This window comes from Beta vulgaris, chromosome 6 (assembly GCF_026745355.1).
Source record: "Beta vulgaris subsp. vulgaris cultivar EL10 chromosome 6, EL10.2, whole genome shotgun sequence".
Taxonomy (NCBI): Eukaryota; Viridiplantae; Streptophyta; class Magnoliopsida; order Caryophyllales; family Amaranthaceae; genus Beta; species Beta vulgaris.
This window is the reverse complement of record NC_079207.1, coordinates 370,307-425,106: the sequence shown is the minus strand read 5'-3', so window position 1 is coordinate 425,106 and position 54,800 is coordinate 370,307. Positions and strand designations below refer to the sequence as shown.

The window sequence follows — 54,800 nt, the reverse complement described above, 5'->3', positions numbered from 1 at the left end:
TTTAATTAAAATATATCATCTCCATACATGCCACAAACTTACAGATGGATTTTACAACACATAAGGGATAAGCCAGGTTGGATAACTCAAAGAGGAAATACGAAGGTCGTTACCTCCATGATTCCTTGCTTCAATCGGAGAATTTAAGATTTTGTCTAATGACGCTAGAACATAATCTATGGAACTAAACTATAATCCCAGAAGGGGTTAGGCTATGCTAATGCTAAGCTACACTAGAAAAATAAGAAATGCTAGAGTTTGATTGTGTTGTGTTATTTTCTCGGTAATAGTTTCTCTATTTATAGAGAATCATAAGCCGTAAGTTCCATGCATGCTAGGGAGGGAAAAATGTTTGAATCATATTTCATTCAAACTTCAACTGCTTTCTGGTGGTGAATAAATGTTACTCTCTAATGCACGTGTGTATCTTCATGTTGAAGCGTCCTATGATCATCTTCTTTTGGTTGCTATCCTTTGACTTTCATCTTGATGACTTCCTTTGTATTTCGTTGACTTTGACATTTGTTGACTCCACTTAATGGGCTTTATACTTTTTAACGATAGGTGGCACCCCCGAGGAGACTCCCCCGAGGAGACTTCTAGTCAAGGACTTATGCCTTTCGGAAAATTGCACTGTTTCTACTCGAATCTACTAAGCGTACGCGCGGATCACTATTCCGTCCATTTAATGATATATTCAAGACTTTCTTTATCTTGTATATTACTTTCCTAGTCATATTAGGCTATTAAATATTATTTAGATTAGGAATATATCTTCTCTCTCCCCCTCCTCCCTTCACAAGTTATTTTTGTATTCTAGGTTTTAGTTTAGTTTTCTTCTTCCTTTCCTCTCTAGTTTTTTTAGTAAACCTTAGTTGTTATTCTTCATCATTAATTCATGAGTTTATTATTTTCATCTCTTTTCTTTCATTGATTTCTTTGGTTATGTTTTCCTTGGTAGATGTAGTTTTTATTATTTGTTTCATGATTGAGTAATCATATTTTCTAGGGTTTGGGAATCCATGTTTATATGACATGATTATTGATTGATATTTTTTGATGGTTTGATTAGTTATTGATATCTGTAATTGATTAGTTATTGATATATGTAATAAATTAGTGATTTTATTGTTAATATTGCCGTCTGATTAATTGTCTGATTAAATATCACTAATAATCATTTGTATTGACCAAGATCTTACTTTTAGAGGTTTGCCTACAATCAGCATATCTGATTATGTTAGCGATCGTACTACATATGTTGATTTGAGATCGGTAAGACCCGGCCGTAGTACTAACATATGCTCTAGATTTCTGATTAGTTGAACTATTGATAATATTTTGATAGATTATATATATGAACATGGTGAACCATTGTCCTAGATCCTTTTTAGTTTGATTAGTTTAGAACTTTAATATTATTCATATTTCTGATCTTGTTTAGTTTATCTATACCCTAGAAACTACATTAAAACGACCATCTCTCTGTGGATTCGACCCTACTTACCCTACTACATTATTAGAAGGTTTTTCAGAAATTATTTTTGACAAGTGAACGACAGCCTATCATGATGTAATGAAGGAATACCATAGAGAAAACCTAAATAGCAAAAGGGTATTATCTAACAAAAAACATAAAGAACGCAACGTGAAATTTTCAAAAACTACAGGGGTATGCCGACTACCCACAGAAAAACTAAACTCATTGTTGCTCACTTATTTCGAAAGACTAATTGACTGAACAATATGGATTATAAAATGTCAAGGTGTGGTTATTTGACATTATTCACAAATATTTGTGATTAGAATACTGAACAACTAAACGACACCATTATTATTTTTAGTAACTCCCTAGATACACCAAAATACCTTCCTTAGGCCACCTCCATGTATTTTATAATATTCATTCCTATACCATTTGTAATTCCCCCTCCTTGACATCTTTTCCTCCCCCATTCATCTCTCACACTCTTTCATCACTTTCCCCATTGGCTGCAATTGAAGGGAGTTTCACATAATCCGGCTAGCGTGACACCGGGGACATCAACTTCTCCAGCGACACATATGGAAATTTGTAAATTGGGAAATTGTAAAATTTGAATGAACTTAAAAAATTTGTAGAATTACAAATCTGTAACTTGACATCAAGTGTATATGGTATCATCCAAACCACAGTTCAGACACTTGTTATAGATGCCTCCACATGTGGTGGGGAACCTATGGTTGACACCTGGATCTGTAGTTGGGCGCCTATGGTAGACACCTTTTTCCATATATCCAGTCGTTTGTCATATGTGCCCAACCACAGGTCCAGATGTCCATGGCAGGTGTCTGAGATGTGGTTTGGAGAAGTATATTACTCCGCCTTAGTTTTGTCTTAAATCACCCATTTTGATGGCGTCGGTGGTAGTGGTCGTAGTGAAGACGCGGTGAGATTCTGGTGGTGGTGGGGCGATGTTCTGGTGGCGATGGCTCCAGTGGTGCAATTTTATAGTGGTGGTGGAAGAAGAAAGAGAAGGGAGGTGATGGAAAGGGTAGAAAGAGAGAAACAACATTTGAAAGTGTACGGCAGTACGGGTATATAAAATTTGTACAAAAATATGTATTTAGAATGATGGTAAGAAATTTTAGAGTGAGAAATGGCTAAACTCTTATAATTTATCTCTCACAAATTGAAATTCACCATCGCGGTATCAGATATTCTGATATTTGTATGGTAAAGCCTTAGCCGGTCGACTAGTCGATGAAATATAAATGCATATATATTATATATACTAGTGCATTTACAAGTGATAAATGTATATCATCTTCAAGTATCCTAAAACCGCTTTTTACACGTGTTTTTGATGCCATTAAATTAATCCATCATAACATTTAGATGTATATAAACTTCAATACTGGTTTTTCAAATACACTAGTGTTTTTGTCCCATGCAAATATGTAATACATGGCAAGAATCAAGATTGGCCTACTTTGTTGGAGGTCATCCTTCCATCTCTATGTCAGGGATTCAATTCTTTCCCATTGCAAAGTGGGATCCCTGAATTCCCCCCACTTGAAAGGGATATGACCAATATTCGCCATTACATATAAGAAAAGTATGACAAAGCTATAATCAGTAATACGCGGTTATTTAGTTGAGCCAATAAATTAGTTTTCCTACGTTCATTTTTTGAAAGGTTTGGTGAGTTCGAGGACTAGGTAGAGAGAACTATAGGTAATTAATCTCCTCTATACTATAGCATTAAAGTTTGTTTGATCTCACAGGTGTGACGTTTGAAATTCTCTGTTACTCGATTTTTCAATTTATCTTTCCGAAAAAATTATGTTAGAAGTAAAATTTTTAGATAGTGTCAGTTACAGTATTTTTGTCAACCAAATATATATATATATATATATATATATATATATATATATATATATATAGGAAGTAGATTTGTGAAAACCACTTTAGGCTGAAAACATCAAATTGACCGTCCGATTTCGCTTAGTTTTATTAACCGTCAGATCTTTCATTTCCTTGGCTAGTCATTGGGGATCTGTACCTCTCACCCTCATTTCTCCTCTCCATTCAAATCTTACCTCTCCATGCAAATCTTTCTCTCTCTTACCCCATCCAATCTCCCGGCGATTTCTCTCTTCATCCAATCTCACCGGCGATTTCTTCTTCCTCATCTCAACTTCCATATCTGACCTCTCATTCAAATCCTTTCTCACAAATAAACTCAATGGCGTCAACAATGGCGTCGGATCAGGAGCTTCTAATGAAATTCTCTCTCGTCTCCTCTCACTTCAGTTTGACGAGCTTGAGCTTCCATATTCGCAACTAATTTGCTGCTTTTAATTTCTCTCCTCAATTTGAAGCTTAATTTTCTCTCTCCTATCTTGGAATGCCGCCAAGACAAAGAAGGTAATGTCAAATGTTTTTCGAATGTTTACTTCAATTCACAAATTCTTGTTTTTCGAACCCATAAACCCTTCTTTCTCAATTCTTCTTTATACCCATTAACTCTGAATCAAAGAGAAAGAAAATGTCTGAAATGGGTTGATGTAAATTCCCAGAAACAACCAAAGCTGCTTTGCCTGAGGAACCGCTTCTGCAATAATTGCGTGGTTGAGAATTTGTCATCAGAACTATAAAATCTCCATTTTTACCTCTCACAAAAAAAGAAGTAAGATAAGACAAAGGGTGAGTTTTGTGTTGGTTTCTCCCACAAAAATGCTGGCAACTTCACCAGTTTCAACGCCCATCAATTTCTGTTCTTTAACTATCACTTCTTCTCTACCTGATAAAATTAAAAAACCCAGAAAACTTAAGAATCGAAAACACAAAAACCCACATCTAATTCATCCAAATAAAGGCAATAATCTTTCATTTCCAACTTCATCTTCAAACCCAGTTCTCCAAATCAAGCAACTCCCAGAAAATCAAACTCAAATTGTAGCTCTTGATGCAGTTGTTAATGATCTTGAAGAAGCATTCCTCAAAAATGGTGTCATTGTTGAAACTCAGACCTTTTGCCTAAGTCTACTAAGCCTAAGACTGGCAAAGCTGCTTTGCCTTTGAAGAGAGACAGAGTATCACTTTTCTACACTTTTATATGTATATTCAGTTTTGATTTTGTTGAATTTGCCAATTTGGTGGTTGCTGATTGATTCTGGTTCTGGGTTGTACTTAATTTTTGTTTTTGTTGATTGTTGTAATGTGATGTAGATGATAGAGTAATACTAAACTAATTAGTTGGTAAATTATTTCTGGAATTTTGTGTGTTCATATACTTCCTCCGTTCTGTATAATTGCAACTAACTCCGTACTCTTCTCAAACGAAGAATTATCTCTGTTTTGATTAAATTTCTCTGGTTTGAGAGTTATGTGTTTTGATGAGTGTTGCGAAATTCGTTGAATGTTATTGCAAGTGTTGATAAATCGAGTTATTGTTGTTTTGATTTTTTTTTTATAGTTACCTTAGAAGTGGAAGAAGTTACTCTTATAGCATATAAAGTTACCCTAAAAGTGCTAAAAGTTACCCTTGAAATATATATAAAATTACTTATCCTAAAAATGGTAAAAGTTACCCTAAAAATGATAATAGTTACTCTTATAATGAATAAAGTTATCCTTGAAATATATAGAACTACCCTTAATATAATAAAGTTACCCCAAAACTAGAAAAAGTTGCCCTAAAAGTGTTAAAAGTTACCCTAAAGGGGTTAAAAGTTACCCTTATTTTCAGTTTTCAGCTTAAGAGCTATTTTCAGCGGATCCCACCCCTATATACATATATATATATATATATATATATATATATATATATATATATATATATATATATATTGCATAGTATAGGGTTTGATCCGAAGACCTCAAGTACATATACTAAAGTTTTAACCACAAGGCTAAATTGTATTTAGTGTTATTATCATAAAGTATTATATTAATAAATGAAATTTTTTCTTACCCGAGGCATAGCCCGAGCCTAATAACTAGTTTATTTATTTTAAACCTACGTAAGGTAATAAGTGTTTTCGTTATTTCAAAATGAGGAGAATATTTTTTTCTCATTCTCCCTAAAAATTGACAGAAATAATCCCAACTATGACCGGTCCGCTCAAAATAATCCCAACTTTGGGTTATTATGGAATAATCCAAACTATTTGGGGTACTTTCCCAAAATAATCCAAACTTTTATTTTTCTTGCTTTCAATGATCCCTTTTGGGTCTATTATATATAGGATAATTAAAAGTGTGGATTATTTTGAGAAAGTACCCCCAATAGTTTGGATTATTCTAAGACTAGCCAAACCCTAACCCTCTTTTTTTTCTCTCTAAAATCCTAGCCTCCTCTACCCCTTCTTCATCCGTTAGGGGCTGCCATGGATGATTTCATCCATGGTAAGCCCCTTTTCCGCTTTTATTTTCAGTTTTCATTTCATTTTCTTGTTTTGTTGAATGAATTAGTATCTCTTTATGAGATTTCTTCAAACCCTGTTATGGGGTTTTTAGTCTCTGTTGTGGAGATATCATTCTCCCCTATAGGAGTTGTGAGTGTAGTTTTTTTGTTTTTAGGTATGAGAAATTGTTCTTATTGGTTGAAGTTCGAGACTCAACATGAAAGTATTGGAATCTCGGATGCGGTTAACATTCGATCAAGAATGTTCTTCCCAAACTATGTCAGAATGATAGACTTCCTCATCAATAGTTGTTTGATTCAGCAAATACAAGGGGGCTGCGCTGTATTGCTCGATTTGGTTCATTATAGTTTCTTCAAAGACGAATTTGATTTAATCTTGTTTAATTGTATCTTGTTTTTCTTTAATATCTATTGTAGATGTCGTTTGACCTTCAATTAATGAAATTTCTCTTTAAAAAATAAATTCTAAGACTAGCCTTCATATGCACGCGATGCGTGCGTTCATTTCAAAATTTGTTATTCTATTAGATACTCCATTCGTACTTTATTTATGATTAAACTTAAATGTGAAATATTCAACACTTAGATGAATTTAGATATATTAATTCGCTAATGTAAAAAAATAAAAAGGTTGTGAGTGATTGTTAACATTTATTTTTTGTGAATGAATATTGAACAAAAAGAACAAAAATAATGAGTTGGTTTAACTGAATTAAAGAGTATCAAAGGGAGTGAATGTTTAGACTTTTCATGTGCACGTTATGTATGTCATCTCTTTTTATAAGGTATAAATATTTTGTCCATTTAATTTTTGATTGACGTATTTGATGCATATACCATTTTAAACTTGTTTTAAATGGGAAGTTGGAATGAGAATTTTTAAATGATTTGCTTTTGTAATTTTTTTCATTCCATTAATTAGATCATTAAGGGTATTTTAGTCACTTCAAAAGAGGACACCACACTTCCTCCCTTGGCTTATATAATAGAGATAACTCATAATTGAGATTATTTTGAGCGGGACAGTGATAGTTTGGATTATTCTTGTCAATTTTTCCCTATTTCGATTCTAATGATTTTTGATTTGGACCAAACATATACTCTATCTTCCTTCCAATCAGTTCAAGAGAGAAGATATTTTACTTTGCTCTCGCCACAAACAATCATTCAATTAAACCCAAGTACCCAATCAACCAATATCCTTCACTAATTTCCTTAAATATCATTCGTTTGAGTAAAAAAATATACTAATCAACAGTCAATTAGCACCATCACCAACTTAACGACAAAACAACCTTAATAGGCAACCACAGAAAGTTCAACTCTTGTCAAATGATGTTGATTCTTGACCATGGAAACCATTTAGTGGGTCTCCTTTCCATATGCCACATGTCTTCCTTGTACATCTTCCACCCAAGTTTTTTGATTTTCTTTAGCAAATGAGTGCTTCACATTTGTACCTGTAATCACTTAAAAAAATATCCACTTGTTTCCAAACATGAAAAAAGGAATAAAAATTTGCTCATTACTTGTGTTTTTAATTTATCCAGCTCAAAATAAAGAAACCCACTAATTTTTCTGGGTTGAGTATACTTTCTGATCTTCCCTTCTATCAAGCTTCAAACTTTCTTTGAATGTTATATTAATTAGTGAGCTCAAATCATGGCTTCAACTGTGATTTACAATTCATTAACTACCTCATCAACTGTTTTCTTAAGAACCCACTTACCAATACTATCTCAATATGATGAACAACATCAATCGTCATTAATCTATAACTCTAAATACTACTTGAAGAAGCCCAATTTTAGTGGGCAGAAGAAGAAAGAGAAGAAAGAGATATATGTGAAGTGCTCTGCTGCTGTAGCAGAGTCCTTACAAACATCTCCGGCGACCAATGATGTGATCGCCGGAGAAACGCCGGAGAAGAAGCTCCGGATATTGGTCGCCGGAGGGGGGATTGGTGGGTTGGTATTCGCATTGGCGGCGAAGAAAAAAGGATTTGATGTGGTGGTGTTTGAGAAGGATTTGAGTGCTATAAGAGGTGAAGGGAAATACAGGGGACCAATTCAGGTACAAAGTAATGCTTTGGCTGCTTTGGAAGCTATTGATATGGATGTTGCTGAGAAAGTTATGGATGCTGGTTGTGTTACTGGTGATCGGATTAATGGCCTTGTTGATGGAATTTCTGGTAATTGGTGAGTCTATTACACTCTACACTACACTGTTTTTGTTTTTTAATGGCTTGCCCTTTTATCTCATTCAATAATACTTTTTGTTTCTTCCGTCAAGTTCAACTCACTTTGAAGCTGTTACAACAAAATAAAAGAAAGAAGTGTACTAGTACTACTCCATGAATTGTACTACTATGTGCTTACAAATGATAGCGCTATGTTATGAGTATTACTGTATTACATATTGATATAGGAAATATAGCTGTTATGTAACTTAGTTGGTAAAGTTATTCGTTGTAGTATTATTGAAGGACCAACTTAAGCCGATGGTTAAGGCCCCATGAATAGATCTATAATCAATTACAAATTTACAACCTCGCTTAGTTGTTGCCTTAGTCGTATCAAGTATTGGTAAGGGCGTAAGGCCTTAGGGCTGTAGGGCATGCTGCATAAAAGAAATTTTTTAGGGGCATACAAGAATTTGTGATTAACTAAGGGCATGACCACTTGTGTATTTTTTTATCATGAAAGTCATGGAGCTTGATCAAAGATATCGTAGCCTTGTACTCATGTTTTTTTGGGTGATCTAATTTGGATCATGCCATGACAAATCTTAATTTAGATTATCCCATGATCTAAGTCATGAAATAAGTAATGGAGCAAACGGAGGTGGGGTTCATATGCATAAATTATGATTCGAAAATTGTAATAGAAATATCTTAAAAACTAAGAAGTAAAAGAATAAAAAAATACCAACGCTCATAAGTTTTTGAAATTTATAAATAGACATCTATTATGTTATATTTTGACATGCTTTTCAAATGATTTATTTTCTCTTTTAACTTTTGTATACTTAAGCTTTAATTTTAAACTGGTTTTCTTTTTTCTAGTCATGAGTGGGGTGTATTTGTCAATACGGGTCACGAGGCATGATCAACTTTTGTAAGATGAAATAAAATATTGATGAGAGAGAGGGGGATGTCATGTGTTTTTTAGATCATGAGTGGTCATATCTAATATGCTTTGCTTCCAAATCAGTTGTCAATAACAAAATGGTAAATGTAAGGTAGTTTGGGACAATAAATTTTTATAAGGTAGTTTTTCGAAAAACTTAAAAATTAAAGGTAGTTTGGGATAATAAATCCTATATATAATTACAAGTGTATTTGAATCACCCATGTTATATCTCATATTGATATTCTATTAAAATATTAGCAGAGCTTTGTGATGATAATAATTTAGTTTCAACATACAATATTGGTGATCCAATGTATAAATTTTGTGATTTAGCAGGCAATTTAGAAAATGCTAGAAAAAAATTGCTTTTATCATTTAAGACTTGAGTGCTCCTTACATTGGGCCTGTGCGAGGGCAACTCAAAAGAAAATCATCTTACCACGGGGTCCTGAAAGGGCCCAAAAATTATATATATATGTTGTGCACATGTGAGTTGTCCCACATTGGAGACAGAGGAGAGAAAATACCACAGTATAAGTTAAAGGAGCTACTCCTACTATTGTCAATTGGTTTTAGTATGAAACTTCCTCGGGGCTTGTATTTGGGCCAAACTCTCCTCTTCCTTATTGGGTTGCCCAAGCCCATTTTCACTTCTATAAAATTTATCAATGTTGCAGTACACTAAATTTTAACTACTTGGTATAAAAAGATGGGTAGTCATATTGACTTAAGTTTTAGTGTCTAGCTTAGAGATGGCCAACAGTGCGGGCCAATCCAGCCCATCCAACCCAGCCCACCTCGTGGGCCGTGTGGGCCGGGCTCGCAAAAAGCCCGGTCCAGCCCAGCTCGAACCGTAATACTAGCTAGAAATTATAAAAGCTTGAGTTTGTTTAAAGAGTAGGAAGGATTTTCATGTACTACTATCTAATGTGCTTGAGTAATGGTACATGTTAATGACCTACAAGTTTGGTCAATCAGGTACGTCAAATTTGATACTTTCACTCCTGCAGTGGAGCGGGGGCTTCCAGTCACTAGAGTCATAAGCCGTATGACATTACAGCAAATTCTTGCTCAGGCAGTTGGAGAAGAAGTGATTATGAATGAGAGTAATGTTGTGTCTTTTAAGGATGATGGAAGTAAGGTATATAAGAAACAATGTACTCTATTTTATTATTTTTCTGAATTGTGGGCTAGGACTTTTGTCTTCTTAGGTTTTGATCTGCTTGCTCGTGGATAAGTATTCTGAATATGTTCTAATGAAACAGGTTACTGTGGTGCTTGATAACGGGACGAGTTATGAAGGTGATCTTCTAGTGGGAGCTGATGGAATATGGTCAAAGGTACCGGAACTCAACTGCCCTGAAATAGTTTCAATATTGCTCTTTTGAATTATAGGTTTCAGTTTCACCAGACACTCTGCGGTTTGACCATAACAGACCACTAATTTCATTTTGTTTATAGTTTCTTAGCCTAACTTCTTTTATTTGATTAACTAATAATGGTCTAATTGGATCAGTCTGATTACTGATGCTAGAATTTCTGTCAATTTTCGTGAACCATTGGAGGATAATTATATATCCAAATGATGAGCAATAACTGTAATTAGCTTATCGAAAACTTCTTGTAGAGATTTTTGATGTACTGAATTGGAAAGAATGATGCATTCACCCCTAGATAGCTAGGCCTTTTTGGCAGTAGTATTAATCAAAAATATGCAAGATGCTTTGTCTAACTAGGTCAGATCAGCTTCTTGGATCTACTTCTTGCCATATGAAATGGCAATATACTCCAACTCTAAGAATCAGCAATGAGACAATATAGATATGAATAATTATACTTGGTTAGATTTTAGCTAGCTAAACAAGAGATAAGAGAATTGCGGGCCCAACACCGAGTGAAGTTACTAAAATGCACCCAATAGATTCATGGGACAAAAATCTGGCTAACTTAAACTTTCATCAATAAGCCATTTCTGCTTATATCAGTTTGTTTTTGGACTTAATTATGACATATTCCTCCTCCTGTGTGCTAGGTGAGAACAAACTTGTTTGGGCATACAGAAGCTGTTTACTCTGGATACACTTGCTACACAGGCATTGCAGATTTCGTGCCTGCAGACATTGATTCTGTTGGGTATGTTCTGATTGACCAATATATTTAAGATTCTATCTAGTGGCGTTTTGTTGTTAAGAGTATGTCTCGTAGCATGTATGAAAATTGGATCTTAAGAATTTTATATCAAGGTGGAGTAGCTAGCTGTGTAAGATTACCAGCTCAATCTGTTGCTTTCTTGCTCCAACTAAAGAATAGGCCACATTTGATGTCATAACTGAACTAAATGCTATTTTGTCAACAGGTATCGAGTATTCTTGGGTCACAAACAGTACTTTGTTTCATCAGATGTGGGTGGAGGCAAGATGCAGTGGTATGCATTTCACAAGGAATCTGCTGGTGGTGCTGATCAACCCAATGGTAGATAATTATTACTGTCTTCTTTTAATTTCCATGTAAATTTGGTTGTATATAAAGGGAGAATCTCTTTAATGAGGATCCGTTAATGGTTGAATACATGATGTAGAAGCTTCAGCAGTAAACTAAGGACATGTTTTTGGCAGGTAAAAAGCAAAGGTTGCTTGAAATATTCGGGGGATGGTGTGACAACGTAACTGATCTACTCGTTGCAACTGATGAAGAGGCTATTCTTCGACGTGATATATATGATAGAACACCAAAGTTCACCTGGGGAGAGGGTCGTATAACCTTGTTAGGAGACTCGGTCCATGCTATGCAACCCAATCTGGGCCAAGGAGGATGTATGGCCATCGAGGTAAAGTAATTCATTTTTTTTTTTGAGGGGATAAAGCTAATTCATAGTTAGATGTTCATTAAGGAGCCAAACCCATTGGCCACATCACTAAATCTTTCTTGGTTTATGCTTTCTTTTAATACAGGACAGCTATGAGCTTGCTCGTGGGCTAGAAAAAGCATGGCAGACGAGTGTTGAGTCTGGGAAACCGGTTGATGTTGTATCCTCGCTTAGGAGGTAAGATCATTGTGAAATTCCGGGTTTATTTTCAAATGAACAAAACAAGCATATCATAATTTTGTCCTATATATAAATCTAATCACTACAATGTTTTATCTGGGTTCCCTGCATCAGCTACGAGAGTGCCAGAAAACTTCGAGTTGCTATAATCCATGGATTAGCTAGAATGGCAGCAGTAATGGCCACAACCTACAAGCCCTTTTTAGGTGTAGGACTTGGTCCTTTGTCGGTAAGAACTCTGCTTCGCTAGAGTTTGTTAAATCTTTTTATATTTAATGGTTATCCATTTGATAAGTTGATAACCTTGATTCCCACATTTCTTGCAGTTTTTGACAAAATTCAAGATACCTCATCCAGGAAGAGTTGGTGGTAGGGTTTTCATCAGCCCAGCAATGCCTTTGATGTTGAGTTGGGTTTTAGGTGGTAACAGGTTAGGCTTTTTAAATGATCATTATTCTGTAGGATCATAAGAAATCTTGCTCTCCAGTTGACCTAAGTTCTTGAATTTGACAAAACCAAATATATGATGAAAAAAAGTGACTGTTGGCAAGTAAAACCGGTTTATTTTTCATTGCAGCATTGCGCTAATGCCAGGAGGATCGCATTTTGAATTTTTTTGAGTTCTACTGCTAATCAAAAATTATGAAAAGGCTAAATAGAGAACTTGTTCTCCATCAAATAGAGGAGAAAATGGTTTAGGGTCTATAACAAGTGCATGTACTAATTCCCCCTCCTCACATTTGGTAGAGAACCGTTCTCTAGATAGTCCGACTGAAAAATTATAGCTCTGTCTACATGGTACCATACAGTCTCCAAATAGTAGTATTAATAAGGTTTCCTACTCTATTTTGTAGCGAAAAACTTGAAGGAAGGGTGCCACATTGCAGGTTGTCAGAAAAAGTAAGTTGAAAGAATTCCATAGATTTCTTCCCTTCTAGACTTGATCCAAAGTTTCTTTTTTCTTTGTTGATTCCATACACCATGCTTGAATAACTTTTTTATGATAAATGTAAGGCAAACAATCAACTACGGAGATGGTTCGAGGATGATGACGCCTTGGAGCGTGCTCTCAGTGGCGAGTATGTACAGTAACCCTCCATTTCTTCAATCTGCGTGCATCCGTAAGAATATTCTTGAAACGCCTAATAACTTCACCATTTGTGCTTTTGGCAGATGGTTTCTTCTCCCTCAAGGAAATGATGCTGAAACATTAGAACCTATTTGTTTGAGTAGAAAGGAAGACGAGCCGTGTACAATTGGGTATTCCCTAATTCTCTTTTAAGAGTAAATTCCGGGCTGGATATTGATTACTTGCCATCAGCTTAGCTCTGCTTATGCACTTTTTAGTCTCAATGAGGTCCAAGAGCTTTAATGGCCATATGTTTGAGAATTAGGGAATGCTTGTTATGTTTGAGAACTCGATAACATGGTTCACTGAATATGTTATAGTTGATTGACAAGGAAAGAACATATAACAAAGGAAACGACAAACATGTAATTCACTAACAATGCTAGCTATATGTGCAGACTGCAGACACAAGGGAGAGAGATCTTATTAGGTTTGAAGAGTTTAGATTAGCTGAGTTTTACCCTGAAAAGTTTATATACTGTTCCCAGGAAACATAGATAGTATAGGCTCAATATATGGCACCTAAAAGTCTAAAACAAACCCAAGCGCAGAAACAATGCATTCCAACATGAGTCATGCTACTAGATGCAGATATCAGGCCTCTTACTAATTCCTCATCTATGCTAGGTGGCGAACAAGTTTTCCATTTAGCCTGTATCTTCCATCATGATGCATATACATCACTTTAAGCAGAATTCTCTCTGTGATCAACAAGTTATTCTGATATTATGCTGAACATGTTAATGATAGGAGTGTCTCTCATGAGGATCTTCCAGGTGTATCTGTAGCCTTGCGTTCACCTCAGGTAAGAAACTTCATACAGTTCTTTGCATCAAACATTTCTTTTTGAAAACTTTACCTTACTTCCTGCTTGTTATACAATGTGCAACTCATATCGCTCTTCTCTCTTAACTCAGGTTTCAGAAAGACATGCTCGAATCAGCTGTAAGGATGGAGCATTTTTCTTGACTGATTTGCGTAGCGAGCATGGAACCTGGATCACAGAGTAAGTAAACTAATAATTAGTGGGGATATAAACAAAATGAATAATTATATTCTTTCCATTTTTTGAAGCGCATACTGATTGATTCTATTGTTGGGATTTCTCAGCAAGGAGGGAAGACACTATAGAGTGCCTCCTAATTTTCCTACAAGGTTCCATCCATCAGATATCATTCAATTTGGCTCAGACAAAAAGGTGATGCATAGTATATATTTCTCCCCTTTATACATCTTGCTTTCTCCAACAGAAATACAATATCATTTAAGTTCTAATGTGTTGCTCAGTTGCTATATTTATGATCAGCAAATATCAGTTTTGTTCATCAAAATTAAGTATAGTAAGTGAAACAAAGGTTATTCCATGATGTAAAGTTCTAATCACTAATGAATTAACGATAATCAGTTTTGATCAGGAGAAAAGTTAGTTTCATTAGGTTGTCATAATCAGTTATTTCAGCAAAAACCAGTTCATTGTAAACTTGTTCGTGATATATGTTCTTGTTAACAGGCATCGTATCGCGTCAAAGTATCGATGACATCTCCAAATTTGGCACAGAACAAGCAGAATGCAGGAGTACTGCAGACAGTGTGAAATCCCTTGTCACTTTTATCACCACATTTCGATTAGTTGACATTAGTAAGTGTACAGAATTATTCTGAGAGGTTGCCACAATGCTCTCGAGTTTCGACCATATAGTTACCACACACATAATTAGAAGCCAGTTAATCTTTCGTATAGATGTAATATAATATTTTGGTTCTTCTTGTGTTATGATTATGGTCACATTTTACCTTCTTTTTTTGGGAAGAGATTGAAATTGTACGAGTGTATGTATATATGATTGAAGTACGGTTTCTGTTGATAATTTCCCTGATAGCCTGCATGTCTTTACTTCCCCTCCCCTTTCCTTCCCAAAATTGTTGAAATATGCTTCTTTTTTCGATTTTTTCACCAAATATCCTTGACGAAAAAATTTATTTACTAGATACTCAATTTTTTTTCAAAATTCACCAAATAGTATACCTCTAATCTTTAAAAAAAAAAAACCCAACATACCCTTTTGACTAATGGATATTAATGCTCCGTTAAATAATCAATTTATTTACCTTTAAAAAACTCTAATTGACACTAAAATCTAATTAATCCTAAAAACTATAATTAATCCTAAAAACTATAATTAACCCTAAAAACCTAAGTAATCCTAACCCAACCCTAGCCCCCCCAAACTCCCCAACCCCCCACCATCATCCCCTCCCCTACGCAGCCCCATCTCCCTCCCCCGCGCATTCCCGTCCTTCACTCTCGGCGGCGGACTTGTCCCCCTCCCTCACTTTCGCCGGCATCCCACAACCCCTCTCCTCCCATCCCCTTCCAATTCTTCCTCCTGCATTTATGAAATCGTCATTGGTAGACCCGAAAAGGGCATTTTGGGTGATTTTTTTAAAGGTTATGGGTAGGGGTGAAAGTTATTTGGATAATATCCAAAATCCAATCTAATCAAAATCGAATCAGTCATTCAGATCATATTCGAACTATGTTCGGATTGACATTTTTTGAAAAATTGGATTTTCGGATCGGATTGGATTGATGGTAATTGGGTCCAAAAATCCAATATAACCGAATAGTAATATGCCTTGGGGGTCAAGTGCTTAACTGATTTTTTTTAATAAAAAAACCTTCTCCATAGCCCAATACACATAACACTTCAACCCTTTCCCTAAAACACTAACCACGCTTAATTCTTCATTTCCTAAATCTACTAGGCTGTTGTTGTGCTTAATATATTTTATCGAAAAACTAGAGTTTTAAAAAAATCGGATTTTCGGATCAGATCCAATCTAGAGTATGAAAATCGGAGTGGATTGGATCGAATTCAAACCCTAATTGGTTTGGATTCGGATTGAAAATTGAAATCCAAATTTTATTCTGATCGGATCGGCTTATGCTCCAATCCAAACCGCACACCAAACTTTCACCCCGAGTCATGGGTATCTAGTGAATTTTGAAAAAAGTTGGGGTATTTGGTGATTTTTTTTGTCAGAAGTATTTGCTGAAAAAACGTTTTTTTTTATCGATGAAAGGAAAATTAGACAAGCCCCTACCACGAAGGCCAACGTAAAATGTCCTTAAGGACAAGTAGGGAAAAACCCACCTCATAAATGTCAAACCGTATATTTTCGGTTTGGGTTAGATTACATCCCAAATCGCACCAACCCAAACCACGAACACCCCTGCAAGCACTATATTATGAGATAAAGGGAGTACTTCATCTTTTTCATAATACTTGCATGCTTTTATTTCCTTGGTATTGTCATATTCTTTGAACTACAAGTAAATGATTCAGAACATACAAGTAAAAAGTTAAAGAGTATAATAGTTCTTTTCTGCACCTATTTGCTTTAATGATGTCTATATATGTCCTTGAAACAGATACAGGTAAATCACTGTAAAACACATGTAAACAACTTAAAACATATCAAAATTATGTAATGAACATAATAACATAACTTTTCTAACGTTTCTATATAAAGAGATATGCAAATATGTTCAGAATCTAATAGCAGCACTCGTACAATGTAGGCTTCCAGTAACTTCCAAACTAAAGGTCCGGTGCAATGCTTCTGATTAGTGATTACTGTACTGAACAGAACATTATTTGATACTCTGGAATGAGTGAAGGACCAGTATGGCTTGCCAAATACTATGTCGTTCAGCAATTATGTTATTATATGCAAAACTACCTTAGATACCTCATGATCAGGTCCACGTCCGCTTCAAGACTGGTTCAAGAAACATGGATGTATTCTCATTTCTCCCTAGTTATTTGTAACTCGGGTTTTAATTAATGTAAAATTTTCCGATGTAAAAAAGAATGAAACATGGTCGATGACTCTAGTACTAGTTATTTTCCCTACCTAATTAAAAAGACTATTGTGCCATCAATAAAAAAAAGGAGGGATAACAATTACTATTTTACAATTATAGAAAGGAAGGAGAAAAAAAGCTAGTACTTCTGTAGATCGAACAAAGAAAAAAAAAATTCTAGACCCTAATTGTTTCTCTAGTCACCCTGCTCTTTCAAGGTAGGAAGTTAGTTTTTATGTTTAACCGGAAAGTAAATAGGTTAGTTATAGGGGCAACTGCTAATAAAATACTCCATGTTTAGAAAATGTAGTAAAATAGGTTAGTATAAGATTAAGAGAGAAACTTATGCATTTTTATGCCACAAAATAAGATTTTCTTAAAGAAAGAAAGAAAGAATCAACAAAGTAAGATAATGAAAATGTAGTAAAATTCAGGCCACTTCTTTTTATTTGTACATGTGAACATATATGATATTTTAGCTAGATAATTCACTCATGTCTTATGTGATAGTCATGAAACTAACAAAACCAACAAAAAGAACGGTAAAAATGTTACATACGTACAAATATGAAGTATGAGATTTTGATTTTCCAAAAAAGTTGAATCAAATCTCAAGGAAAAAGCCTTTTTAAACCCTAAACCTATGGAAGTGGTATCACGGATTTGCCTTTCGTCCCTTCCGAAACAAAACTCTATACACGGAGTACTAACGGTTTCAAAAATTATGGAGGTCCTATACTAATAACTAAATTCAAGCTCTGAAAAGACGTAACATGAGAAATTTACCTTTAAAAAGTATAATGTGATTAGTTTCTTAACATAATAATATTACAATTGTTATTTTTGCAACTTTTTCTTGCTATATAACACCAAAAGCTCATTAACCTAGCATATTGATATTGTTAAGAACATCCTAATTTAGCTTTAATATTATATAAAAATAAAAGTCTTAACCCACCAATTAAAAAAGTGGGCACCTCCAATTAGAACCACTTGAACTTGCAATTAGCCGGCCATGGTCGAATTACATAATGTAGAAAGAGAGTGACTATTATCATCTCACCTTACTTTGCAATTAATATATATATATATGCTCTTTTACTTTTTAAAAAAAAAGCTCAAACTCTTTCAAGAATAGGATTAAAATATTGAATTTTTTCACTAAATATTCTCGAGTAATTTTTTTCACCAAGTACTCTCTAATTTTTCAAAAATCACCATATATCTTTCACTTCTTAAAAATTCACCATATATCGTTCACTCTCTTTAAAATTCACTTGTGCCTTTCATCACTAACAATTCATTCTTTGATCCCTAATTTCTTTACTAAAACTCCAATTATTCCCTAGGTGAGTCATTTACTGTAATAGACTCTATTAAAACATCACTTATGGCCAAAAAAAGGAAAGAGAGTTATGGAAGAAGAGATAGAAAAAGGGTCATAGAAGGTGTTTCAATTGTTATTATAGAGGTTGATTAGACTTTAGTATCGAAATTAGGATTTAATGACTAAAAAAAGCTAATATTCTCAAGTAATTAAGAGCATATGGTTAATTTTTAACAACTTAAAGGGTAATATAGTAATCTTAAAAAGATTACTCAAGAAAATCGGTGAAACAAAAAAAAAAACTCAAATAATTTGATAAAAAAATCCATTAAAACATTGTAATATGAGGTTCTCATGAGTCACGTCCATACATAAATGCCACCAAAATAAATCAAATCTGAAATTATCATGCAATAAGCCAAAAAAATAGTATAATACTACATGTGTTTGATATTTAACACACAAAAGTGAGGATGAGAAGTGCTAATAAACGAAGTTTTTTTTTAAAATGCCATGCGTTGTTAACTCAAAAATTATATATGGTAGGCCCATATGTGTTGGACTGGGCCTAGGAAAGAGAGTAAGGGGTGGAGATAGTGTTTTCTTATAAGACAATAATGTCACAGAACTTGCAGACATCAACTAGTTTGATAGAGTAAAAGCCCATACCCCGTATTAAATTCTTGTTGGGGGCCCATAAAAATTTACCCAATAATGCCAAATCTGACTCTCATTTTCTTCCTTGTTAAGAAGCTATAGCATAAGAGCCAAAAAAATGAAAAAAAGAAGGCATGTGGGGGCAATTTATAAGTATGTGTAATGTGATGACCTAAAATCTTCATATTTCATCTTTCATCTTTCATGTGCTGAACTGAGCAATGCAGTAGTAGTAACGTAGACGTAGGAACATTAAGCACATGATGAAAGTAGAGGTTGACACGTGAAGTAGAGATAATAGCGGTGAAAGTTGCACTTGCACATGATGGTTTGTTTGGTTCCAACTTCCAACGGTCGGTGAATCTTCTCATACTATTGTTTGTGGCCGGTAAATGGCCGTTGCGCATTAAATCATCTAGCTACCTATTAAATGATGCCTTGAAATGTTGGATCCTCCTGTTACTTTCAGTATGGCCAATGTGTCTTTGTGTATGATATATATAATATATATTTATAGATGAGGAAAGAGAAGCTAAGTTCGGTCTCAACAAGCAGGTTAACGTAAAGCATCCTTGCGGATGATACAGAGAAAGAAAGATATGAAGAGTCAAACCAATAAGAAAGGGAGGGGACGGTGTGACCATGATGCGCTATTTAGTCCGCACGCAAGACCGCAACTATGTTCACCTCGCAGTACACCTGGTTAATCTATACATATTCGAACGTCTTGAGGTCTTGTTTCGTGTTTGCAACCAAAGCAATCAATAACCCAAGGGATTTTCCACGATTTTTTAATGGCTTCAATAACTGATAAGTTGTCCCATTCAATGATCAATTTTTTAAAACATGGAAAGAAAACCCCTCGAACACCTCCTCGTAAGCCCATAGCTTTAGCAGAAAGAATATAATACAAATTGGGAACAATTTTAATACCACAAAGCTTAATATTACCTAAATGATCCCGAATGATGATGCTAAATGGAGTAAGTCCATTTTCTAATTTAAAACTATCAAAATTTAGTTTGTAATAACCTGACGGGAGTTGGGTCCGAAAAACTTCAGCTCTGCTTGGATTTCTATTATATATTATTTAATTGCTTTACTAATATTTAAGAATGGTTTGAGTATACGAGACGTCAAGTACAGAATGCACTAGTTAAGGTAGTACAGTGAAGAGTTTGGATAGTGGTGATGATTTTAGAAGAAATTGGATGAGGCTATTGATCATTTGTATAAGGGGCTTTCAAGACGGTTTTTAAAATAGAGAATCATATAGTACGTGCTTGACATAAAACTATAAGGGGACGTTTGATTTATGAAGGGAAAAGAGAAAGGGTTTAAGAAAGAGAAACAACGAGAAAGGAAAAGAGAACCCTTTGATTAAAAATATTTTTTTGGTTGAGAACTCATCTTCATGCTCTCACTATTTCCCTCCTCTCTCTCCTAAGTACTACCACCCCCACCGCCCACATCGGAAATTGAGGAGAACAAAGCCTTCTTTATATAGAGGTGGATACCTCAACCTAGTAGAGGTCTTTTGGGTGGGTCGTTCCCACTCCAAAGCAAAACCTTGCGGGCTAGGGCCCAGATAGGACAATATCTACTAGCGGGCTCGTGGTCCCCAGAGGGGTGTTACAATTTTCCCCCCTCACTCTCCTAAGTACCACCACCCCCACCGCCCCACGCCGTCGCCACCTTACCGACTCCACCTCACCAGTCCTCCCCCTTCTTTCTTTTCCTTCCTTACCACCATTGAGGCCACATTTGAGGTTTTAAAGGTAAAATTCGACCATAAAAACTTCATATCTGAATTTGACCATCTAAAGTCATAATCAAGGATTAGAGGTGGGTTTTTTTAGTTGGGTTGGGATTTTTTTCGTGTGGGTGGATTTGGACCGAGTGGTGGTTTCGGCCATGAGTACATGATTTTTGGTGCGTGGGTTGTTACTTTCGGCCACGGGCTGGTGGTTTCGGCCTTGTGTTGGTGGTTTTCGGTGCATGGGTTGATGGTTTTGGTGGCATATAGTAATTTTAGGGGTTAACATGATGGCTTCATTGGGGGTAATGGTGGCGGTCATGATGGTTTCAGTGGCAGTCATGATGGTTTTGGTGGCGGTCATGGTGGTTAGGGTGCTTGGAGTAGTGATTCAGTTTTTGGGGTGGTGGGTTCGGTGGCTGATGTGGTGGTTGTGTGGCTAGGTTGGTGGTTGGGGTAGTGATCAATGATTGTCAAGGCCACCATGGGGTAGAAGAGAGAAAGGGTAAGTGAAACCTTGAGGGAGGGTGGGGAATGAAAGTAGAGGAGTTTGGGGAAAAGAGAGGGTAAAGAGAATGATTGATATGTCTTAACAAAGAAAAAAGTAAAGGAATCAAACTAGTTGATTCTCTTACCCTTTCTGAAAAGCCCAAACCAAACGCCGCTTAAGAGTATAGAAGCTAATTAATGATCTATGTAAACAATCACCGGAGATCAATTCTTAACTCATGAATTCAATATAATTTTATGTTTCAAGGTTTTGACATTGTTGTTATTAACATAGTATTATTTTCAATTTTAAATACTAAATTATTTTATTTTTCCGCTTTATATATATATATTGATATTGATTTTGACGATCAAGAGTACAAAGCCTTGATTTGTAACACAATCATGCTAGGCCGGCAATTACTTCCTAGTGCCTACTCTAGTTAGTGTAAAGTGATGAAAAGATTAAATGTTGTAGGACAGTCCTGTAGCTAAATTTCAAACTTTTGGAGTATGCTGGAGTTAAACCCTCAATAATCGTTTTTGGTGTAAGAAAAAACATGACCATATCATGTCTTTTACTAAAGGGTAGAACAGATATTTTCATGTCACATTCATATGCTTGATTCTCAACAATTGAATTTATGTTAAAGGCAGCACAGATAATAGATAAGTCTAGGGAAATGGGATCAGAGGATAGCAAGTTATCAACAACGCCCTCATCCCCTCACCCAATCGGATTTGTGACAGACTCAGAAATTTGTAACCATCAAATATTTACTTATCAAAATGTTTAAGGTAAGATATTACCCTAAAAGACTACAATGATTTTTACACTTAATATATAATTAAATTTTATAATATATGTTAGTTTTTTCAACTTATTTTTAAACTTATTAGACATTATTAGAGTTTATCTAAACTTATTACATTTTATTTTGTGAGTGCGTCACACTTTTTGCTTATTTTTGCTAAATTGAACTTATTTGAACTTGTTAGACATTATTAGTCCTTATTTGAATATATTTTTTCTTAATATATATTTAAAATAAGGTGACAAACAGGGTCAAATGTATATTAACCTGAATTGCCAATTTTATAATTAATTAGTATATGAAAAATTAACTTTAGTATATGTTGTTAGATTACTAACTTTCGTCAACGAACAAAATTATGTGTGAGACAGCGTAAAAAAGTCAAAGTCTTATAACCAATCAATTCTAGAGTACTCTCGCCAACATTAAAAATGAAAAAGATTTTAGAGTAAATTCTACTAGTGGAACTTTTAAACCTCATTAAGAAAAACCTTGGTTACATATTATTAGACTTAACATAGTTTTAGTGGTTGATTTTTCATGGCAATATAATGGGTGGACATTTTACAAGTATGAGTAGCCAGACAAACATAGCTCCATAGAATTGTGAGAAGCAGTAGAGAAATGATTGAGGGTGTTTAACAGTGTTAAAATTTCTCTTTGGTAAATAAAATTTATTATAGACCATGAGGTTATTGTAATTCATATATTGTCAACGAAAGAATCATGTGGGAGCCTAATGGTTGGAGTTCCCAGCCTCATGGCTCATGATTGAGAGTTCGATTCTCATCAACCCCATATCTGGGGCGGCGTTTGTGTGGATTTATGCTTCTGGTTATAAATCTTCAGTTTTCAGTCTCTAAAAGTTTCCTTATGGGTTAGGATCCCCTTCTTATCCCTTAGCTCATGAGGACTGAATCTGCTTAAGCCAGTAAATTACCAAATCAATATATATATATATATATATATATATATATATATATATATTGTCAACGAAAAAAACTATTGTTTGTTAATTTAGAAACTCAAACTATGATTCTGAATGATTAAAGAATATACAATTTTTATTTGTAATTGATGCAATGCACTTCTTATGATAACAACTTAATTTATGAAGAAAAAAAAATCAGATGAACTTCTTATAATTCACAATTTAATACTCACTTTTATGAGATTTATATATTTTCATTTACAATTTCTTTTTAGATTTTTTTTGGGGGAGGGGAGGTTGTGGGGAGTGGTTAATAGCTATAATAAGTTCATTTTTTGATAGAAAAATCGTATTATCTTCATTTTGTTTTGTTGTTCCTATTTGAAATCAAGGAAGAAATCAATGCAATTCAAAAAATGAGCAAAATTTTCTACTATTTTAAATAAGATTAAATTACTACATATAAAAACTCTTGCCCTTTTGAGTTATTCCGTGTTAGACAACTAATGATACAAAAACTATGAGGGGTAAAAGAGTAAAATAACTACAAATGAATGTGAACACATTTATTGGTCTTTGAGTTACTTTATCTTAGACGATCAATTAGACAAAAGTTTGAGGAGTAAAAAGGTAAAAAGTGACTTTTAAATATAGTGTGAACATAATTATTGCAACACAAAACTAATGAGAAATTTAGTTCATAAATTATATTATTTATGAAAAGATTTAAAATAGAAACAACATATCGAAATTTCCCGATAGAAAACATAGGAACAACAAAAGAAAACGGAGAAAAGGATTTTAGTTGCATACCGATGTAACTTATTTCTATTCCCTTCGTCCCAAAATATAGTTTCCATTTCTCTTTTTTAACGGTTATTTATGCAAGTAAAATTCAAGAGGAATAATAAACATTTTTTGTTTATTAAATAAATGCTGTATGAAAAAAGATGATTTTAGGAGAGAAAATGAAGAATAATTGGTGAAAGAGCATTAATTGTAACATTTTGGTTGAATAAACAAAGGAAAAAACAAAATTCAAGAAGCAAATAAATGATGTGATACGGTTTTTCTAGACAAATTATGAAAAAATGTGAAATTAAATATGAAAATGAAAACTATATTTTGGGACACCCAAAATGAAAATGGGGAATTATATTTTGGGACGGGAAGTAGTATTTGTGGAATGAAATTGCTAGTTCTGAATTTTATAATTGAAGATTACCTATCCCACATTTGATATTCCCACCTATCACATGGTCCCCTCACCTGTGATACGGCCCACTTATCTGACAAGTCCTTTTTAAAATCAGAAGAAGGCCCAAGCCCACAAACAACAAAACTAAAAATCCAAATCCCTTTCCCATTTTCTATCCCTTTCAAAGTTTCAATTTTTAAGGGTTTGGAATGTATTTTTGCATTCTCACTTTGTTTGCCTCGTAGTCTTGTCTTCTAAAAGTCAAATGTTGGAGAAGAGTTTTTTTTTTTTTTTTTTAAGATTTTTGGTTTCAGAAGGGACCAAAATATTTAGCTCTCTTTTCCAAATTCCAAGAAATTTCTACCCTCCCCCATTTTTTCTTCATTCACATTTGCCCTTTTATTATAAAAATTATGTCTCCTACATATGGAATTATACTTCATGTACAGTATATTTGGGTGTATTTTATACCACTACATATGACTAATCTTGTTGTACTCTACATTGCCAAAAATTGAAGAAATAAAGTGTTTGGTTGTTGCTAATTCTTTGTTTCAAATCAGCAATTAAGCATAATAATTTTTCATATGTTTTCTGAATCTGTTTGTGTAAATATAGAGCCACATGATTTAAAACTTCGCCATATTAGTTTCTTGGCTCGTGATCTACCTCATAAGTAATAATTTAATAAACATATAAGGGCATGTTTGGCAAAACTAGCGGTTCTAGTAGCTGTTAGCGGTTGTAGTAGCTGTAGCTGTTGGGGGTAGCTGCTAGCTGTCTACTAGTAGCTGTCAGCGGTCAGCGATTAAATTAGTTGTTTGATTAGAAGTGTTTGGCAAAAGTAGCTGTTGGAGTTGTAAAAGATAAAAAAAACATTAGTTAATAATTCTACTTCATGCTAATGCTATTATATAGGGTTTATTTCGTAGACCGCTACCTCTAAACCTCAAACGTTACTTGTAGTAACGTTCCACAATCGCTACTTATAATCTACTCCAACTGCTACCCGCTACTATAACCACTACCTTACCAAACACTCATAATTTTCTTAAGTAGCGTTTCAATCTTGTCCAACCGCTAACCGCTACCTCAAACGCTAGTGCCAAACAGGGCCTAAGTGTTAAAGTAATAAAGTTAATGTAAAAGGTTCAGTTTTAGTACTATTGTATTTGCTAACCACTTAAACTTTTTTCGAGGAGTTGTTAACCATTTAACTTTATTATATTATAAAATTAAGATAGTATAATTTTGTACCACACGTTACCTACCAAAGTAACCCAAAAACTTGCATATTATTTTTCTTGGTGATTTCCTAAACCTCGTTTGGTATACTATAATCAAATGGCATACAAACCTACATTAGGTATACCCACAAAGTATGTACTCCCAAAAGATACAGCAAAAATCCAACCAAGAAAATAAGTAGACCCATTATGTCTACTAAAAATATCAAATACACTCGTAATAATTAGACCAAATATTGACACAAGTGACATTCACATCCTCAATCCAAGTATTAGAGTAAACTTAAAAGATCAATCATCCCATGAGGAAACAATTGGAGAACAAAACGACAATATATTCATTCAAAGACAAGCATACGACGTCGTTAGACTGTCGCTTACCCAACATCTTGCAATGTCCGTCTTGGTAATAGTTGTTCCCACAACTAACGTTGTGAATTGTGATTAACAATTTCTAACCTTCTTATTTTCCACCACCCTCCTCTTTCTTGGGTCCCGCATTTAAACGTCTCTTTTTTCCAAAAAGTACGCACACGTGCATTCCATTTTTGAAGATTTAAATAAAAACCATCCCAAGAAACGATGATCTACCCTTAAGTGTTTTAATTATATATCCGAATGCACAATATGTACTACTTCCTTCGTTTTTTTTATAGATGCTACATTTTCCTTAAATGGAAATGTCATAATATATGCTACATATCATAAATGGATTCCTTTTCACCATAAAAATCTTAAAATACTATTAAAAAGTTGGTGATCCCCCACATCGTCTTTTAAAATACTCATACTTTTTCCTTAACAAATGATTTTTTATTCAAAAAGTGGTGGTCCCCTACTTTCTCTCTCTACATTTCTTAAAAACCCCCCACTTTCTCTATGTAGCAAGAATAAAAACACGGAAAAAGTATATATTAAATGTTATTTTTTTGTTTATCTAGAGCTCTACCTATTATGTAATACGCGATTTTGGATTTTTTAAATAATTAATGAACGAAAAATTATCTTGAGTATGCCGCTCCTTAAGCAATGAGCAAAAAAATCATCTTAATAGTACACCTAAATACTTATATGATAAGAAATCCTTTTGCCCTTAAAAATTGATGTATTACAATATTACATACTACTGAGTACTGACACTCGTCGAGTCGTCGGTAATTTGGATTGCTTTTGCACAATTTACAATACACTTCTTTTGTCATGAATATATTCGATTATGATACTTATAGATTGTGTTTGATATATCTCATGCAAAAACTAGTAATTTGACAGTCTTTAATAAATTAGCTATTACTACTATAATCAATAATGTATTTAAAAATATATAAAAATTACAAAAAATTGATACTTTTTCTGTTCTTTTATTATGTTACAATAATAAAAGTTTTTGAGTGGTATTCACCTAAAATTGATACTTTTATATTAATTGTAATATTAATAAATTTGAGTATGTTTTCTCTCTATCACTCTACTTATCGTACAAGTCTCTTTTTTCATCTATCTGTCTCTCAAAAAATGTACAACCCCCTAGCTGTTCCTTGTAATCATAAAGGGCAAAAAGTATTAAAAACTATACGTTGAGATAAATCTAAGTAGTAAACATATAATGATTATTTTATCTTATATAATGGTAAGATTAAGTGGTCAATTTTTATAAAATTTGATGTGCAAATTTTGCAAAAAATATAAAATAAAGGGGTATGTTGTATGGACTCCTAAAAGTAAAGACAAATAATAAACATTAAATACATTTTAAAAAATAGTTCATCATTTCCCTTCATACAATGAACCAAACAAGAAAAGGTGCAAAGCTTGATTGTCATGTGCTGGATTATTCAACTCTACTTAAGTTTCATTATTAAAAAAACAATAACTTATTGTTAGCATTCCTAAAATAAGCAAGTTTAGTTTGGAACCTAATATTACAATGAATTTTTTTCAAGTGGAACACTTTACTTTTATACTATTCACATAATTCACGAAATAATTCGAGAGTGTATTGTTCATTTGTTCGTGACAAGAGCTAGTTATTATTTTAAATATGCTAATAAACCAGACACCACGTAAATCACTATGGTTAAAGATGTTGGATAAAATCAGAAAAGACATCCAATTGACAATCCACAATTCCACACTCTAACTTGGACTCAAATGTCACATGGGTAAAAACAAAGGTAAGTAAAATAATCACCCATAATTAGCTGTAAACATATAAAAAATAAAATTCAAAAGAAAAGGTTTATGTATTCATTACATTATTAAAATATCATTTTATATAATATATCCATCTTTTTTTTTTTCTCTGTATTCACTTTCCTTTCATAGTACAACACCGAGTAAATCTCCCCCCTCTTTCTACGCTTCGTTTTCCCAAAAAGAGAGAGAACTATAAACCCAAACCCAATGATTCTAAAATTAATTTTTAAAAAGAAAGAAATTATTATTCATAATAATAATAACAATAATAAACCCAGAAAATTTAAAAAAAAAAAGAAAAAGAAAATGTAAAGAGAAAAGAATCTCTATGCGTAGTTACCAGTAACCCCGCCAATTATGATGCTTGTAATTGTATGCTAATTTTAGGTGAAGACCGGGAAACCGACTCAGCAAGTTTTCCGATCCTTTCAACGAGCTGAGGTGAAAGTATTTTCACCGGTTTCCTCTCCTTTTCCGGTACAATAAAATCAAACCCAAAAACATCAGTAACTTCCTCGGAGCTCCACCCAGCTTTTCTTAATGAATCCGAAAAACGATCCGCTTTTAAAAGGAGTGCATCTAAAACCGCTTGATTATCTAAAAGTACCATTTCACCTCCTTCGAAGAATCCAGAAGCTGACACGTGGACAATATCAGACACGTCAGTTTCATCCCACCCACCTTGTTTTAAAACCGACCCGATTGAATTAATGTAGTCATGGACCCAACCCGGCATTTCTGATTTGGGCATGTCGAAGAATCTTTCTGGGGAAGAAGATGAGTTTGAGTTTCTTTTACGACGGTCTACTGCTGCGTCACTCCAGAACTCTACCCATCTTGGAGTTCTAGAACTTTCTAGAGACTTCCGAGAGAAGTTCGAGGAGTACGATGATGATGATGAGGAAGAAGATGACGAGGATCCACTGATTGATCGTTGTTTTTGTAGACAAGTGTTGTTAGTTGTTAAGGATTCGCGTTCGAAGAAGTCGGATAAATCGAGCCCGCAGCAAAAGATGTGATTCTCGTCGACGTAGAAAACAGGGTTGCCAGCTAGACAAGGGTTGCAAGGGATGTAACAATGGTTGAAAATGGGGATCAAGAGTGGGGCCCGTTTAAGAGAAGTTCTAGCAATTTTAAGGGCTTTTTCCGGGTCGGAAGGACGTGGGCCCCATGATTTGGACCAGAGAGAGTTTTTAGCGATCTGAAGAGAGATAGCTGCGATAGGGAGGTTGATGAGGGCCCGAAGATGGAGACGGGCCCCAGAAGAGCGCCAGTCAGGGAAGCCCGGCCCAAGGGGAAGGCCCGCTTGGAGGACGGCTTTAAGGTCAGGGGGGAAAGCGAACCCGAACTCAGCCTCGGAGCGGGCGAATTCGGGTTCGGTTAACCCGGGTTGGACTTGGATACCGGAGGATTTGAGGTGGGTGATGAGATTGGAGGCGAGAGAAGGAAGAGAGAGACGAGAAGGGATAGGAGTGGGAGGAGATGGTGATGGGCCGGAAGCGGCCCGAGCTGATAGACGGCGGAGTCCGGCTAAATGGGCCGGGTTAAGACCGGTCATTCTCCGGTCTACATCTACCATTGTCGCCGGAGTAATAATAATGAATAATGTTAATGTGGTGGGAGTCGAGATTTGGTTGGTATGGGATTCGATGTGGGAGTTTTATAAGTTATAGAAATGTTGTGTTGGGTTTGCTTGAGATTTATGTAGTAGACGATAATAAAGAGAGAGAAGGGAAGTGTTAGAAGAAGTATTGTGGTGTATTGGACGAGAGAAGGGGTGGCTTGTAAATGAAGGTATGGAATTTATAGATGGAAGAGGTTGGGTGGGGTCCACACTGAGATTTTGGTGATGGGGGAGTTTGAGTTGACCTAAATGCCCCTACTTTTGTACATTTAATAGTTCTATTAAATTTAATGGGATTTATACATTCAAATTAGGATTATGGGAGGTATTGCATGTCATATTATATTTTTTTTATTTATATGATAAATTCTACTCGTTATTTCTTTTAATCACTTATTGGAAGTCAACTGAATTATGTTATTTTATCTAAATTTATTATTTTCTTGAGATAAATCAAAATGTTTTGAATAGAAGACTTAGTATACTTCATCCATTTCATAATATTTACAACACCGTTAATTTAGGAGTGTTTCAAAATAAATGCAACACTTTTTTTATTTTCTTATTTAGTACTCCCTCCGTTTCACAATATAAGGCACGCACGAGGTTCGAGGTAGAACTTTGACCATTAGTTACTCTCAATTTATGATGATAAAAAAATTTAAAAAATAATATTATTATAGTATTTTTCAAGACGAATCCAACGGTATAATTTTTATTTATCGTATTTGACAGATATTTGTGGTCAAAGTAAATTTTCGTAAAGCGTGAATGCCTTATATTTTGAAACAGAGGGAGTAAGTGTTAAGAAGTGAAAGGATCATATTACCCTCACTTAAAAAATAAAAATTGGTTTCTGAAACCTAAATTGATCCTTAAACACAATAGCCCAATTTAAATATTTGAACTTAATTTGAACTTATTTCAACACCAGCCACCAGCACAATATCATTTCTTTCTCCCTCCTTCCAACTCCTCAATTGATCTACCTTCTCACGAGCTTTCCCAAAATGAGCTCTATGCAACTTTTTGAGTTCAATCTTCATAGCCTGAAGTTTCCTCCAAATGTTTTGAAGTTTAAAATTCCCATTTACAGAAAGCCAAGCTCTCCTAACAATGCTTTAGAACATAACATGTTCAGCCATTACATTTAAAAATCTAAAGGGTCTTGCACCCTCTCTATTCTCCACACTCATATTGAAATGCAGTGGAGAATGAGCTGAAACTCTAGGAGTAAGATATTGGATGCAGACTTCAGCATACATAGCCAACCATGCTTGATGCACCAGTCCTTTATCAATTCTACTTAGAACCCTGTCCTCACCAATACTGCTATTAGACCAAGAATAAAACATCCCAGAACTTTTAGCCTCCAAAAGACTTATTGCTAAGAGAAAATCGACAAAATCGCTAGTTTTAGCCTCAGTAACTAGAGACCATTGCATCAGCATTAAAGTATCCAATTACTATTAAAGGTAGATTCCCCTGAGTATGCTGTTGCAGACCACTCCACAATGGCCTCCTATCAACAATTGAATGTAATCCATAGACATCGGCTAAATGAAAATCACGTTTCCCATTCCTCACATGACAAAACATAAATTGTTCGTGCACATCTAATAGTTGTACAATCAGATTAGCATGTTGCCAACCTATCAAAATTCTTCTGCACTTTCCCAACATTTGACATCTGATTCTTGTTTCCAGAAGCACACACGCATCTACCTTGTGAGAGACTAAAAAAGCTTTCACCTCTTTTATTTTGAAGGGATTATTCATCCCTTTGACATCAAGACAAATAGTGTTTAATTTGGTCTTAGCACCCCAGCTGTAGCTGAGACTCCTCCTCCAGACATCTCATAATTGACTGATGTTCTTACAGATTGAAAAGCAACTTGCTTCCCTTTATCCTTGGACTTCCTAGCAACTACTTTCCAACCCCCTTCATCCACTGAATTTTGCCTTTGTAACTAAACTATTGGTGTGACCACAAGGATCACTTTGTTAGGTGGAGAGTATTAGATCTTTCAGTTGAGGAACCTACACCCATTGCCTCCCAAATAGCAACCTCTAAAGCATCAATATTGAACAGGAATAATTGTAGTATCAGGACTCATCTGGGTTGCAACAGTACCTTTGACACCCATTTTTTCATAGTTTTGGGCTCTAACATTCTTCCTCTCACAAGTAAGAGTGCCCAACTTCTTGGCACTTTTCACAAAAAAGGAGTAATCAATCATACAAGACTCTTTACTTAAAGACCACACCATTTGGATCATCTATACTGATATCAGTAGGAATGTTAGCTGTTACATCCAATTCCACTAATATTCTAGCATATGAAATCTTAACTGATTGGTGGTGCATTCGTCTGCATAAATAGGAACTCCTACAACACTCCCAATTCGACTTAGAGACTTAGGCCCCCAACAATTCAAAAGAAGGTTAGGTAGTTTAATCCAAACATGAACAACTTTTAACACTTCCTCGTGGAAGTTAAAATTAGGGGTTTACTGCTTGACAATCATAGCTTTTCCATAAAACAAGTGAGGACCTGAATAAATAATAGCATTCCTATCCTCCCTTGACTTCATTTTCACCATAAAGTATCCTTCATCATGTTTGAACAATATTGGTTTAGCTTTAGGAGCTTATTGAGTTTTACAATAATTAGTAATAGCCATCAAATTAGGCTTTTGGCGTATCACATAAACAATAAGAGCATTCTCCAAATTTTCAGTCATTCGGTCAATCACTCTTAACTAATTGAGCAATCGATTTACCATTCACTATCATCGGGGGCTACAAAGCTTAAATTCATACCTTTATCTGAGTTTTTACTCTAGGTAAAACCTCTCCAGTTTTTCCGAGCTTCATCAGCCAATGCCATCGAAGTTTCCGCAGCCATAGCCACCGAAATAGCAGTCGCAGTCACTGGAGCCTCACTTTCAATCATCCGAGTTACTGTTCCATTGCCTTCTGTGTATTATGCTCCTACAATCTTCCTTTGAGATGTCGAAATCTCTTTTCTAGTACTTTTTAGTCCCCGTCGCTGGCTCACCAGTACCGAAGTTTGTCTTTTTCCAGCCCATTCTACTGCCAGGTGCACAATAACAAAGTCACCTTATCATGCGCCTAGAGAGTATTTTTGGGAGGAAAAAAATGTATGTCCCAAGACCACATTTTTCCATAGAGAGCAGAGAGAATCAATACTAATTGATGGATTAGTTTTATTTTGTGTAATTATGAAAAAAAAATTGATGACAATATTTCATGAAAGAAGTTAGAAAGTTAAAGATATAGAAGGCCGAATTTTTGGTGAAAGAGATGGAGAAAGATGATAGGTGATAGTGTGAATTATGGAGTCTGGAGAATTGAGATGTGAAGCGTTTTGCTATTCACGATTCATAAAGTATCAGACTTTTTCAAATTGGGCCCTTTCAAATAAAACCATTTTTTTGGGACTGAGGCTCTGTGCAAAGGGGCTCTTTGTACACCCACAGCTACGACCCTACTTATTGTGGTTCACAATAAAATGCATGAGTGGGACGTGGAAGTGTCGTCAAAGAAGCATTCTGCAAAGTTGTTGATGCAGCTTAATTACCCCAAGACCATGGAAAAAGCTCGACTCCTTGAGAAAGTTACATAATATCTTATAGCTACTCATAAACATCTATTTTTAATCAATTTTATTTAGAGTTCGGGACATGAAACACCTTCACATTTGTCTTTTGTTTTATATATGGGAAATGTGTTGCACTTTTATGGATCTAAATATATCTCGAAAATTGATAAAGATTCAGATTTTGGTGAATCATACAATATTTATAATATGTGTTTCTTTCTTGCTTTCTTTCTCTTTCATTTATGTTAACTATGTATTCTGAACCCGTCATTAATTGTCTTTATTTATCAATTATGGAAAATAGATGAAGTACTTTTATATTTCAAGACGGATAAGTCAACATAAGTATGTTATGAATTGCATAACCTAAAACTAAAAAAGCAAGCTTACCCTAATAGAGCTAAAAGAAAGGGACACAAGAAGTATATTATTTGATCTATGGCAACCAAGGAGCATATAATGACAATTTATTGGGCATTGGAGTAATTTGCTAATATGTTGCCTTTTCCATTTTAGAGTTATAATTAGAAAGTGTAGTTATTTGGTGACAGTATTATTTGGTGTACGATGCATTTCATTTCTTGTTTGGGGATATGAGTGAGAAAGGACCCACTGGAGCAACGGCTCTATGGTGGGAATGTTGTCGGATCGGAGTATCGTAGCGGAGTGGCTTGCCATATTTTATATATGCATGCATGTGCCGAGCGATTTCCCTGCCAATCAGCAAATTTGGTGTTTCTATGGTTTGTTTTTTCAACTAATGTGCTTTCTGTTATTGAACATTGATTAGTTGAATTTAATTTAGCCATGTAAATTGTTTTATGCTTTGTTTGAATGGGTGGTGAGGATGTCATTTTTAGCTGAAAATCACAGCAATTGAAACGTTAGTATCCAATAGTAATCTGAATTTTAAGTGCCCCCCTTCCATGCATCTGAATTAACTTGTTGTCTTCTCTCTAGTTACATGCTTAAATTGAAAACTATGTAGTGTCTTGTCTTAAGATGCACCCCATACATGATAGCCTGACACGCTCACTTATATGTTATATGAACATCTTGAAGCGTGTGTGGTATACCTACCCAAATGGGTAGTTGTACACGAGTCTAATGGTATGACTTTCTATCTTCAATATGGGAGATCAAGGTTCAAATCTTAGTAGATGCTAATTTCAATGTTAGGGGGGGGGGGGGAAGCTTGTTGGACTTGTGGGTGAGTGACCCTGTGCGAGGGCAGTCTAGAGGATAATTTTTCTTACCAAAGGGTTCCTAAAAGGGCCACTCCCGAAAAAGCATATTTATCATATGTGATATATGAGACACATATTATGCAATTGCTTCACCCAAATGTGCTTTAAAATTGCATTTATCCTATATATTACTCCCTCCGTCTCTAAATACAATATCTATTTTTCCATTTATATATATTTGTGTCAAATAAATTTCTCATTTCCTTATTTGGTATGAGTTCACCAGTTAAATTATTATTTTGCTTTCAACTTTTATAATATCACCCACTTTTTCATATGACTCACATTCTCTCTTCTTAATAAATAATTTATAAAAAATGCATCAAAGATATGGGCTAAAACTTCACGAGTTAGGTTGTGATATATTTGATGATTAGAAGCTCTACAAGGCACAATCATCTTTCATGAAAAGTAGGTTTCTTTGCAACCAGAAAAAAGATTGGAAAAAAAAGGAACTCATTCAATCATCAATAAAACCCAATTATTGGTGTTCATCTGTACAACACTGGCAAGTAGCAACTAAAGGAACAGGTTTAGGAGTTGCTTCGTTAGTTCGATGACAACAATCTTTTATCTCCTCATATTATAACTAGCTAACTACTCTTCGGTCTTTGTCTTGCTCGTTAATTTATCATTTACAACATGCTCACCTAAATGACTAAATGTGCATCGTCGCTGCATCCAATCTTTTCAAAATGAAAAATTATCCAGAGCAACTTGTGTCAAAAAGTTCTATATATGGTTACTGCTGAGAAAGAAAACAACCACTTTTGGGGTATTTTTTAGAATTAATATTATGAGTTGAAGACCTAAAAAACACATCCTAACAGCCGAATGTTTATAGTTTTTCCCATCAAGAGGTTCCATCTTAGACAAATCAGGAATCATAAGTTTGGAAGCCATAATCGTCTTTTAGATTGTCGCAAATAAAATAATAAAATGAAACTTATCTGTTGAAGCGTGAGTAGAGAACAGTTTGTCGTGACGTAGATTACCATTGTCCTAAAAAACGATTTTGAGATACCCCGGTGCGTTAGAAGTCAAGCGATCGTCCTCCAGGATTAGCACGACTCTGAGAAATGTGTGCACTCACACACCTCGGATGGAGACCAGAATATTGTCCAAAAACCAGAGAGTATTTTTGTGGAGAAGTTTCGAGAAGAGTATTTTCTGTGTGTATATCGACTGAAGGAAAACAACCCTTAAATAGGCTTGAATTAAAAAACGGAAAGGTTGATTATAAGGAATGAGAAAACAATTAGGCTCCAAAAATCTTGCTAGCAATGGTTACAAAATACGCTAATAAAGACAAGCCGAGATACTTGCAAGTTGCGTCAATAATAAAGAAGGAGATCTAAAACAAACCACAGATCAGACCCACAGACCGCACTCGCCACAAATCCAAACCCGGCCCGGCCAGTGTGCGTGCACGTGTGTGGTACATCCATACTTCTAGCACTCCATCCAACAATGAGTGTTAAGGAACTCCGATCCTATTAATAAACAAGGTGAAACATAACTATTTTAACAATGTGTGACAAGAGCTTTTAGTTTGTTTTTCCACTCCTTACTTTGAGGTTTTTCTTTTAGAGAAATTGTTAAACTTCCAACATATCATGCACATGTTACACCCGGGTGTATGATGAATACACTATAATTGACATAAAAGCTAAGGAAGAGGCACGAACTGATAAGAGCGAACTAGCTAGGATCACACAATCAGAATAATTCACAACTCATGGAATTAAGCTGCAGAAAGGTGAGGTAGTTTTTCACACTGATGCGATGCCTGTGTTTCTAGGATACCATGTGCAACTTCTAAAAATTGTCAACAAAATAGACTTTTACCCCTGCCATTAATAAGATAAACCGACTAATTCAACAGCTTTGCGTTGAATATTTTTTATTTTGGGGGGGGTTGGGGGGGGGGGGGGTGTTTTAATATTTTGGGCTTATTTTTCTCATAAATTAAGCACTAATGAGATGTTATTCTTACAATATTTTGATCCAGTTTTCGGTGCCTAGACACTTGGTATTAGATGAAAAAACGGTAAGGGGGAATATCAGGAACAGCCGAACAGGAGGTAAGATATAGTTGACATATATAGTACGTACTACCTCCGTTTCCTAAAGATCTTCCTTATTACTGTTACTATATATATATCATTGAGAATTAATTTGTGTAGGGTGAGGTAAAGTAGGAGAGAGAAAGAGGTTAAGATGAATAAATAAATAAAAAGAGGTTAAAGTAGGAGAGAAAAAGGAAGTAAAATTGGATTAATAATGTAATGGTGGAACATATGATAGGGACATGAGAGGGTAAAAAGGAGAAAAAAATTCTAAATAAGGAATAAAGTAAAAGAGAGAAGATCTTTTGAAAACGCACTTAAACGAAAAGAGAAAAGATGTTTAGGAAACGAAAGTAGTACTTCTCAGGAACAAGAGGTAAGCCGTAAGCTCAATGCTAATATATATAAAGGGTCTACATAAAAATTCCCCTATTATATTTTGAATGTAAGAAAAGTTTAGGCCAATTGCCAATGACTATTACATTTTCGCACTAGTGGACTATATATGGCATTCCCCTTCCCTACTTTGGTGTTATTTATTACATTTATCAATTACTCCTCACTCGTACTTGATCAAACAAAAAAAATCAAGTGATACAGATAATGTTACAAATAGGTTAGATGTGAAAAAAAATCCGACAATCTACTACATGTATGTTAATGAGTAATCAACGATGTCTTAATTTAGTGGTTAAGATTGAGGTGTTGTGGACGATTACATGTTCGAATCCCTCTCCCCTTCTTTGTACTCTGTACAAAAAAACCATGTACATACATTTATGAGTAAGGGATTTTCCTTACAATAATTACTAATGATTTTTTTTTTACCACCATTTAATATCGCTTACCAAATGAATCGTTAAAATTTAAATTTCAGTTTTGATATACATCTTAGGACATTAATTGATATCTATATTGTCAACTTGCATTGAAAATTTTTATTAGTAAATTAATTCTGAGAAAAAAAGTAATTACTTTAAAAAGGAATTCAATGTTGACCACTGCATACTATCAATTTTCATTTGCAGTGTTAAGTGGTCAAAATATATAAGTATGGCAAACGGCTACTTGTTAAGCTAAAAGCTGTGCATGTGATGGGAATCGTATGATTCGAGTTGTTTAATCAATGATAAATATTAATATAGTAGGATCCCAATTTTAATTATAGGATGTATACTAAATGAAGTAGTACTCCTTGCTAAATCCGCGTTACTAAGGCGGTACTGTATGATTTATTTATTACGTGGTCTAGATTTTCTTCCAGTAATCAGAGCCAAATATAATAATTCATTGATTAAGAATACTAGCAAGGGCAATCACATTATTTTGGGTAGAGTTTCAAATCTCTTATGGTTAATTTACGGAGAGAATATAACTCCCACTCTTCCAGTATCTTTCCTACCTACTTTTGTACATATTTTGATCTACATTTTTTACTGTTAGGGCCTATTCTCCCCAACTTATTTTCAGTTCAGTTTAGTTCAATTCGATTCAATTCACTTCAGTTCAATTCAGTTCAGTTCAGCTTTTGACAATACTTTTACTCTCACATATCACTATTCATTTCAGTTCTGTTCGGTTCAATTTAGTTCAGTTCAATTCAGTTCAGTTCAGTTCAGCTATTTATGCTGAAGAGAACAAGCCCTAAGTATCTCTAAATAAGTATTAGTAACAATTATGAACAATTGATATTTTAAATTATACTTTAAGACGAATTTAATAACATTCTATATGAATATGTTTTTTCGTATATATTTATTACAATATTTCAAGTGAGATTGGCTAGAAAAAATAAAAAGGAAGTAGCATTTAAACTATTCCATTACAAATCTCATAATATACATTATAAAACAACAATATTTTTATCAATAAATTTTAATAATATAGTTAGGAAGTTAAACATTTAAAAGCTTGGGTGTATTATAGTATATGCTTCCCTACCTTTCCTTCTAAAAATTTAACAGTTTTTAAGAAATTCTAATCCTTGATCAGGGTGCACGAGGTCAAGGACCGTTGTGTTAACCTTGGTGGACGAACTAACTTAATCAAGAATCCGCAACGGAGATGTCGAGATTCGTTTCTAAGGCACTGATTTCCATACTGCGGCGCAATGTTATGAAATTCTATCAAGTTAAGTTGATTGTTATCAGCAGATAAGTTCGTTCTTTCTATTGTTTATTTATTTATTTTTCATGAGTACATCAAGTAAACCTTTAGTTCCTACAAAATGCTTATAATCACAAAAATATTTCATTTTGAACTTAGATAGTTTAGACTAACCGTTGGAAGAACACGTTAGCGAAACTCCTTCCTTCTAGATAAGGAGAAAAAAGATAAAAGGTGGGGGATTATTTCTTAATCACATTATAGGTCATGTTTGTTTGGACTTATTTCTCATTCTAAGTTAATTCAGTTCAGACACTCTCTCATGTTTAGTTTTCTCGTACTTAAATTCAGTTCAGTTTAATTCAGTTTCTCGCAGTTCAGTTAATCAGTTCAGTTTCTCCCAATTTAAAAGAACGGGGTCTAACACATGAACGGGTTCTTAGGCTCGAGCTATTCCTAGATAAGGAAATTTTCATTTATTAATATTATACTTTAAAAATGATAACAATAAATACCACTTGGTCTAGTGGTTAAGACTTTAACATATGAACTTGAAGTCGTGAGATCAAAGCCTATACTATGCAATTTCTATTTTTTTTAATTGTACATGAATTACATGGAGTACAACACTTTTAGGGAGAGCACCATGTGAGTAACACCGTTCTTTATTCAGGAATGTCTTTTAATAAATTTATATAGATGTACTCCTAATTCAATTATGTTCATATTAATTTTTTTTGGAGGGGGGGGGGGGGGTTGGTTGGGGGTTTAAACAACCACATATCTAATTTACATAAATAAGTTTCATAATTCAATAATTCTAATTAAGTTCTTATTCAAATCAAGCTAAGAATAGAACACACTCTGAGTATTAATCCTAGCCAAAAAAAATAATAATAAAATCAAACAAAGACAGATGAAATGTTACTCCAAATCTCCTATGTATTACATTGAAACGAATAAGAAAAAGAAAGAAAACCAAATGATTCAACGAACTAAAGATTATCATCATTTGGTCGACTCGTGTTTGTCTGGTCAACCGCTGCATTCTTCTTTATATTTCGTTAATCAATTACATACTTTTGTACTATTTAATAAATAACTAGTTATTAGGCTCGACTATGTTCTATGTAAGAAAAAATTACATTTATTAATATTATACTTTAAAATGACGACACTAAATACAACTTGGTTTAGTGGTCAAAACTTTAGTATATGAACTTGAGGTCACAAGATTGAAGTATATATTATGCAATTTCCAATCTTTTTTTATTGTACATGGATTATATGAAATTAAACTAGCTTCCTAAAAAGAGCGCCACGTGACATTATTCCTTGTTTAGAAACATCTTTTTATATAGATTATATATAGATATAATGTACTTCTAGTAGTCCATTCATCCAAGAAGATAGAAAAGAGAATTAAAACTTAGCACGATGAATTCCTATTATGCTTTTTACAGTTCATGTACATATATTAAAATACGCATTAGGATATTTTTGTGATATCTTGATTCTTAAATAATTGAGACATATTGTATAGAATATGAAAGAGTAGAATTTACATAATGGCCAATATTATTAAAGTATAGCTAGCTGAACGAGTTTGCAACTGATTTACACTTATATTATAAATAATTCGCATTTGATAAGAAGATCAACTTTAAACTACGAAAAGAAAAACAGCAAGTTGCTGGATGATCGATCTTATTATTAGTAATGAAGTAACTTTAACTTCAAAATAGTCAGACTGATTGGTCTTTTTGAGGCATTGGCCCATGTATTATTTGTTCTTTTATATCTTAATCAAGTTGTTGTACTTAATTTAGTTCTAAAGGTACATATTTCATCAGCCAGGCATGTTCAGATGTTCTAATGGGTCCTCGGAAAGGTATTTATATGTGATTCAAAATGCTTTTGCTATAGATTCAGATAACTTAAGTTTAGAGCTAATCATATCAAAAGAAAATTAGATTTATACCAAGTTTTGTTCAACTTATTTTAACTTATTTAAAATCTTATAATATAGGATAAGATAAGATCAGATAAGATAAGACAAAATAAGTTGAACAAACAAACCCTTTTAACTAGTCGTAAGTCTAGATACGTTTAACTAAGTTTAAAAAAGGAGATTTAAATGAATATAATGGCCATATAAATATGTAATCCACAATTAATCTCATATGAAATAAAAAACCACACATGAAAGTTTAAAAATTAGCATTAATTTGTTTGTTATGACTATTTATGGAGAAAATGTTATAAGTAAGCTTTAGCATGTTTTGGGATTTGTGAATTTGTATAAACAAAAAGCGAAAATTATACTCTTGTTCAATAGTATAATTTGAATTGTATGTTAGTCGACTTCGGTAGTTTTTCGTAAAAGAGATGGTAAACTATTAAATTAAGCAAAACTGCCATAACAAGTGGTTGATTTTTCAACAACTCAATTAATTAATATTTCTTATGATTTTAGTTGCACTATTTGCTTTTGCACATTTGGGCAAGACTTTTTTTTGAACATTAATATATCTGATTACGTACAAGTATTAATTATGAAAATTTGATATTTGAAATCCTCCACTTAAAAAGAATCTAACATGACCGCACTTCTCTATTATTCGTTTCGTAAAAGTTTGTTGCTCCCTTTTCACACTTTATTAGTCCTACTTGCTAGACCCGCGTAAATATACAATCTATCAAAACCACATTATCCCTCTTATTTAAACAATGAAAATAGATTCACTTTTTCACTCTTTTTCCTCCTAACCTTGGAACTAATCCATTACTAAAAGAGTCCGTCTTTAATTTGGAGAGACGGTCACACGTTAGTGTTAACGTGAGACCGCTGATGTCATGTTGACATCATCCACGTGCATCAAACTAGCAGTAGAATTAGTTAAGCGCTTGCATCTTTTAGTTATGCTAGCCTTAAATTGCTTGTTAAGCGCTGAAGTATATATTAGTTAAGCGATGAAGTATATTAGTTAAGCGTTGGAGTATATTAGTTATATATCATATATTCCAGATTATAATGCATTTTATTGACCCTAACTTCAGTATCACACATAAATGTTCCTTCTTTCTTCTCTAATCCCGAGACGACCTAAAACTTGTATTGTTTTCCTCCTTCATTTTCTCATACAACCTGCATTGGATGTTTAATTTGGATGTAAGTAAAATATTTGGGCACGAGTTTGCAATGACAATGTCCACAAACACTTACTTTGTTTTTTCACCTGATAAGATGTTTATCATGTTTGAAGTGAAAGAAGAGTTTGACACATATTCGTTAAAAGGTAATATATACTGCCCATTGCTAGAACACTTGTAAAAACTTTGAAGAAACAGATCAAATCACTTTTTGGTAGCGGAAACTTGACTTTTGCATTTGAAAGTTTAACTTTTTATTTGAAAAACATAATAATACCTAAATGTTATTAGGTATTAATTTATTCGTAATAGTTAAATAATATGAAAGTAATAGTTATACTGGTAGGATTGTTGTATTTTCATGCCTTGAAAATCATGCACATGCGTTCAATCACAAAAATACTACATAAGTACATGTGCAAAAGGTGGATTAGATATGTAAAGAGGAAAGTGTGGAAAAGATAAATGAATAGATAAACCAATGTAACCCATAGCGATATGAAATCACGAGAACATTAGTTCTAAAATATCATTCTCAAAAGTCAAGATAATGAAGATGCAAGAAAGACACTCCAAGAAGTCTACGAAAATACTACTGCAATTATAAACAAAGTTGTAACTATAAAACCAATCATAGAAGAACGATGCTCATCAAGTACAAGTACATTGGTTATTTATACCCGTATGGTTTAAAAACAAAGAGAAGAAGTGCAAGAAAGAAAAGTCATTTTGAGAATACTAAATAAATAAATTCAAGAACTAAACTGAAATGGGTACAATAATTACTCCAAATGCTAGGTTGTTTTAAGTTATTTTTTCAGGTTGTCTTATGTATTTGACATTTTAAATTTGTAAAAGAGTTGCTTCTTCGTTTATATCAAAAACCAAAATAATACTCAATTGATCTTAACTAATTATAGAACAACACTAACTAATGTATTGAATGTTAACTAAAAAATAATGGAACGAAGTCTACCTAAAGATTACGAGCTCTAAATTATTGTGCTAAAATACTTAACTAATTCGTCAAAAATATTAACTAATTCGCCAAAATATTATCGTGAGAATTTGCGCGGTCGTTTTCTAAACATATATATCTCTTAGGCTGGTCAGATCTCACGTTAGACCTTCTTTTTTAAAACTTTGTGTTACTAAAATAAGTAGGAAGATCTAACGGAAATGAAGAGTACACATTGCTGTATTAATTGGATATAAAAAGAGATAATAATCCCCTCCGAGAATTATGGTAAGCTACGTACAGAAGGATAAACAGGTTACTGACAAATGCAAAAACCAAACCGAACATTGATTGAGTGACCCTAAGGGTTGCCAACCCTCTTATTATTGAATTTTCATTGGTTAGGAATACATTAAAACATTATTTTTATATTTCTTCTCTCCTCATTTATTACATGCATATCAATATTTTATTATGATCTGTCTAAGAGGGTTGGCAACCCTAATGATTACTCAAACATTTTCCAAACCTTATACGAAGACTTTATTGAAGTTCTAAATCTAGACCTGTTATTTCCCTCGAAGACCTGTTATACAAAGGCGTTATACTTAATTGATGCGCCTCAACATGAGTAATAAGTTATTTCTTTAATCAAGAATATTATAATATATCTAAATATCTAGAACCTTAATAGACTTAATTGTTAAAATCTTTCTAATTAAGGTAACAAATAAAACATGAGAGTTTAAATAATAGGGTTTTACTAACATCGATTTCAGGGTGATCAATAAGCATTATTAAGTAAATTTATCCAAAATTATGTACATAGATTTTAGGGGACGCTTGATAGAATTGCCTGTCATCGACTAGTACTATAGATACGTTCTATTTTGAGTTTCATATCCATATTTGTTTGTTGCTAAGTTATTGTGACTTAATTCTTTGATAAATGTCTTCAGAAAATTTAGAAACTCTTCATCATACACCAAGTGATTAGCAAACGAAAGGTATGCCGTCCTTTCACCTCAGAGAAGTAAGCACCGGAGCACGACACACTAGATCTCTAAACAAAAATCTTAGGCCGACTTTGGGTCTCAGCCTCTCAAGTGCCACAACTTATCAAGCACCCACTAGCGTGTGAAGCTAGTGCGTAATCGACATAAACAATTGGTAGAGACGTCTCATACAATTTTGGGGTCCTGTGTCAGGCATTAAACATATCACCCCTATATATAAGGCTATGAAATGGATCAATATTCCCATACTATTAATAACTAATTTAATTTTTATCATTAAAAATGGTCGAAAAATGAGTAAATTTCTTAAATACTTCAATGTTATTTCATTTTTAGCAAGGAGACACCTTAGATTTAACATAATAGTAAAGATATATCAAAGATTAAACTAAATAAGCTATGAAATATAAGAAAACGTATGTAGATTAAGGACAAAAATTTTGAATCATCAGATGTATTTTCAATCTAAATTCAGAGAACCTAATAAGTACGTAAAATAAAATCTAGGTGGCTGGTGCCCTTAACATTGAGGACCTTGAGCTAGCGCTTATTCTGCTCACGTGTCTAAGACCCCTTTAACCTGCATATTCTTGGGTGTACGATAAATATTGTACCCTTAAAGAATAGTGGTATTAAATAAAATATTAGGTGATAGAATAATTAAAAATATACCTAACTATTTGAAAATGATGCAAAAATGAATTAAGATTGAGATCCTTAATTAGCTAATCGTGATGGAGCCAGGGCCGTGTCGGGTGGGTGTGTAAGAAGCCCCTATGTACAGTGCCCCTTATTTTAAAGGGCCTACTTTTTTAAATTTTTTTGTTTTTAATTATCGATATATTTTTTAGATAAATGTATCCTTGCTAGAAACAAGCTTTGGGATGCATACATATGTTGCCACAGAATAGTATTGAATGATGTCAAAAAAAAAAAAAAGTATTGAATATTAGCATCTATTAGAAATGTAAAGGGCATAGCTAATATTTTATAACAGGGCTCCAAATATCTCCAAGACGGTCCTGGATGGAGCACAAATACTATGTATGTAGCTGGGGGAGAAAGGATGGACACGAGTAGTGTTGTACATGGAAGTAGTGGGCATTGTGGGTCTCCATGTACTATAGAAAGGGAGATCAAAGCAAATGAAAAGATACCGACTAACCCCCCTTCCCCCCTAAAGTACAATACATGTAATGGGCAACATCCCTTATATTATAATTTATGCCATCTTATGTAATATTCATCGTATAAATTACTAATTGTAATTGTTCATGAACCACAAGATATGTTACTCTCAATTGACAAGACTCGTGAACTTAACCCCAATCCCCCACCACCACCACCAAAGGATGATCCTAGAGTGATTTTCAATTCCACCGATTTGAGAGTCCATATCCTATTATTTTGAGGATAAATAGGAGAGATTTGGAATTTAAATTATAAAGAAAATTGGGGCCCATAACGAATAATAATTACTTATTGCAAGTTTGAGTAGAACTTCTCAATTTGAAGTGATTTTTGATCAAAATATATGAAATTATAAATGATAACCCTAACATTGATACTTAAGGAATTACACTCTAAGATAATTCTATATATTTCAAAGAAAATTGTATTCTCTATCACTTATGTCGAAGTTATTTCTTTCATCAATAATGTACAAGCTTCATAAAAGGAGATTGTTGAAAATCGTCCCAAAATTTCTTAAAATTACTCCGAGAATACTTTTAATTTACTATTTTACCCCTTCTCTTTTTTCCACCACCCCCTCCACCCCTTGCCACCACCGGCCACCGCCTACCCCTACTACCGCCACCACCCACCTCGTAAAAATTTAAAAATTTTTTGGGGACATGGGTGAACGTCCAGGCCGGACATTCGCCCTATGTCCCCCAAAAAAATTCGAAAGTTGGGTGGTGGAGGAGGTGGGGATTGGGCTGGAGGTGGCGGCAGACTGGAGGTGGTGGCAATCGAGGTGGTGGTTTGGGAATAAAAAAATTAAAAAAGAAAGAGTAAATTTGAAAATGTTTGGCAGAATTGAGGTGATTTTAAAAAGTTATAGGATGATTTTTAACATTCACTTCTCAAAATTGGTGGCGTTAACAAGTTGTAAGTAAAGTAAGTAGGCTAATTCTTCATCGCAAAATCTCATATAAGCCACCTAGAAACAAATTATTTCTACTTTTTTTAAGGCATATCTACTTTATTGTTAATAAATGTTTTTAAATAAAAGTTACCCTCATATAAATAAAACGACTTGAACACATAAAAAGGTTAACATTAATGAATATTATTACTTGAAATAATCACTTTAGAATACACACCCTTTATTTCAATATATAATAAGGCACGGCTGATTGAGGTCGAAGCTTGATCATTAATTACTCTCAATTTATGTTGATAGAAAATTTTAAAATATAATGTTATTTATAGTATTTATCAAGACAAATCTAACGGTATAATCTTGATAATTTTTATTATTAGCATATTATGAGAGATATTTGTGGTCAAAGCAAATTTTCGTAAAATGTGAATGTCTTATATTTTGAAACACAAGGAGTAAAAAGATTACCAAAGTATCAGTGCGCAATAAATTTTTTGTGGAATTGGTATATACAAGAATTTCATTTTTTACTTTTTATGTGCATAAAAGTATATTAAGGCCCTATTCTTTTGAGTTGAGTTAAACTGAACAAAATTGATCTTGATGAGCTAAAATGAACTGAATTGAACTAAACTGAAACTGTGTAAAAAAAAAAGACCCAAGTGTAATCTCATTTCAATTGAAAGGTACATAATATATGTACATTGAACAACCTATGATAGTCTATTGGTTTTAGCACCATCTCCTATCTCAAAAATCGAGATATTGAAATTCAATGCATCTCTTGTAAGAGGGATTCCTAAATTTTTCCCAACTTGCAAAGAATTTAAACCTACCTTTTTTATATGACATACGATATAAGTTACTACTCCGATCCCTCCGTTTCCTAAAGATTCTCCCATTTTGACACTTTTCATTATTCACATATTTCACTTCATACCTAATTTTATAAATTTAACACATATAATAACTAAAGATATTTATGCTCAAAATTTTGTGTAGGCATGAGTGAAAAGTAAAAGGCCAAAGATCTTTAGGAAATAGAGAGAGGGACAATGGTACATCTACCTGGTGAGTAGTTAACCCACTAGAAATAGAGCATTAAAAAACTATTAGAATTGATGAGTTGAATTCCACTATTTATTTATTTTTATTAGTAGTGGGTTGTTGACCCATTGGGTAGATAAATATATTAAAAGACGTTACTAAACAAGGAACTACGCCACGTGATGCTCTTCCTAGGGAGTTTTAGTTCATGTAATCCATGTATAATTAAAAAAATTAGAAATTGCATAATATAAGTTTTCATATACTAAAGCTTTAACCACTGGACCAAGTTATGTCATTTTAAAGTACAATATTAATACATGAAATTTTTTCTTGCCAGAACATAGCATGAAAACTAATAATTAGTTATACAAGTGTTCTTTCACAACAAGCTCTAGGGATTCCGATACATATATACACTAGATATAAAAAAAATTATAAGGGTGATAATTAACAATATTAGGTAAATATTCATTGTCATAGATCTGCCATACATATGAAATTACTAATCAAATTATCCTCTTAAACCCAGCCCACTATTGTATTGAAATTAAGACTTTGATATTATTTATTATTTTCATCTTAAATCTAATGTAAATTGTGTATAGTACATTCATATGGGCCCGACAGTAATGTAATGATCAACAAAGATGGATAAGTTGAGAAAAATGGTTGGAGAATATAAATCAAAAATCAAAGTACCAAACGAAATTGTTGGATTAATTTATACCAAGGTTTGATAGAAATGTCAAAATGGACATATACATGTGGGGAAATATTTTCTTTGCCGGTCTCTCCAAATTCGTGCAAATAATGTTATGGAAATCCAGCTGATATGTCCAAAAGCCCATGCAATGAATATATTTTCAAATTACCAATTTATCATTGCGTTATTTTTGGCTCTACATGTTATGCATGTAGGACCAGTCTTATTCACCTCTTTTTGTATTCATCTGCTTTCTTGTTCATGGAAGAATTATAAGGTGGCATTAAATTAAGTTGATAACTATGTTGATTAGCCGACCTAATTATATCAAGAGTTACCGATATTAATTAGTTTAATCTAGTGAAATCATTTAAATTTAGTAATATTATCCTTTAAAAATTATCCTCATAATATCATATCATTTAATCTGCTAACGAAAGAGTTTGGGTGTTACACAACATAATTAGGAAACCTAATACCACTCATTCACCACTCATTGGTATCAGAGCAACTCTGCGACCGTGTGCTAATCCTATAGATAATTAAACCAAGGTTAGTCGCTTAGCGGGGGAGGATTCTGGGACTATATCACCAGTTGCGTGTCGAATATGTGATTAGTTTCCAGACTGAGGCGACCCACATGTCGTATGCCGAATATGTGGAGTCCTCAGGCGTAACGAGTGCTTTTGCTGCCCTCAAGTGGTTGTGAATGTAATACCACTCATGATTGTTTTGAAGGAATTTAGCATGCTACTCATTCTAACAAAATGGATATTTCTTTTAAAGAGCTCATTTCCTTAGTTACTCCACAGTTAAGCATGCTTGGTTGGGAGTAGTCCAGGGATGAGCGACCTCCTAAAAAGTTTCTCAGGGTGCGCATGAGTGAGGACAAAATGCGCCGAAAGACCTTGTGTTGGTTATTGAGGATGATTGTTGGCCCTGGATGCGCATTGGTAATGATAGACTCGCCTCCGAAAGAGTTGGGTTGTTATATGGCTTAAAGTAAGCTTCTCGCCAATGGTTTGCAAGGCTTCAAGCTTAATTACTGTAGTAGGGCTATGTTCAGTCGAAAAATGATTACTCACTTTTCATCTCTCAGTCTTCTTCGCACATCAGTGTTGCTGCCATATATGTGGATGATATTATCTTAACTAGGACTGATATGGGTGCTATTGAAGTTCTTAAAACTCACATCTATACTGTTTTCAGTATCAAGGACCTTGGCAAGTTAAATTATTTCTTGGGTATTGAAGCTATCGATATCAATGAAGGAAAAAGTTTACAAGGGAGCTTCTCCAAGAGTGTGGTTTAGATATTTCTAAACATGCCAAAACACCTCTTCCTATCAATCACAAGCTTTTTCTCACAAAAGGTGAATTTGCTGATCCATCACAATTTAGATGCTTCGTTGGAAAACGTAATTTCCTTACTCATACTCGCCCAGATATATCTTTTGTTGTCCAGACATTAATTCATGTCAATTCATGAATTAACCACGCATTCCTCACCTTCAAGCTCTCACCCATGTTTCGAGATATATAGCTCATACAAGTGGTCAGGGTAATTTGCTTAAGGCCACAGACAAATTAACACTCCAAATATATTCTGATTCTGACTCAGGTGTCTGTCCCAACAAAACTAAGCGTTCCGCAACTAGTTATTTATTACTCCTTGGTAACTCTCCCGTGTCTTGGAAATCCAGCAAGCAAAGTACAATTTTCAAATCTTCAAGTGAAGTAGAGTACAATGCTACGGCAGCCAATGTATCTGAGGACTGAGATCACTTGACTGGTCCTTCAATCGCTAATCATCAAGCTTAAATAAGGAAGTACTAAAAGTTACCACAAATAATATTGAGCCCCTAAAAAGGAGATCAGATTTAGACACTTAAGGAATGATCTTAAAAGTTTCACCCTAGCTAGTAGCTGTGATTTTAATTTAGACAGTTTGCATTACTTTCATAAGAGAATAAATATCTCAAAGATCAGGCATCACCATCAAAAGAAAGCATGTTTTCATAATAAAGTTCATCCTTTGCTTATAGCCATTATCATTTAACTGCCCCTATACTTGAGTTAATCTTTTTTAGGTAAAATCTAATTGTATTTATTGATTAATACGTGAGTGTCTTTTCTCATGCAATTCCCCGTATTACCATCGGAACGTTTTGGTATAATCATGAAAAAAGTAACTAACAAGAAAATGTGCTTATAATTAACACTACAAGATACATTATTAGCCATCAAACATGCTAAACACTCTGATCTTCCACTAACCTCAACCACCATTAACGTTATAGGTCTACCATAAAATAATAATTATAGCACCGCAATTTTGGCGACAGGAGCTCATAATTATTTACACTACTTGATCATGCATTTACATAAAAACAACAAAGATATGCCATTTAAAATTCTATTAGCCAAAATCGAAACATATTATTATTAGCACCCCCTAAAATTTAATTGAAACTTAGCTACTTATTCATAAAAATGATCATGATCGTATCACGTTAGTAGTAAACAAGTATTTCAATTATTAGAAAGTTTAGTACAAAAGCATAATTCTAACCCAACTTATAGCGCTTGTATTGTTTGGTTGATATCAAATAATATGTGAAGTAGAAGACAAAGAGATTGTTTGGTTGACATAACACAAGAATAAGTCACTCTTATAAAGTTTTGCATTTCACAACAAATTGAAAGAATCCCTCTAGATTATTGGTGAAACTTTTCAACGGAATTTTTACTTCTCGATCATACTTACTCTAAGTAAATGGGATAAGAAAATCTTATTATTACGGTTTTTTCACTAAATTCTCCAGAATTTTCACGAAATTCACCGGGTACCCTCACACTTTTTAAAATACACGGGGTACCCCTTAGTTTTACGATAATACATCCAAATTCCCTTAATGACTAACGAAGTTAACTGTCGTTAGTCATTGACCCTAATTTTCTATTTTAAATCCCTAATACCTAACCCTAAATATTAACCCTAACCCTAACCCTCCTCCACCCTCCCACCACCCCCACCCCAGCAATTCCCCCTCCCCCACCATCCTACAACTCCCCACCCCCGTTGACCCTCCCGCAGTGCCCCACCCTCCCCCATTCCGGTCGAATCCCCCACCCTCCCCCAATACGATCGGTCGAATCCCCTAACCCTCCCCCACCCAGTCGAATCTCCCCCTCCCCACTAATTTCCGCCGCTTCTGGGTTGTTCACTTCCACGAAAAACAACCACCCCAACCGCCTTAGAGTGACAAAGAAACGCCGACAAGTGGAGGGGCTGCGAGGGTGGCGGCTGCGAGGGTGGGAGGTTGCGGCTGGGAGGGTGGGAGGTTGCGGCTATGAGGGTGGGGGTTCGGGGCTGCGTGGACTGCAAGGGGGTCGGGAGGGTGGGGGGATACCATGGTGGGGGGAAGTTGGGGGTGGGGAAAAGGGGAAGTTGGGGTGGTGGCAGGGTGGGGGAGGGTTGGTGGCTGGTGGTTAGGGTTAGGATAAGTATAAGGGTTAGGGTTAGGATTAGGAGTTAATTAAGGTTTTAAAATAGAAGATTAGGATTAATGACTAACGATAGTTAACGCCATTAGTTATTAAGGGAATTTGGATGTATTATATTAAAACTGAGGGGTACCCCGTATATTTTCAAAAGTGCAAGGATACCTGATGAATTTCGTGAAAACTCGGGGACATTTGGTGAAAAAACCGTTATATTTATTATTATCTAAATTTATATAGACTGTTTCTTACAATCAAATAATGCATGGTCAAAAACTACAAAATAAATGGTCAAATGTAAGTGTCCTCTATAACTTTAAGTAATTATTTTTAATGTGTGGGTGTATTAGATATCACACTCGTATACGAGCATAATTCATAATTAAGCGATATGTTTATATTCAGTTCCTATGCTCTTTTATATAATAGATTAACTGGGCAAAAGTTAGATAACCAAAATGAATATAAAGACTTCTATTAAGAGTTTCTTAATAACGTCTATATCTCATCTCTAGAAATATTTACTTTTCCAAAACAACTTTCTCATTCACTCGTGTTAGTTTTCTTAGCGTTAATACTTACTTCTATATTGGTTAATTAGCGTAGTTATTCTCATATTACAATTGTCGTCTATTTCAACTCATTTAGTTACATGGACTCTTAATCCATGGATCGTAGTGTATGTGTAATAATTTCAACATGGATTAACAATTTCACAAATTACTGAAAGAGATGGTTTCATATTAGTGTTAATATGAGACAAACTGATGTCATGCTAATATCAGTGGAATTTGTTAAGCGGTTGTACCTATTAGTTGATAATTATGATTATTGTTTAATAGTTATGGATTAATAGTAATTTATTACTTAACGTGTTTTCATTAAAAGTTATTCTTTCAATAATAGTTGCATATTTTTACAATTAATTAAAATTTTTATTAAATTATACTGTTAAAATATAATCAATATGTGCGAATCATCACATCTCATATTAGTGTTATTGTAGTGTTATTAGTGTTATTGTAGTGTTATTGTGAGACTTATTTCATATACTTACTAATACAGATGACAACAATGTGCTGATTTATCCTAGGATCCTTAAAAAAACCAGTGATGACATCAACATGATGATAAAATGAGGGCATGGGTAAGTTTCCATATTCTTGCATAATAATACTATTTTATAAATTAAGACAAATAGACCTTGGATTGTCTTTGATTACGATGAATAGGTATTGCATTACATTATTGATCGGAAAAGGAGTAATATGGATGGAGACGCATGTTTTGCGACGTAGGCTATAAATTGCTTTCTAGGGAAAACTTTTATCCTGCTTTCAAAGAAAGCTTTTTGTTGGCCTCCCCATGCTTCAAAGTAGCCTAAAAAGATCGAGCACCTACTTTTTTTTTTAGAACTTGGATTAGTATTATTATTAATACAAAGGCTTGAGCAATACACAAGCCAACTATCAAAATTTGTTACGAGAAAACATGTACAATACCTAATCGATACTTGTAACTATATATCCATCCTAGAAATTCATCTTCTCTATGACTTTATCTAGATTCTAGACCGTGTTTTGCCAATGAGTCCGCTACACTTTGACCTTTATAGATGATGTTAATACCAACTCCCTTAGTTGAGTTTAACATGAAATTGAGGTTTCAAGGACCCCATTAATCTCATTATACCATTTTACCGCATTTGTCGAGTTTGACTACATAACAAATATGGAGCCTCCACAACTTGAAAATTTTTTATAGCATGATGATGTATTGCAAGAACCTCCATAAAATTAATCTCCATGGTCGAGATATGGGTTGAGAATAAGCATATAAAGTTTGCCACGAATCCACGATGGTCACGTAAAACACCCCCAATGGATGACTTAGAGCGGAGCGGGTTTACCGACACATCTTCCATTATAGGAGATCAATAGGGGTTATCATTATTTTTAGATGTACAGTGGCATTTATTATGGTACATTGTCATGTATTAGACCTCAAAAGGTTTAATTCTACCTTAATATGAAGGCCTAACTAGAGCATAAAGCTCATTGGACGAAGTCAACATAAGTCAAAGTCAAAAGAAGAAGACCGTCAACCATCAAGAGATGAGAGTCAAGAACAGTAGAACTACAAGGGGTTAAAGAACAATAATGAGACGAATCCATATAAGGAAAAACGTGCAAGGTTACAGTTATTCAGCGCCAGAAGACGGTTGAGATTCGAATCAAAGATGATTCAAATGTTTTCCCTCCAAGAAAGCATGGAAGTTACATAACAGGTTTTTCTATAGATAGAGGAATGGTCATTTAGCAAAGAACAACAAACAACAAATACGCAACAACTTGCATTTACTCTCTTCTTAACGTAGCCTACCCTTAGTCTAGCCAACCTCCTTCTGGGGTTATAGTTTAGTCCCTTAGACTTAGAATAACATGTTATGGCGCCAAGTTCTGTAATTCTCCGACTGAAGCAAGAAACCATGGAGGTAACAACCTTTGTGCTTTCCCTTTAGTTGTCCAACCTGACTTATCCTCTTATGTGTTGTAAAATCTTTCTTAAAGTTTGTGGTATGTATGGGAATATTTTGCCTTAATTAAAAGATTAATTATTGTTTGCTCTATTTATTGCATTTTGCCTGAACTTAATAGGCGTTGTAGTTTAATCATTAATCAAATTGCAAGAAAGTACGTTAGCAAGGTTTTATCTAATTAAAACTGGTAACCCCAGGGACTAAGCCTTCTGTGGCATTTAGTAGCAAACTATCGAATGTGGATTGACTTGTTTGCAAGGTCAACAAACTAATTTTGCACCAACATGGGGAACCATATACGTGAACAACCGGACATTGTAAGCTGAATTTTGACAGAGTTGGGTTGCCACAGAAGACATGTTGGATTACTGATAATGTCATCAGATCCATATGGAAAGGGGTCACTCCATCCTTTTATCCACCAACTCAATCTCAAAAGAACTAAATCTTGAAATTATGCTAATAATGAACATATTTTTTTTTAAAGATTCTCGCCACATGTTGCCCCATATATTCCTTCCAAAATGTCTGAAAGTGGTGTCATAAACTATTAATTTCTTGATGTACAAGTCATTAACCATTTCGCTACAACTTTTTATGGAAAAATATCAATTGCTAACCTAAATAATTATATCACGAAGTCTAACCAAATAACCTACGATATCGCATGGCTTGATAAGTGGTTACTATTCAGAATATGTGACAACTAGTACTGAAATGTAGAGATGAACATAGATCGGCCTAAAAATGGGTGGATTTTGAGTATGATTTTTCAGCCCATGGTTCTGGCCCGGTCCGATTTTCAGGCAAAACACACACCATGGGAAACATAAATACGAAAAGATAGGCTAAAATATTGATTCGGCCCGAAATGGCTTGAAAAGTCTGTTGGCTCAACTCAAAATAGCGGGTTTTTGCGTGGAAATTTCAGCATGAGATTTTGGCTCAAACTGGGCCACCATTTTTTTTTGCCAAAGTTCAGTTCAGCACATGAAACATCCCGTAATCGTCTATCTGTCTAATTGTTTAAAACTAGGGCTGGCAATCAGGTCGGGTTGGGTCGATTTCAGGTTGACCTGATTTATATTTCAGGTCACTTACCCTTGACCCAAACCCGACCTGATTTATATTTCAGGTCGAAAACCTCAACCCAAACCCGACCTTATATTTTTCGGGTTGACCCAAAACCAACCCAAAATGACCTGAAATAAATGTTCAAATTCAGTCACCCATGGCTCTAAATTTGTAGATCCATAACCTGTACATATTTCATTATTAATTATTAGATGTATCATATCGACCTTCATCGCAAAAATATCTAACCATAGAACAAATATATTAAAGTTTCATCCTAAAATCAATATGATAATGAATAAGAAGGCCACTAGTCTTAGATGT

General features: G+C 34.2%; 2 protein-coding genes across 2 annotated transcripts; one reads left to right on the top strand and one right to left on the bottom strand.

Moving 5' to 3' along the window:
* Positions 1-7,371: 7,371 nt before the first annotated feature.
* On the top strand, positions 7,372-15,086 carry LOC104883753 (zeaxanthin epoxidase, chloroplastic). Its single transcript, XM_010668310.4, has 16 exons — positions 7,372-8,110; positions 10,022-10,184; positions 10,309-10,383; positions 11,076-11,176; positions 11,400-11,515; positions 11,659-11,870; positions 11,995-12,086; positions 12,204-12,318; positions 12,416-12,519; positions 12,944-12,989; positions 13,104-13,168; positions 13,263-13,349; positions 13,969-14,023; positions 14,136-14,224; positions 14,329-14,416; positions 14,729-15,086. The coding sequence occupies exons 1-16, from the start codon at positions 7,575-7,577 to the stop codon at positions 14,810-14,812; spliced, it is 2,028 nt and encodes a 675-aa protein (XP_010666612.2). The 5' UTR covers positions 7,372-7,574; the 3' UTR covers positions 14,813-15,086.
* Positions 15,087-27,729: 12,643 nt separating this feature from the next.
* LOC104883754 (hypothetical protein) lies at positions 27,730-29,467 on the bottom strand. Its single transcript, XM_010668311.4, has one exon. It carries the CDS (start codon positions 29,279-29,281, stop codon positions 28,058-28,060), a length of 1,224 nt encoding a protein of 407 aa, XP_010666613.1. The 5' UTR covers positions 29,282-29,467; the 3' UTR covers positions 27,730-28,057.
* Positions 29,468-54,800: the final 25,333 nt, after the last annotated feature.

Bases quoted from the DNA above. Each gene is read 5' to 3' on its own strand.
- LOC104883754 (XM_010668311.4), bottom strand. From the start codon at position 29,281: ATGGTAGATGTAGACCGGAGAATGACCGGTCTTAACCCGGCCCATTTA.
- LOC104883753 (XM_010668310.4), top strand. From the start codon at position 7,575: ATGGCTTCAACTGTGATTTACAATTCATTAACTACCTCATCAACTGTT. The intron at 10,384-11,075 runs GTACCGGAACTC...CCTGTGTGCTAG, and splicing joins CTGATGGAATATGGTCAAAG to GTGAGAACAAACTTGTTTGG. The intron at 12,520-12,943 runs GTTAGGCTTTTT...TCTATTTTGTAG, and splicing joins TGGGTTTTAGGTGGTAACAG to CGAAAAACTTGAAGGAAGGG.